Source organism: Capsicum annuum, chromosome 4, assembly GCF_002878395.1.
Source record: "Capsicum annuum cultivar UCD-10X-F1 chromosome 4, UCD10Xv1.1, whole genome shotgun sequence".
In the NCBI taxonomy this organism is placed as follows: Eukaryota; Viridiplantae; Streptophyta; class Magnoliopsida; order Solanales; family Solanaceae; genus Capsicum; species Capsicum annuum.
In genome coordinates, this window is record NC_061114.1 from 61,179,185 (window position 1) to 61,251,273 (window position 72,089).

Genomic DNA, 72,089 nt, shown 5'->3' on the forward strand with positions numbered 1-72,089 from the left:
CTCTATAAGAATAAGGGTGACATCCAGAGTTGCAATAACTATAGGGGGATTAAGTTATTGAGTCACTCTATGAAGATCTGGGAGAGAGTGGTCGAGGTGAGGCTGAGACGAATAGTGTCTATTTCGGAAAACCAGTTTGGATTTATGCCTGGCCGCTCGACGACGGAGGCAATTCACCTGGTACGGAGGTTGGTGGAACAGTAGAGGGAAAGGAAGAAGGACCTGCACATGGTGTTTATCGACCTGGAGAAGGCTTACGACAAAGTCCCCAGGGAGGTACTTTGGAGATGCTTGGAGGTGAGTGGAGTACCGCTGGCATATATCAGAGCAATTAAGGATATGTATGATGGAGCGAAAACTCAGGTGAGGACGGCGGGAGGAGACTCAGAGCATTTCACTGTCTTGACAGGATTGCATCAGGGATCTACTCTTAGTCCCTTTTTGTTTGCGTTGGTGATGGATGTGTTGACGCGGCGTATTCAAGGGGAGGTACCGTGGTGTATGCTTTTTGCAGACGATGTAGTTCTGATAGATGAGACTCGAGGGGGTGTGAATGACAAATTAGAGGTGTGGAGGCAATCTCTTGAGTCTAAAGGGTTTAGGGTGAGCAGAAGCAAGACAGAGTATGTGGAATGCAAGTTTAATGACGTGAGGCGGGAGAATGAGGTAGTAGTAAAGCTGGAATCACAGGAGGTATGTAAGAGGGATAGTTTCAAGTATCTCGGGTCCGTGATCCAGAGTAACGGTGAGATTGACGAGGATGTCTCGCACCGTATTGGGGCGGGATGGATGAAGTGGAAGCTCGCGTCGGGGGTGCTGTGTGATAAGAAGGTGCCGCCCAAGCTTAAAGGCAAATTCTACAGGGTGGTAGTCCGTCCGACCATGCTGTATGGAGCGGAGTGTTGTCCAGTTAAGAACTCCCACATCCAAAAAATGAAGATGGCAGAAATGCGGATGTTGCGCTGGATGTGTGGGCTGACTAGAGGGGATAGAGTTCGGAATGAGACTATTCGGGAGAAGGTTGGTGTGACTCCAGTGGAGTGCAAGATGCGGGAAGCCCGACTGAGATGGTTCGGACACGTGAAGAGGAGAGGCATGGATGCCCCGGTCCGTAGGTGTGAGAGGCTAGCGTTGGATGGTTTTAGGCGAGGTAGGGGTAGGCCGAAGAAGTACTGGGGTGAGGTGATTAGGCGGGACATGGAGCAGTTACAGCTCACCGAGGACATGACCCTAGATAGGAAGGTCTGGAGGACGCGGATTAGGGCAGAGGACTAGGGCCAGTTTGGGTCGCTAGTGTAGGGAATTACTTGGTGGGGGTTTTATGCCTGTTATGATTCCGTGTTCCATGTTTTATTACGAATCTGTGTGCTTTTCTCTGTTTTATATTACTTATGGGTGCCGTATTTATGAGATGTAATCTTGTGCTGTGCTTTACTATGTGTTTGTGTGGTATCTCGTGCCTTGAGCCGGGGGTCTATCGGAAACAGCCTTTCTACTTCTTTAGAGGTAGAGGTATGGACTGCGTATATCTTACCCCCCCAGACCCCACTAGGTGGGAATACACTGGGTTTGTTGTTGTTGTTGTTGTTGCTATGTTTTTCTTTTTAAAACAACCCCATAAAACTCAATGGAGCAAAGGTCAACTCCAAAGTTGGAAAATTCTAGCTGAAATAAGATCTAGAGTGAAAAATATCTCCTGACACATAGGGAAAGGATACATTTTTTTTTGGCACGATAAATAAACTGGAATGAACAACGCGTATGGTGTTATTGATTCCACAACCCTCACCTGTATCAAGATTATGAAGTTTTCATTGAAGGACAATGGGTATGGATCAACATTAACAATCAACTCTCAAGAGAGACCAAATATTAGATCATTCAGAAGAACATTATCCTGGACCCCAACATAGATGATAAAGTCATTTGGAAACCTTTAAACTCTTGAAACTTTATTACCAACTCAGCATGGGATCAACTTAGACAAAGACAGAGCAATAGTTCTATGGGGAGTCGAGTTTTGCACAAGATATCCCTTTCAAAATATTTCCTTAGAGGGTTAGCCATAATAAATGATCTACCAACGAAAGGGTAGAAAAGTTTGGTATTATTCTTTATCATAAGTGTCATTATTGTTCTTATCAAAACTCAAACCTAGAGCTGGAAACTGATCTTTATTGCAAGTTTGAATTAGCTAGCAAGGTCTGACAACACTTTGCTGGTTCAATGGGGATTACTTATAGGAATATAAAACTCTGAATGATGTTGTACAATTGATGGAACCACAAGTCACACAATTCCATCACCAACTACATTACTAATATTCTTCCCCCAATTGTGTCGGAAATATGAAGGGCTAGATATAGCAATAAGTTTTAAGCTATTAAGATCTCTGTACAAAGAATAATCACTAACATCTTGTACACACTTTTGTAGGTAATAGGAAGAAAGTCTTGGTAAATAAAACATGTGACAAAATTGGAGAAGAATTTATTAAGTATGTGAAGCCACTCTACAATACAAAATATTTACTATAATTAAATGGATGAGACACCCCATTCATCGGTCAAGATGAATTGCGGCGGAAGTGTTCTTCAAGAAAGATGCGATAGAGGATGCATCATCAAAAACCATCAAGGGATCACTTTCCGTGACTACTCGACTTCTCTGGGTCAGTGCACAAACAACTATCCTGAGGCTGCAACTATGCTCTTTGGACTGAAATGGTGTGTGAACAAGAATCTAATGATGACTCAGGTTGAAACTGACTTACTCTTACTCACAAAATGTATCATAGGTGAATGAAAAATCCCATGGAATATCAACAGTTATATCAAAGAGACCCAGAGCCTAATTGAAGTCCATGGTTTCGCTATTAGTCATTGCTATAGGGAGACTAACAAGCTAGAAGATAAGTTAGCCTCCCTTAGTCATAGGTTTAATGGAAATCAAGTGTCCAACTATCGCTTTGAAATACTAGATCTTGTTAAAGGACTTATTAATATGGATAAATGGAACTATCCTTCCTTCATGAAAAAGAATACAAAACATTCCCTCATAGTCTATGAGCCTCCATAATTTGTTATATAGATCTTTTTTTATTATTAGGATTAGCTTGAGTTGACACTTTTACTGATCAAGTACAAAGTATGGTACACCAAGCTCAGATTTGAACTTTTTGCTCATCAATGGTCTATGAAGACAAGTTTTAAATTTTAAGAAAAAAACAAAACGTTGAATATATATTGCTCTTTTCTCTCTACAAAATAGTTTGCAAAGCTGGTTATACATTATATGATTTCTATAATAATTAAAGAAGAAAGAATTACAAGAAAGAATCTCGACGGTACGAAATCATGTAATCCAAGATTATTAGGAAGATATTCCATAATTATGCTGAAGCTACTTTCTGTTGGCTTGCCATGTACGTCAGGTAGATATTCCACACGTAAGAAAATGTGTTTACCACAAGTGGCTGTCAATAAAAATAACAACATCTATTTAGTTATCTTCTCTAGAAGACATATCATATGTACACATTATTTATGAAACTGCACACTAATAACAATATGTATTGGTTTTTATGTCATTATGTAAAGTTTTTGCACAATAATATTAATCTTATACTTTAACCTAAGAAACAGTGAGAAACTGTTATGATTAGTTAAATTATGCTGATGACATAATTTGTACTCTCGTCAAGCACATTACTTAAGTCCTCTGAAAATTCTACGTATAGGCGTGAAGAGACCTTTAGCATACCTGTAAATGAACCAAAACATATTTGAATATGATGAAATCACATATGGGCCAGTACATAAGACCATTAGTAGCAGTAAGAACCAAGTCACGCTTCAGTCTTGCCATAATTTCTGAACTACTTTCACCTAGTGTAGCAACCGTGAGAAATATTAGAGATAAGAAAGATGTCAAAGCTCAAAAAATAGTTAAAAATATGACTTAGAGATAACACTAGAACGGTTAAAAGATTAAGAACATACTACTTATTAACATTTTTAGTTCAAGTTCAACATTAATTTAATCCAATTAATTAATTAAGTAACCACACTTCAATGTCAAATTGGACATTGTCAGTTACATCTTGTTGCATTCTCTATGTTCATCATCATAGTTATTCGAGCATAAAACTGGTTATGTGAAGCTCACATGGAATTAAAAGTATTTAATGATTTTTTTGAAACATTGGGAATGCATCATACCCAATCAACAAGAATGGTAGTCATTAGAAGGTTAAATCTTACCTTTCTAATGACATTATTAAAACTAGAAAGAAGGAGTTGTGGCACCTCATAGAAACATTTCTTTTTTATGCAACAGTTTCATGGAATATTGCCAATATACCGAAGGGTATCTTATGTTGTTCTTTTATTAATCTGTCTAATCTATTAGCCTTGGATAGAAGTTTCTTTCTTTACAATCAATCCAGGCCAATAGCTGCTCTTGGCTTTCAGACAGCTATAGCACCGAGAGATAGAGCGAAGAGTCCATAAGGAGCTTCCAGCTCTAAGCAGGCATCAACCTCCATATATGGTCTTACGATTTTGTGGAGATTTGTGTTTTTGGTAAAACAGTTGCCCTGCCTGGTGGGCTGTTTGCCCATTAAAGCGGTATGTGAGCTGGATTTAAAATATCATGAGATAGTTCGGTCCATATCCAGTGTGGGCCTTAGAGAATTGAGTGGACCTTTTCCTAGTATGAGAGGACCGCAAAGGATGCACCTTTGGTGTTTTTTTATTTTTTTCTTGATTTCTATAGTAGTTCTGTCCTGAAGTTCAACATGGATGACAATGCCAAATGGTACTTAGTAAACAGTAGGTTATTCTAAAAGACAAGGATTTCAAATTTCTTTCTACCTTTCTCTGACCCAAACATTTTCACTCAAAACAAACAAATATTCGACTATTAACTATTATTGAAAAAACCTAGAGGAGAATAACGGTGAATATAGAACTGCATTTACTGAATGAAATAGTAAAATATACCTTACTTGAACTCAAAGAATATAATGTTTGTTCTCGGGGTGGATCGACACCACAAGTTACTGTTGGGAATAAACCCCATCATAGAAATTTTATTGCGATAAAGAAATAAATATGAAACACAATAATAATATAATTAATCAGCAAGAATAAAAAGAAAAGAGCGATAATGACACCAAGATATTTACATGTAAACTCTTCTAAATAAGGGTAAAGGTCGTAGACTGAGAGAAGCAACTAATATCACTATAACAAGTAATTTTACACTTGTAGGTTTGAGTAAAATATTCCAAAGATCACTACACACTTAAAAGAAATATCTCTTTTTTAATTTTTTTCACCACACTACATTATCACACTCTTTATTTTTCCCCCATAGACTTTATTAAACCCTTTATGATCCCTCACTCTTTTTCTCTATTTTGTTTGGAGTGTTTTAGATATTTGGGCTCCATTTTAAAAAATTAGAAACTAAAAAAAATGAATTATTTGTCATTCACAAGAAATAACTTGCTCACCAATTTATATTTTCAATCAAGTAAATTGGCACATGTTAATTAATTTAATATCACATTGCATGGATCTAATAAATTTCGTTCTCCAGTCTCATTCACCTGAAGAAGGTAGAACTAGTCTTCAAGTTTATGTGCATGCCCATAAGTTCCTTGCATAGCTCAAACTTGTCTCTTAATATAACCTCGGTCAACATATCGAAAGGATTCTCACTCATATGGATCTTCTTGACCTACAAAGATCCGTCTTCTATCTTTCTTTTAAATTCATTGATATCCCATATTGATATACTTCATCCTTGCATAGTACATGGTGCTTTTTAACAAGTGTATTGCACTTTGATTATCGCAATAGATAGTATGTTTCTTCTAATGTAATTCATGTTCTTGAAGAAATAACTTTAGCCATACCATCTCCTTGCCAGTTTCAGCAACTGTAATGTACATCGCTTCAATTATAACTTTAGCCATACCATGTTCCTTCTAATGTAATCCATGTTCTTGAAGAAATAACTTTAGCCATACCATCTCCTTGCCAGTTTCAGCAACTAAAATGTACATCGCTTCAATTATAGAGAGTGCAACCCACTTTTGCAGCTTCGAATACCATGATATAGCTTTTTCTAAAGATATAAGAAAATATCTAGTAGTGAATTTTCTATTATCAAGGTCACCCACCATATCAACATTTGTATGACCCTTCAAGATTAGATCAAATCCCCCAAAACACAAGCAGTGTCTTGTGGTACTTCTCAAGTAACTGTGTATCTACTTGACTACTTCCCAATATTTTTTTCACGATTTTCAAGGGACATGATAACAAAAATAATTGTATGAGCAATGTCAGGTATGGTACATACCATTAAATACATCAAACTCCCAACTGCTAAAGAGTAAGGAACTTTGACCACATTCACTTTCTCCTCTTTTGTTGTAGGATATATCTTCTTTCTCAACTTCAAGTGACTAGCAAGAGGTATGGTAACAACTTTAGTACACTTCATGTTGAAGCATTTAAGTACATGTTCAATGTACTTCGTCTGAGATAACCACAACATTTTTCTTATTTGTTCTCAAATAATATTCATCCCTAGAATTTATTGTGCTGGACCCAAGTCCTTTATGCTAAATGTCATTGACAAATCTCCCCTCCTCTTAGAAATCATCTCCCTATCTTTTACTATAATTAATATTTCATTCACATACAACAACAAATTAATAAAGCTGTTGTCAAAAAATCTTTTAAAGTATACACACGAATCAAAAATAAATCTTTGAGTAAGTTTGACTTTGCATGAATGAGTAAAGCTTCTTGTGCCATAGACTTGGGGCCTATTTCAACCCATAAAGACTCTTATTAGTTTAAAAATTACGCATTTCTTTTAGTCTACATCAAATCTTTATGGTTGATCCTTATGGATCTCCACTTCCAAATCTCTATAACAAAATACAGTTTTCACGTCCAACTTTTTCACTTTAAGATTTAGACTAGCTGCTAAGCTTAAAATGGTTTGAATAGAAATTATTTTGACAAAAGGTGAGAAAATTTTATCAAAATCAATACCCTTTTCTTGTTTGAATCCTTTTACCACCAATCTAACTTTTATATCTGACCAACTTGTCTTTTCTATCTCTCTTGAGTTTAAAAACTCACTTTCATTTTAGTGTCTTTTACCTTTTGAAATTTTAACCAGCTTGTACCTGACATTTTTGTATATATTCCATCTCTTTTTTCATGGCATTCATCCACTAGATCTTTTTTGGATGAGACAACACTTCCTTAAGAATTTTTAGCTCACCATTATCATTTATGAGGACATACTCTAATGAAGGATACTTGAATGACTCTGCTCTTTTTGCCTTTTTGATCTCCTCAAATATTGAGATTATTTTTACTCCTGAGTAGGCTACTCCATTTTCTTGGTAAGATCTCCAAGTTACTCCCCCTACTCGACAATATCATCAAGTTTCTCCCCATGCTTGGTAACCTCATTAACTGAACTTTCTACATATCTAGAATAGTTAGAAGTAGAAGGAATGACAATAAGGTTAGGGTTTATACCATCAATTTATTGTCCTTTTTTGATAAATCATCAGCAGTTTTGACTTCACTTATAAGATTACATCTCTAATTCTAATGACCTTCTATACAAGATCCCATAGTCTATATTCAAATTCCTTATCTTCATATCTAACGAATAAGCAGGAACTGATTTATCATCCAAATTTGTCCTTCACTCTTTCAGTATATATGCAAAAGCTTTATAGTCGAACACCTTTATATTTGAGTAGGACATCACTTTATTGGTTCAAACTCCCCCTGCAATGTCAAACTCCAATAGAACTGATAGATTATGATTGATAAGGTAATAGGTCATTTGAACCGCTTCATCTTAAAATGACGGGCAGTTAACCCATTCTGAGAATACTTATCACCTTCTCAATAATATTGCAATTCATCCTCTCAGCTATACTATTATGTTATGGGGTTTCAGGAACTATCTTCTTATGTATGATCCCATGACATAAACATATTCTTCAAATTCTCTTGAAGTGTACACACCTCTATTATTAGTAAGGAGATGCTTTAACGTTCAACCTATCTCCCTTTCCACCAGAGCATGAAACTTGTAAAATACTTGAAATATCAGAGCCTTAACTTTCAAGATATAAATACACAATTTTTATGAAACATCATCAATAAAAGTAACAATGTTATCACCCATTGATTCTACCTCTATCCACAAACATACAATATATCAAATCAAGTATACTCAACTTTCTTTTGGATGATGTCTAAAATAAAACTCTATGTTGCTTACCAAAGACGCAGTAGTCACAAGATTTTTCCTTCGTACCCTTAGCAAAAGAGATGATTGACTTTTTGTCGAGAATCTATAATTCTTTCTCGATTATATGACCCATTTTTCTATACCACACAAAATTTCTTCTTGAATTACGTCCAATTGACCTCAGCAAATTTTTACGTTTTTCTTATATAATGTACCTTGATCAACTCTTTATGCAATCTCTCCAATGCTCCCTTGGCGAGTCTTTATTTTTGATTTACAAAGTTGTTCTCATATACATCTCGATCCAAAATAATTCTTGAGATAAAATTTAACTGCAAGTCAAGAACATAACACAGGTATTTTTGAGCCAATATGCATTCGACATTTGTCTTGATACAAATTTCTTTGATTTCCATAATCTTTGAGTAACTTGTGTTACCGATTTTCACAGTACTAAAATCACTTGTTACATATCTTCAGAAAAGACCCTATATCAGTGTAGTATAGTATGATATTGTTGTATCAATCACCCATTTCGACTCTGCTCCTACCAATTGCATGAACTTAATTTCTCATTTATGAAAAGATCAACATTATCATTGTTTTACACCGTGGCCACTATATTGTCGTTATTTTTCTAGCCACTGCTTTCGTCTTTTCTCCTTTTTACAATCTCTTTTAAAGTAGCCTAGTTGATCACAATTATAGGATGTTCTAGACCTTGATTTAGATCAAACCTTTGACTTTTCACGACCTTCATATCTACCATGTTGAATTGAACTCCATTGGTGAATCCTGTCTCTATTTTCTATGATGAGCGACTGGCCATGATTTTTAGGCTTATTTCTCTTCTTTTTATTATTAGAAAAACTGATGTGACATTCTTCAAATCAATGGAGTCCTTACCATGCAAGATGGTTTTTGTCAAAGTACCGTAAGAAAATGACAATGAGTGCAAGAGCATGATGACTTTACCTTTCTCCTTGATCTTTACTTGGAGGTTAGCTAGCTATGTGATTAGTCTGTTAAACTCATTTAAATATGACAAAAAAATTATACCTTTACCCATAAATAGGGCATAAAACTATTTCCTTTGGTATAATTTATTTGTCTATGTTTCGAACATATATAAATTATCTAACTTTATCCAAATATCACATGCACTATCTTCATTGATGATGTTATTGATTACATCATCTCTTAAGTGTAACCTGATTGCACTAACAATCTTTTCATCTATTTCTTTCCAATCCTCTAGTTTCATAAATTCAAGCTTATTGGATTTGTTGCTAAATGCTTTATATAATCATTGTTGGATGAGCAGATCCTTTATCGTTTTTTTTCATATTGAGAAACCGCTATCACTAATAATGAATTTTGCTACCTCGTACTTTACTCCAAATATTTTTTTCACCGAGTATAGTATGACGAACCGCAAAAAAATATTTTTGTAAATGAGCAAAACCTATGCTCTAATACTAGCCGTAGGGGTTAAACTCCACCTCAAAATTAATATTTACGGTTATAAAAGTAATAAATGTGGAACACAACGATAATACAATTAATCAACAAGAATAACAAGAAAAGAGCAATAATGACAACAAAATTTTTGGGTGAAAATTCTTTTAAATGAGGCTAAAAACCACGGGCTGTGAGGAGCAACTGACATCAATATAGCAAAGAATTTTACACTTGTATGTCTGAGTAAAATACTTCAATGACCATTACACACTCAAAAGAAATATCTATCTTTTGATTTTCCCACCTCATTACAATATCGCTCACACTCGATTTTTCCTCACAGATTTTCTTAAACCCTATGTGATCCTCTTTTATAGGGAAAAGTTCTTGGGCTTCAAGTTGAAAAATGAAAAGAAAAAGAAATTAATTATTTGTCATCCACAAATAATTACTTGCTCACCAAGTTCTATTTTCAATCAAATATATTGACACATGCCATTACTATCAAATTGGATGGATCCAATAGTTACAAGTAGAACCCAATAACATAGGTCCAAACTTTATATGTATTGAAAAATTCACTTAATATATATGTATAAATTATCTGTCTCAGACCTAATAGTTGTTCTGTCCTATAAATTAAGAACTCAAAAATTTAAAATTCTTAATGCGCCATTGTTTGTGTTCGGACTAATTTGGATCTTTGAGTGACTTGTCATATATTATCTTATCTTTAAAATAAACAAACTAGAATGAAAAAGTTACTGTAAAAGCAGGAGAAATGGCTCTACCTTGTGCTACAGCATTCATAGAGAAGAAGATAGCAGTCATAGTAGGTCCATATAGGATTTGTCCTAAAGCTATCTTTTTCACTGTTGAAATTGTTATTTTTCTTCTATGGGTACTAGAATCTGTATTAATACAACAACAACTTCATAACAAGTTCATGTATGAACAAGAAAAATTTTGAAATTCTTTAACACCTTCAACACAAGATTATTACTAATATATCAAAGAAGTATATTAGATATCAGAAAATAGATGAAACAGAAATTTTAGACCAAGTCCCCCGAGTTCACGAAGTGTCCTTAAGGAATAATTTCTCTCACTGTACCCGAGGTTATGAAATTTTTCTCCCAGGATAAAATGGCCTTCAATCCAATTATAGCAGTACCTCAAATAATTGAATTCCACGAACTCACTTAACAGTTTGAATGATCACACAGAATATTTTTAAGAGAAGAAGAGTTTTATATTCTGAAAATTTCATATATCAAACCTGTGGATCAAAGCAGGTTTATATAGCCTATCATATGCCTCTTTAAAAAGGTGGCAGTGGTTCACTTAAATGGTGTGTATTTTCTGAAAATTTATGTCCGTTCATCCAAAGACCATGTCCTTTTTCGAATAGGTATACCAGTTCACAAAATAGTGCATCAGTTCACCCCATTTCAAAATCTACATATATGTATAAATGGAGGATTACTGTTGTCAAATAAATTTTTTTCAAAAAGATAGATCTCATCTATCGATCATTTTCCAAATCCAAAACCTAAGCCGAGTGAGCGACGACGATGGCGTGAGGCATCTCTTATTTTTTCCCTTACTTAGCATGTGGAAATGTGTTTCACAATATAAACACTTTAAAGCTTCTTTCTCCCACCAATGTGGGAGAATTTTAGTAAGCTTTCGTATTTTAAGCGCACTTTTCATTTTGGTGTAAACTCAATTTTCTCTTCCACTTAATTCCCTCCATTTTTCATTCAAACACACATAAAATCCAACAGAAAACACATCACGTTTTGGAAAGAATGCTGAGAGTGAGTTGTACCAGACATGAAGTGAAGGCCCTACAATTAGCACGGCAAAGCCAGCTGACCGCAATGTTCTTATTAAATTACACTACCATGAGCCAGAGAATAACCCTGCAATTGTCTGCGGAGGCAGAAAAAAATATGAATTTGTATATGATAGATATTAATCCCATAGTTGCACATAAAGAAACTAAAGTTATTTAAGAATTCAATTTGTCATTTAAATAAATATTTTTTCTTGCTGTATGTGTTGGGTTTTATTAGGTGCGAATGAGAAATAGAAAAGGAATGTCGTTCTTAATTAATTGGATAATGGGAGAAATTTTTGCACTTATATCAAAAGGTATTTCTATTGGTAACTCTCAAAGATTTGGGAAAAGGGTAGTGCCGTCGGTTTGTTATTTCCACAATATATTCGGGTATGCAGAATCTATATAGCAGAACAACAACTTCATCCAGTTCAAGTTTATAAACAAGAACACAATGAAGTATATCAATACCCTCAACACAAGAACAAAATGATGTTTCTAAGAGGTGTATTTATTTTTCCAGAAATAATAGATAAAGTAGAAATGAATAAGGTCAAGTCATCCAAATTCATGGAGTTTCCTTAAGGAAATAATTTCCCTCACTGTACTCGAGGTTGTGGAATTTTTCCTCCTAGGATAAAATGGCCTTCAATCCGACTATAAAGGTACCTCAAATAGGCGGATTCTACGAACGCATTGAACGATTTAATGATCACACAAAATAGTTTTTTCGACGGAAGAAGAAGAGTTTATAATCTAAAATTTTTGTAATTTTTATATCAAACCTGTGGATGAAAACCATCTTATTTATAGCCACAAGATGCCTTTTTAGAAAGAAGCCAATGGTTCACTCCAAAGGTTGCACCTTTGCTGTAAGTTCATGTCTGTTCATCAAAGATTGCATCCTTTCCTGAACAGTCATATCTTTCCATGAATCAGTGTGTCTTTTGATGAATTGTTGCATCTGTTTGTTCAACTAGTGCATCAGTTCAGTTAAAAAGCAGAAAACAGTGCATCAGTTCTGAAGCAATGCAACATTTCTGAAGTAGTGCAACTGTTCTGCATCACTATTCACGTAAAATAGTAGTGTCATTTCCTGCATCACTATTACTAAATACATATATACATACCTAAATGGAGGATTAAACACAAAAAATATTTACTGTATTTTTTCTTGGCATTGTTCGGAATTCAAATAAAGTTTGTCCAAAAAGATAGATCTCATCGATCGATCATTTGACAAATCTAAATTCAAATCCAAATCCAAAGTTGAAGCCAAATCCAAGGCCGAGCCGAGCGAGCGACGACGACGGCGCGAGGCATCTTTATTTTCTTGCCTTAATTATCCATGTGGAAGTGTGTTTCACAATATAAATACTTTAAAGTTCTCTTCTTCCACCAATGTGGGAGAAAGAGTAAATTTTCTAATTTTGAGTACACTTTCCATTCTGGTGTAAACTTAATTTTTCTCTTCCACTTGAATTCTCCATTTTCCATTCAACACACATATAGAACCCAACAATCCCCCACATGAATGAAAATGGCTATTTTTTATAAAACTTTTACGGACAAGTATGTGATCATCAAGCAAAGACTGATTGCATCTGAATAAGTGGGTTTTTCTTTAAACTTTTCGTAGTGAACATGCATCGGATGTACTTGGTCAATCGGTAGATTTGATATCTTTGAACCGTCGAGCTTTAATGTACACCTAGACAACACATGTCACACAACCAACCTTTTACCGTTTATGGTTCTTTTGGTTTTGTTCTTTTCAGCTGAGAATACGTCCCGGTTTCATGAGAGCTTAGAGAATAGGCCTTTACTAACATTCTCTTTGAAGCGACTTCCACTTCACCCTTGCATAGGTCATTTCTAAATATCCAATCCTATAAATTAAACTATTTGGTCAAATCTGCCATTTAGATAATCATTAAACGACTTTTCACCTTAAGTCTTATAATAGATTACTATACATTGTCTACATTATGAGAATGGGTTGGGTAATTGACAATGTTGAACCTGTCAGACACAACTTTGTTTGATCTCCTTGAACCTAGCTCTTGGGATCTCCAGTCTACTAGGTAGAGTTACCGCCATGCTGATTTATCCTAGGCCTTAAACCCATTCCCTTGGATGCCCTTTCTACTCCTTCCCTAGATAGGCCTTTTGTAAGTAGATTCGACATATTATCCTTTGACTTTACATAGTATATAGTGATAATTCCACCAGAGAGAAGTTCTCTAATGGTATTATGTCTTCGTCTTATATGACGGGATTTATCGTTGTACATCATGCTCCCTGCCCTACCTATTGCCCCTTGGCAATCATAGTGTATACATACTGGTGCCACTGGCTTGGGCCAATACGAAAAATCTTCCAAGAAATTCCAGAGCCATTCTGCTTCTTTACCGGCTTTATCTAATGCGATAAATTCAGATTTCATTGTAGAGGGAGCAATACACATTTGTTTGGATGATTTCCAAGAGACTGCTCCTTCACCGATAGTAAATACATATCCACTTGTGGATTTTAATTCGTTTGATCTGGTGATCTAATTTGCATCACTATATCCTTCAAGTACTGTAGGATATTTATTATACTGCAAAGCATAATTTTGAGTGTATTTAAGATACCACAAAACTCTTTTCATTGCCATCCAATGAGTTTTGTTGGGATTACTCGTGTACCGACTCAATTTACTGATAGCGCATGCTATGTATGGTCGTGTACAGTTCATTATATACATTAAATATCCCAATACTCTTGCGTACTCCAATTGTGAGTCACTTTCACCTTCATTCTTTCGAAGTGCAAAGCTCGCATCCAATAGAGTCTTGGCAATACCGAATTCCATATACTTGAACTTGTTAAGTACCTTTTCGATATAATGAGACTGTGACAATGACAACCTTTGTGGAGTTTGATAGATTCTTATACCTAATATCACATCTGCAATTCTAAGGTCCTTCATATCAAACTTGCTCTCGAGCATTTATTTTGTTGCATTTATGTCGGAAATGTCTCTACTGATGATCAATATATCATCCACATATAAATATACAAGGACTTGGTTATTTGGAGTGTCTTTAATATAAACACATTTATCATATTCATTTATTTTAAATTAGTTTGCCAATATGGTTTGGTCAAACTTTGCATGCCATTGTTTTGGTGCTTGCTTTAGTCCATATAACGACTTGATAAGTTTACACACCTTGTTTTTCTTTCCTGGAACCACGAAACCTCAGGTTGTTCCATGTATATTTCTTCCTCGAAATCTCCATTTAGGAATGTGGTTTTCACATCCATTTGATGGATTTGAAGATCATATACCGCCACCAAGGAAATTAACATTCGAATCGAGGTTATCCTTGTTACTGGAGAGTATGTATCAAAGTAATCAAGGCCTTCTTTCTGTTTGAAGCCTTTTACTACAAGTCTTGCCTTGTATTTGTCAATAGTACCATCTGCTTTCATTTTCTTTTTAAAGATCCATTTAGAACCTAAAGGTTTATTTCAGGGAGGAAGGTTAACTAATTCCCATGTATGGTTGCTTAAGATTGAATCTATCTCACTATTGACTGCCTCTTTCCAAAAGGATGAGTCTGACGACAACATTGCTTCTTTAAACATTTGAGGCTCATTTTCTAAGAGAAATGTTACAAAATCCGATCCAAATGAAGTTGAAGTTCTTTGACGTGTACTACATCATGGATTTTCTACATTATGTATATTCTCATTTGGTTCATCTCGAGGTCGTTTAGATCCTCCACTAGACTATTCATGTCTAAGTTTATACGGGTAAATGTTTCCAAAGAATTCATCATTGTCTGATTCAACTACCGTATTTTCACTAATATCTGGATGTTTAGATTTATGAACCAAAAATTGACACGCTTTACTACTTTTAGCATATCCTATGAACATTCAATCCACCGTTTTAGGTTCTATCTTAACCCTTTTAGGTATAGGAACTTGAAATTTTGCTAGACACCCCCACACTTTTAAATATTTCAACTTAGGTTTCCTTCCTTTCTATTTTTCATAAGGAATTGATTGTGTCTTACTATGGGGAACTCTGTTGAGTATACGATTGACCGTAAGGAAAGACTCCCCCCAAAAGTTTTGCGGTAAACTAGAACTTATAAGTAAGGCATTCATCATTTCCTTCGAAGTTTGGTTTTTCCTTTCTGCAATTCCATTAGATTGAGGTGAATATGGGGCTGCAATTTGATGGATTATTCCATTCTCTACACATATTTGCGCAAAGGAAGATTTATATTCTCCACCCCTATCACTTCTTATAATTTTGATCCTTTTGTTTAACTGATTTTCAACTTCAGTTTTATATTGCCTAAACACATCTATTGCTTCATCCTTACTGCTTAGCAAGTAGACATAACAATATCTGGTACAGTCATCAATAAAAGTTATGAAATACTTTTTCCCACAACGTGACAGTGTTGACTTTATATCACAAATTTCACTGTGTATTAAGTCTAAGGGATTGGAATTCCTTTCAATGGACTTATAAGGATGGTTTGCATACTTTGATTCCACACACGTTTGACACTTAGATTTATTGCACTCAAAGTATGACACTTCTATGTTAAAATAACATTCGTTGAATGAAAATAAAGAGATATTTTGTTGGTTCAAAAAATTATCAATCAAGCAGACCATTTGACCAAACCCGTGTTATTTCCACAATATATTCGGGTATGCAGAATCTGTATAGCAGAAAAACAACTTTATCTAGTTCAAGTTTATAAACAAGAACACAATGAGGTATATCAATACCCTTAAGACAAGATCAAAATGATCTTTCCAAGAAGTGTATTTATTTTTCTAGAAATAATAGATGAAGTAGAAATGAATAAGGCTAAGTCGTCCGAATTCATGGAGTTTCCTTAAGGAAATAATTCCCCTCACTGTACCCGAGGTTGTGGAATTTTTCATCCTAGGATAAAATGGCCTTCAATCTGACTATAGCGGTACCTCAAATAGGCGGATTCTACGAACGCACTGAATGATTTAATGATCACACAGAATAGTTTTTTCAAGAGAGGAAGAAGAATTTATTATCTGAAATTTTTGTAATTTCTATATCAAAACTGTGGATGAAAACCAGGTTATTTATAGCCACAAGATGCCTTTTTAGAAGGGAGGCAATGGTTCACTCCAAAGATTGCACCTTTGCTGTAAGTTCATGTCTATTCATCAAAGATTGCATCCTTTCCTGAACAGTCATATCTTTCCATGAATCAGTGTGTCTTTTGCTGAAAAGTTGCATCTGTTTGTTCAATCAGTACATCAGTTCAGTTAAAAAGCAGAAAATAGTGCATCAGTTCTGAAGCAATGCAATATTTCCAAAGCAGTACAACTGTTCTGCATCACTGTTCATGTAAAATAGTAGCATCAGTTCCTGCATCACTATTACTGCATGCATATATATATACATACATAAATGGAGGATTAAACACAAAAAATATTTACTGCGTTTTCTCTTGGCATTGTTCAGAAATCAAATAAAGTTTGTCTAAAAAGATAGATCTCATCGATCGATCATTTGACAAATCCAAATCCAAATCTGAAGCCGAAGCTGAAGCCGAGGCCGAGCCGAGCGAGCGACAACGACGGAGTGAGGCATCCCTATTTTCTTGCCTCACTTATCCATTTGGAAGTGTATTTCACAATATAAACACTTTAAAGTTCTCTTCTTCCACCAATGTGGGAGACAGAGTAAACTTTTTAATTTTAAGTACACTTTCCATTTTGGTGTAAACTCAATTTTTCTCTTCTACTTAATTTCTCCATTTTCCATTCAACACACATATATAACCCAACAATCCTCCACATGAATGGGAATGACTATTTTTCATAAAACTTTTACGGACAAGTATGTGATCATCAAGCAAAGACTGATTGCATCTGGATAAGTGAGTTTCCCTTTGAACTTTCCGTAGTGAACATGCATCGGATGCACTTGGTCAATCGGTAGATTTGATATATTTAAACCGTTTAATGTACACCTAGACAACATATGTCACACAACCAACCTTTTACCGTTTATGGTTCTTATGGTTTTATTCTTTTCAGCCATGAACACGTCCCGATTTCATGAGAGCTTAGAGAATAGGCCTTTACTAATATTCTCTTTGAAATGGCTTCCACTTCGCCCTCGCATAGGTGATTTCTAAATTTTCAATCCTATAGATTAAACTTCTTGGTCAAATCTGCCAAATTTAGATAATCATTAAAAGACTTTTCACCTTAAGTCTTATCCTAGTTTACTATACATTGTCTATATTATGAGAATGGGTTGGGTAATTGATAATGTTGTACCTGTCAGACACAACTTTGTTTGATCTCCTTGAACCTAGCTCTTGGGATCTACAGTCTGCTAGGTAGAGTTACTGCCATGCTGACTTTTCCTAGGCCTTAAACCCATTCTCTTGGATGTCCTTTCTACTCCTTCTCTAGATAGGCATTTTGTAAGTGGATCCGACACATTATCCTTTGACTTTACATAGTCTACAGTGACAATTCCACCAGAGAGAAGTTCTCTAATGGTATTATGTCTTCGTCTTATATGACGGGATTTATCGTTGTACATCATGCTCCCTGCCCTACCTATTACCGCTTGGCAATCATAGCGTAGACATACTGGTGCCACTGGCTTAGGCCAATATGGAATTTCTTCCAAGAAATTTCAGAGCCATTCTACTTCTTCACCGGCTTTATCTAATGTAATAAATTCAGATTCCATTGTAGAGGGAGCAATACACGTCTATTTGGATGATTTCCAAGAGACTGCACCTCCACCGATAGTAAATACATATTCACTTATGGATTTTACTTTGTTTGATCCGGTGATTCAATTTGCATCACTATATCCTTCAAGTACCGCAGGATATTTTTATAATGCAAAGCATAATTTTGAGTGTATTTAAGATACCCCAAAACTCTTTTCATTACCATCCAATGAGTTTTGCTGGGATTACTCGTGTACCGACTCAATTTACTGATAGCGCATACTATGTATGGTCGTGTACAGTTCATTATATATATTAAACATCCCAATACTCTTGCATACTCCAATTGCGAGTCTCTTTCACCTTCATTCTTTTGAAGTGCAAAGCTCGCATCCAATGGAGTCTTGGCAATACTGAATTCCATATACTTGAACTTGTCAAGTACCTTTTCGATATAATAAAACTGTGACAATGCCAACCCTTGTGGAGTTAGATGAATTCTTATACCTAAGATCACATCTGCAACTCCAAGGTCCTTCATATCAAACTTGCTCTCGAGCATTTATTTTGTTGCATTTATGTCAGAAATGTCTCTACTGATGATCAACATATCATCCACATATAAACATACAATGACTTGGTGATTTGGAGTGTCTTTAATATAAACACATTTATCACATTCATTTATTTTGAATTTGTTTGCAAACATGGTTTGGTCAAACATCGCATGCCATTGTTTTGGTGCTTTCTTTAGTCCATATAACGACTTGATAAGTTTACACATCTTGTTTTCCATTCCTAGAACCACAAAACCCTTAGGTTGTTCTATGAATATTTCTTCCTCTAAATCTCGATTTAGGAATGCGGTTTTCACATCCATTTAATGGATTTGAAGATCATATACCGCCGCCAAGGAAATTAATATTCAAATCGAGGTTATCCTTGTTACTGGCGAGTATATATCAAAGTAATCAAGACCTTCTTTCTATTTAAAGCCTTTTGCTACAAGTCTTGCCTTGTATTTGTCAATAGTACCATCCGCCTTCATTTTCCTTTTAAAGATCCATTTAGAACCTAAAGGTTTATTTCTGGGACGAAGGTCAACCAATTCCCATGTATGGTTGCTTAAGATTGAATCTATCTCACTATTGACTGCCTCTTTCCAAAAGGATGAGTCTGACGATGACATTGCTTCTTTAAACATTTGAGGCTCATTATTTAAGAGAAATGTTACATAATCTGATCCAAGCGAAGTTGACGTTCTTTAACGTGTACTACGTCTTGGATTTTCTTCATTATGTACATTATCATTTGGTTTATCCCGAGGTCGTTTAGATCCTCCACTAGACTGTTCATGTCTAAGTTTATATGGGTAAATATTTTCAAAGAATTCAGCATTATCTGATTCAATTACCGTATTTTCACTAATATCTTGATGTTAGGATTTATGAACCAAAAATCGATATGCTTTACTACTTTTAGCATATCCTATAAACATGTAGTGCACCATTTTAGGTCCTATGTTAATCCTTTTATGTATAGGAACTTGAACCTTCGCTAGACACCCCTACACTTTAAAATATTTCAAGTTAGGTTTCCTTTCTTTCCATTTTTCATAAGGAATTGATTGTGTCTTACTATGGGGGACTCTATTGAGTATACGATTGGCCGTAAGAATAGCCTCCCCCCATAAGTTTTGTGGTAAACCAGAACTTATAAGTAAGGCGTTCATCATTTTCTTCAAAGTTTGGTTTTTTCTTTCCGCAATTCCATTAGATTGAGGTGAATATGGGGCCATATTTTGATGGATTATTTCATTCTCTACACATATTTATGCAAAGGGAGATTTATATTCTCTGCCCCTATCACTTCTTATCATTTTGATCTTTTTGTCTATCTGATTTTTAACTTTAATTTTATATTGCCTAAACGCATCTATTGCTTCATCCTTACTACTTAGCAAGTAGACATAACAATATCTAGTGCAATCATCAATAAGAGTTGTGAAATACTTTTTCCCACCACGTGATGGTGTTGACTTTATATCATAAATGTCAGTGTGTATTAAGTCTAAGGGATTGGAATTCCTTTCAACGGACTTATAAGGATGCTTCGCATACTTCGATTCCACACTCGTTTGACACTTAGATTTATTGCACTCAAAGTGTGGAAAAACTTCTAAGTTAATCAGTTTTTGTAACATTTTGTAATTAACATAGCCTAAACGTTCATTCCATAAATCATAAGACTCAAGAAAATAAGATGAATTCGAACTTTTATTTATTTCAACAATCATTACATTCATCTTATAAAGGCCTTTGGTCAGATAGCCTTTTCCTACATACATTTCTCCTTTGCTAATTACAATTTTCCCAGAAACGGTTACACATTTGAATCCGTTGTTATCTAGGAGTGAAACAAAAATTAAATTCCTACATAACTCCGAAACATATAACACATTGTTCAGTGTCAAGACCTTGATGGAAGTCATCTTTAAGTAAATTTTTCCTGTTTCCTCCACCTTAGCAGTAGTGGAGTTGGTCATGTAGAGCATTTCTTCTACTTGAGCCAGAGAAAATGACGAGAACAACTCTTTGTTTGTGCAAACATGGTGTGTGGCACCCGAATCCATCCACCATTCGCGTGGATTCCCTACTAAGTTGCATTCTGTGAACATAACACACAGATCAACATATTCTTTGTTGGACTCAATCATATTTACTTAGTCCTTTTTCTTGCCTTTCTTTGAGGCTCGACAATTCGTGGACTTGTGGCCAATCTTGCCACAGTTGAAGCATTTTCCCTTGAATTTTTTCTTGGGTTGATTGCTTTCTTGTTCAGCTTTCTTTCTCTTCTTAGAATTGTTTTGATCATCTTCTACAATATGTGCTCCATTAATTGTAGAATTTCTATTTGACCTTCTTTTGGAAGCTTTATTATCCTCTTCAATACGGAGTTAGACGATAAGATCTTCAACGATCATCTCCTTACGTTTATGTTTTAAGAGTTTTTGAAGTCTTTCCACAATGGTGGTAGCTTCTCAACTATCGCTGCTACTTAGAAAGCATCATTCATAATTAAACCTTCTGCTAGGAGATCATGTATGATGACATGCAACTCCTGTACTTGAGAGAAACAGATTTGCTATCTATTATTTTGAAATTCAGGAACCGTACAACAAGGAATTTCTTAATTTCTGCATCCTCCATTTTATATTTCCATTCAAATGCCTACCACAGTTCCTTTGATGTCTTGGTTCCACTATAGACATTGTAGAGGTCGTCTTGGAGACCACGCAGAATATAGTTCCTGCAAAAGAAGTCCAAATGTTTCCAAGCTTCTACAATAACGAACCGGTCTTTGTCCGAGGTTTCCTCGGACACCTCAGGAGCATCTTTGCTCATGAACCGTTGTAGACATAAAGTGGTGAGGTAAAAGAACATCTTTTGCTGCCACCGCTTGAAGTCAATGCCCGAAAATTTTTCGCGCTTCTCTGCCGGTGCCATTGTTGGCGGAGCATTTGTGTGGCTTGATGAAACAATATTTTTTCCCCCCACAGTCGTAGCCATGTCATGTATTTGACTTTCAGTTTTCATTTTTCCTGTTCCCACGAGACAGAAAAATTTAGTATTTTTCAGAATACTATTTATAAAGTTAAATCACTTGAAACTCTTTTCTTGTTTCTAGTTAGCGATAAAGTTTTTATTACTTCGAATCGTCAACTGAGTGAACCTTAACTTGTGATGAAGATTTTATGTCTCCTAATCACTAGTTAAATTCTAGCGGAGTAGAAAGCTTAAGCTTTAATCTCCAAAAACAAGTAATACAAATTCTGTAAACTTTATTTCCTTAAGATTGTTATTTCCACAATATATTCGGGTATGCAAAAACTGTATAGCAGAATAACAACTTCATCTAGTTCAAGTTTATAAACAAGAACACAATGAACTATGTCAATACCCTTAACACAAGATCAAAATGATCTTTCCAAGAGGTGTATTTATTTTTCCAGAAATAATAGATAAAGTAGAAATGAATAAGGCCAAGTTGTCCAAATTCACGGAGTTTTCTTAAGGAAATAATTCCCCTCACTGTACCCGATGTTGTGAAATTTTTCCTCCTAGGATAAAATGACCTTCAATCCGACTATAGCGGTACCTCAAATAGGCGGAGTCTACGAACGCACTGACCGATTTAATGACCAATACTGTGTGATCATTAAATCGTTCAGTGCGTTCGTAGAATCCGCCTATTTGAGGTACCGCTGTAGTCGGATTGAAGACCATTTTATCCTGGGAGAAAAAATTCCACAACCTCGGGTACAGTGAGGGGAATTATTTTCTTAAGGAAACTCCGTGAATTCGGACGACTTGGCCTTATTCATTTCTACTTCATCTATTATTTCTGGAAAAAAAATACACCTCTTGAAAAGATCATTTTGATTTTGTGTTGAGGGTATTGATATACTTCATTGTGTTCTTGTTTATAAACTTGAACTAGATGAAGTTGTTGTTCTACTATACAGATTCTGCATACCCGAATATATTGTGGAAATAACACAGTTTTGGTCAAATGGTCTGCTTGATTGATAATTTTTTGAACCAACAAAATATCTCTTTATTTTCATCCTGCGAATGTTATTTTAACATAGAATATGTATTCGCATCTGAGGATTATATTTAATTCGCGATACACAATAAATTTTGTATACTCAGAAAGTTTAAGTAACGTTTCTGTTCTTCTGGTTTGTTTATTTTTTAGTTTATTTAGTATAATCTTGTATACTGTTTCGAACACTGGCTACCAACAACGGGTAGAGTGGTCGGTACCTGAGAAGACAAATCAGCAGCAGTCAGAATAAAAGTGCAGGTGATGGTCTTGGTGAGAATAGGGCGAGTGTCGATTATTTGTAGACACCGCCCAATGAACCCAACTTTGCTAGAAGCAGCTCCAGCAGATGATGAGAAATACCTACTGCATGGAGTACCGTAATTTTTTGGACTTACTAATTCTGTTTAAAAGCTTGAGAATAGATCATTTTGGAATGTAGAAATTGGTGACATGATGATAGAGATATTGGTGGGACTGCTTGAAGCTATTTTTGAGGAAAGATACAAACCTCTCTGTTTTTCCCAAAATGGAAAATGTCTTCCTTGTTTTTTTTTTTTTTTTTTTTTTTTGTTTTTTCGGAGAGAGATCTTCAAACAAGTTCTTATGTTTGCTTTATTATATATCAGGGAGGAAAAATTAGTAGGGAATAGAAATTTATGTGATGACTAGTCCAAAGTGAAGAAGGGTGTGCTATAGGATGGCGCATGCTTAATTTCTGGTGGGAAGTTTGGCAACTTATAAAAGATACTTACTAGTTGATTCAATATATCTAAGGAACGTTTTCGACTTGATATATATTGACATTAATTACATCTCCAATAGTTCTTTTTAATATTTTAGAACTAAATATTTTATCATGCCCTGATTGGTTTCAAAGTACGTTCATACTTCAACTTTATCTCTATTTTGTAAAAACCAAAAGAAAAGTAATATAAGGGTCGGGGAAACTAAGGTTCGGTTTGGAAAGCCACCTCATATTTAGAGTTGGTGTAATTATTAGGATAGTAAATATACAACTTAGTAATTTAAGCAGCATAGTAATTGCAATGACATGCTTGTTTAGCATAACGTAATTCTATTGTAATTACATAGTATGTTAGGTTTCACAAGTGCTATTATACAGTTAGGTCAAATTTTAAAATAAAATTAATAATCAAAAATTTAAAATTAATATTTGACAAGTGATGTGTTTTTTCTTAATGATATTAAATTGGTTACTTAAAATACAGATTGTCACTTAAAAATATATTTATTAATATATATATATATATATATATATATATATATAATATTTTAATTTATTCAGTTATAAAAATTAAAATTACAATCTTTTAAAGAACATTTTCAGTTATAAAAACTAAAAGAATAACTTTTTAAGGACATCATCTTATGCATGTTTGACGAAAGATTAATCTTATAAATATAATAACATAAAATTATTCAAGATTTGACAAAAAAAAACTACCAATGAGTAAAATGCAATGTGAAATAACAAATCAATATTGGTAAAGCAAATAAATTGAAATAAAAATAAACATAAATTCAAAGTTCAAAAAGAAATTAATATAATATTCTTATGTCAAATTCCAACATAACATAAAGGCCAAATCCATCGATAAACATCTCAACTTGGCACGATATTTTTCTTAGACACCTAAAATGGACGATGTTCATTTTAAACACCTAAACCATCTATTAACTGTGTCATTTTGACACTATTTTTATAATCAACTGATATTATAAGGTGTGTGTAATACACACATTGTTGACATAACATACGACCAATTAAAAAGAGACATGAGTCACTTTTGTGTTAAATAATAGTTTTAAATAAATTATAATTAACAAATTTAATTTTTAAATAATTAATTCGAATTAAAAATATTTAATAAATAAATGACTCCCCCTCCCCACCCCCAACATTTCTTCTCCAAGTACCCCCACTCCAATTGGCTGCAATTGCTCCCCCACCTCCACCCCTTCAAACTCCTCACTCCAAGATTATCTTCTTCAAGTACCCCCACCTCCAAAATATTATTGCAGCAATGCCCCCCCTAAAAAAATTAATTATTTTCTCTAATATTCCACCCCAAAATTATTGTCGTTGCAACACTCTTCTCTCCTTCCCTCCCCGATTTTTTTCTTTTCCTCTTGTTTTGATTAATTTAATTGAAGAAAAAAATATTAGAACTGCTCTAAACTCCAGCGAAACAGTGTTGGTCGGAGTTTATGAAACTCATCTAAGTTGAAATTTTTTCCTCAACCAAATTTGCCACTTTCTCAATGTCTTTCAAATTTTGAGTCAATGTTATATTTCATGTCAAATAAATTCTAAAATTGAGTAAATGACCTTGTGGACATGTTAGTTGAAGTCTCAACATACGTGCAAAGCTGTGGAATTATTTGTGTTATCTGATGGTGGAATTTAAAGCATTCTTTGATAGTTACTCTTGCAAACCTAAATTTGTTTAGTTATCTGGAAATGAGATTAAACAATTATACAATCATTGGCGATAGTGTTGATGATTCCGACGGGTTTATAGTGTGGGGAGACCCAAAAATAGTGATAAAGAAGAAGGGCTAAAAAAAAAAAAGAAGAAGCATATTTTTAAAATTATTTTCGAATAAATAAGAAGCTTTACTTGCTCATGGCGAGTTTGTGACACTCACCATGCCATGCCATCTAAAAGTATCAAAATGACATAGTTGGTGGCTAGTTTAGGTATCTAAAATGAACACAGTCAACTTAAGGTGCCAAAGTGAAAGATCGTGCCAAGTTGAGGTGCCTGTCGATGGATTTGGCCTAACAGAAAATAAGTTTCTACATAACATAAATAATATAATTCAATAGAAAAAGAAAAAATAAATCTATAACCTCACTCAACATTGAAATTCTACTTTAGTCTAAAGTTAGAACAATAATGTGACAATCTAAATGAAGAAAAAATAAAATTAAAAAAAGAAATGAAAATACACACGATTACATGAAATCAAAGGAAGTAAAGATTGAGAAATGAGTAGAAGGAAAATGAAAGATAAATAATGTAAAATAAAAAATTAAATTTAAAAGAAAAGATTAAATAAAATAATAAAAAAAGAAATAAAAAGTAACCTTATAATTACACCATGTATTAACCAACAATTTTCACCTTCTCTGAAAATTGCAGAGTGCAATTTTTTTAATTAAAGGTCAAAAAGCTAGATTTTATTCAATAAAAAAGAATAATTGTATATGAAAGATCAGGCCCAAGTCATAGTGACCTAGCCTAATGACACGACCCGCCCTGGGGCCTTGTCGTAATGAGCGTTTCAAGTTCGACCAGGATCGGAGACCACCTCCGTTACCCAACCCAACCTCTCGCCACCTGTCCTAAGTTGGCTTAATTCCGAGCATGTAATAAAATAGTGTAACCACTCACATAAAGACTCTGGAAATAGATCACAACTGTGACTTGTACGAATCGAACCATGAGGACTTAAATCAAAGACACAAAAAGTAAAGAAGATAGATAGGAAAACAAGGATAGAAAGATAGACACAAAATTGATACCAAAAGGGCATTCGAAGGTTGTATCAAATCCTAAAACCTTCTTTAATAACTATCAATAGGAACCTAACTCTTATGTGACCGCAAAGGGATTAGATCCTCCTTTAAACCATTGTTTCTAATCAAAGTTCAACACATGCTTTTTCAAGCACTCAAACACTCCCATGGAGTCTCATGAATACATCATGTAAAAATATCATCCCAAAACTAAGAAAATAATCCTAGCTACCAAGTGTTTATAGTTTGGCTACATATTACATAATTAGGGCCCAAAAGTGACCCAAATGTAAGAAAAGACCTACCATGGTCTGTTTTAATCTGCTCTTGAAATGCTAGAGCAGATCAAAAATGGATCTAAAGTGACTTGAGCGCATGACCTTTCCAAGGGAATTTCGAGCCCTGTTTTGCACTCCTTCGACCTCACCAAAGTCCTTTGGCCCTCGTTAATGGTAATCATCCTCCATGTGGAATCTTTTAAAAGAACTAAGGAGTCATCAAGCACCTCGAGCATCATACGTATCTTATCCAAAGGTCCGGATAAAATTTAGCTTGTATCATCCCCCCCTTCTTAAAAAGAATTCAACCTCAAATTCAAACCTTGCAAACTTAAGGAAGGATAAACAAATACAATATCCTCATGACATGAGGGTTAGGGTTAGCACAAATAATTATAGCATCATGCCTAGGTTGTACACACTTAAGATATAACCAAGTATCCTTTGTTTTGAACATTAAAAACTTATCGAAGAATGCACAAAAGGGGTGGCTATGGATTTCATCAAGAGATAAGGAAATCACAAAGGTTATAATGGCATCAAATAGTTCAAAGGGTAAACTACCTTCACCTTAAGAGCCATAAGACACAATTATTTTTTTACCTCTTTAAGAGACCATATCAAGAGTGGTGCCTCAATTGGTTTTAAAGTCCACAAAACCCATATAGCATTGTCATTCAAGAAAGTAGACCAACCAATACGTTTCCTACCTTAGCATAAAACAAATAAAAAATAGCATAGATATCATCATAAGCAAAGAGGTAGTATAAGAAGCAATCAATTGTATAAGCATCATCCTAGGTGATAGTATCTATAAGAAGGCTATTTAGCTCAAATAACATAGCACATAATGCACACAAGGATAAAATCAAGGCATTTAAGCACGTATGACTCTTTCCTTTCAAACAACTTCCCAAAGAAAAGAAATTCATTAATGGGGTCATGTCCTTAGTAGTTTATTTATATTTATTAACAAAGGTAAGCATGCTGCCAAGAGCCCCACAAGATACTTCAAATTGTCCAACCCTATGAAGGTGACAAGAAGTCCTAAGCATCCATGGGCTCTTCAATAAAAAAAATAATCAACTTGGCATCCACAAGTTGGAATTCACACAATTTAAGCATAAGTGTGTCAAGCAAGGATGCAAGTTTATAAGCAACACCCAAAGAAGACAATGACATATTTGCCCTCGGGTTCTCAAGAATGATACCACCTTGGAGAAGGAGGTCATCAATTTCACTCAAGTATTAAAGAAGGAAATCACATAAATGTAATTCCTCCAAAGTAGTTTCAAGAGAAGACTTTCTTATTGACCTACAAGTAGTGGAACCTTGGTCAAGAATGGAAACACATAATGGTGAACTCTCTTGGAGCTTTTCACTACTCCCCTTCTTAAAAAACCCTTCATCTTGGCTGGAGTTCTTTCCTTTACACAATGTTGGTCCCTCAAGTGGATTATGAATCCCCAAGAAAGACTTTTAATCATACGGAAAAATACCAACAACTTCATTCAAACTTTGCTTGTCATGTGGACCAAGCAATAAGTTGGGTATGCCATAATCACCATATCCAAAGTTGGCACTGAGGTAAAATGGAAAGAGTGGCCATAGACATGGGTCTAGACAACACTCTTTTTCACCACTAGCTTCACCCAAACTAAAAGATATACTCTACTTATAAGCATAAACATCATCAAAAGCAAAGGTAGAGTAGAGAAATGTATCACTCAAGTCAGCTTCAACTAAGATGCCCTCATGCACGTACTCACTATTAGATTCAAAATCATCACCATGAGTGTTCTTAACAATAAGGTCACACAAATTAGACGAGGAAAAAATTTCCAAACTATTGATACTTTCTCTTTCAATAAAGGGATCCTCAAGTGGACACATACCACCACCAATATCAAAGGAATTATTACTTAGTCCTTCACAAGGAGTAAGCAATTTACCTTGTAAATATCAAACAAGGGTGGGGTGTCATATAAAGAATCGTATCCATAATAATTTTCTAAGGAACAGTCACTTATTGGGTTTCTTAAAGATTTATCATCACCCAATTGATTATTCCTCTCCAAGACTTCACGTTTCTTTCCATTAAAAGTACTCTCATATTCCAATAAGAGATTTCTATATTTAGGAGGAATGTTGTCACACCATATGGGTTGTCATATGGAATATAGCCCTCAAGATGAGCTATATCAATAATGCTATAAAAACCACTAGGTAATTCACTAAGAGTGAGCCATCATCTTTAAACAAGATATTATTCTTAAAGAGAGAAGGATGTATTCATAGAGAGGATGTAGAACATGCAAGTCCATTTCGTAAAAGACCATTATCAAGTGTCAAAGATGTTTCAAGCACATGATCATCCCTATGAGCCAAGAAAGCATTAGGATTTTTACTAAAAGATAAGCTCAAAGGGTCACTCCCATTTTGTTGACCAACATTCTCAATTTCATCACTCACTTAAGGTTCTCTAATCACATTACACACATCCTCAAGTGATGGACTAGTTTTGCACATAAGTTGATCAACATAATTTCCATAAGATGATGTAGTAACATCCAACACAATGGCTTCAAACCTTGGTGGACATAAATTGATCTTACAAGAAGAGTCAATTCGGTCATCCATAGGATCAACTAGTGTATCCACACTCATAATATGTACATCATCATTAAGAGGCAAAGAATCATTAGACTCACTTAATTAGAATCACATATAGGTAAGTTACTTATCACACTCAATGGACTACTAGCCACACAATCATCATTTTCATGCACAAGAGTGTAAGAGTTAGCTATTTTACCTTATATTTCTTGAGTACATTATTTTTTATCTTGGTGTGAAGGTCCTCCACAAGCTTTGGATTTAATTAAGATTTCCCTCATCAAGTCTTCAAAGGGAATCTTCTCTTTTAGCACTTTTTCTCTTCCACTTGCCATGTTACTACCTACACACATGTCCTTATTAAAAGGACAAATAATGTTAGCTCTGGTTGGTGGCAACCCCCTCACTTCACTCCTAACAACCGATACTTTTCTCTCTCTTAGGTTGCCACCTTACACTCCCTTACTCCTCTCAATCTTTTGTCTTTCAATTTCTTTTTTCTTGGAGTATGTGACCACATTACCTTCAGATTTGGGAAGGGTAGGTGGAAAGAGATAGTTTTCCCATTGGTTTAATAAAATTTGAGGCCAATTTTGCACATTTGGAATCTTATGTTGTGCAAACTAATCAGCACCTAAGCATAAGTGTCCATGTTCCAAGGGGATTATGTCACACCACACCTCCTCAAAGTACTCACCTCGAGTTAAGGAAACCTTTACGGTCTCGAAGACTCTATAGCCTTCCAAGACGTAAAAAAAATGCTTGGACACTCAAGGCATACCTAGATAATCAACCATAAGAGGAGTTATGTAGTTTGTTTGAGACCAATCATCAAGTTTAAGAACACATCTCAGAACTCCACAAATCTCTATCCATCTTGAACAAGGTTGTCTTCTTGGATCACTATTATAAATCTTCGTGTAACCCTTTGGGATATAGATTGGCCTCAAAAACTCTTTCAAGGCACCCCAAGTTTGAGTAGGATTACTTGAAAGTTTACTCCATTCTAAGGTCGGACCTGGAATGTACTTAAGGGCATATGTAGCTTGTTTGGTTTAGCTCATAGCATAATACTCGAAGATCCTTTCGCATTGCCATTCCCAATCAAGGTAAACTTTGGGATCTTGTTCTCCTTTGAAGATAGATAGAGTAGGAAGAAATTGACTCCTACTATATCCTCCATTCATACCTTGGTTCACACTTCCACACTTTTGATCATGGCTATATTCATAGCCCTCTTAATCCCTATCTTCTTCATAGCCATAACATTCTTCACCACAATCATAGTTTCCTATGTCGTAGTCAAAATCATACGAGGCTATCAAAGACATGTTCCCCTTATATATCCTTGAACCTACAAATTGAAAAAACAAGATTAGTAGTAAAGATCCTCACCAACACTCGTATGAACTCACCTTTGTGATCCTCACAATTAGAGCGGCGAATATTAACAGTTGCTTATACTCTGATGGACAATAAGGTGTCAATCTCTACTTTGCGGTAGGAGTGGATTCTTATTTGATTGAATAAAAGAAATAAAAACTATTTAAGGACTTGAATCAAGAAATCACAAAGAATTGAAAAAGAGAAAATCTTGAAAGAAATCAGAAGATGAAAGAAATAGAACTCAAGAACTAATCAATCAACTTAGTAGCTGAATTACTATTTGATGAGTAGTTTAGGAATCAAAAGAAGAGTTTAGGAACCAAGAATATGAAATTTAGGAATCAAACCTTGAGCAAAATGGAATCGTAAAGCTTGAGATGTGTTTGGAGGCTTGATTTGTGTTAGAAGGGGTTAATCTACGTCTGGGGACCTGCTCTCGCAGGTTGGGCGTATCTCCAACGTACCTTGGACGCAGATGGATGTACCCATACTGATTTGACATGTGTTTGGGCTGCTGCAGTAGTTCCAACGCAGGTCAAGGGCAGATGGGGCGCAGATGAGCCCCCAGCCATCTTGGAATGGCATTTTTGCCCCTCTTTTGGTCCCCCTTTGTCCTTTCTTTTGGAATATACTTGGAATCCTTTGGAAATGATTTAGTACAAAAAAATTTACAAACCTTTTCTTTATTTTTAATGGATCAAACAACAAATGTTAGCTGAAAATTCTTCTTGAAGACAACAATTTCTTCAAGAACGCCAAGAACACAAACTTTTTCAACTTTTTCTCCTTCTCTAGGACTGAGTTAAAATTTTGAACCTAAGCACTTTCCAACATTCTAAACTCATTCCTAACATTATTATGCTCAAATTAGTCACCCAACACTTCAAATCTAGCAACACACCTTAAACTTCTTCTTTTCAAATTCAAGCTCCCAATGAGTGTATAAGGCTCAATTTTACTCCGCTTTAGCTCGAATTTGATGTATGGACTCTAATAGTGTCCGGGAATGAAAATCTAACACACAAAACACAAGGAAAAAATAAAATCTAAGACTCAAATTTTGACTTAGGACCAAAATGTGAATAGTGACTTTTTCTGGGATTTTTGATTTTCAACACTTCTTTTTTGTTGATTTTCAAGATAACAAACCCAAGACTAGAATCATGGGAACGATAATAAGCTCAGCTCTGATACCAAATGATACTAATCGACCCACGAGGACTCGAATAAAAGATGCAAAAAGTAAAGATAGATAGATAGGAAAATATGGATAGAAAGATAGACATGAAATTGATACCAAAAGGGAAATCGAAGGATGTATCAAATCCTAAAACCTCCCTTAATGACTATCAATAGGAACCTAAATATTACATGACTGCAAAGGGGATTACATCCTCCTTACAACCATCATTTATAAGCAAAGTTCAATGCATGCTTTTCCAAGAACTCAAACACTCCCATGGAGTCTTATGAATACATCATGTAAAAATATCACCCAAAAACTAAGGAAGTAATTCTCGCTACCAAGCATTTATAGTTTGGCTACATATTACATAATTAGGGCTCAAAAGTGACCCAAATATAATAAAAGACAAACTAGGCAATTTTTTAACCTGCTCTTGAAATGCTAGAGCAGATCAAAAGTGGATCTAAAGCGCCTTGGGCGCATGACCCTTCCAAGGGGCTTTCGAGATCCGTTTTACACTCCTTCGACCTCGCCAATGTCCTTTGACCCTCTTTAATGTTAACAATCCTTCATGTGGAATCTTTTAAAAGCACTAAGGAGTCATCAAGAATCTCGAGCATCATACGTATCTTATCCAAAGGCCCAAAGGCAATTTGGCTTGTATCAGTAACCAACCAAATCAAGTCCAACCATCCCATACCAATAATCCAACCATACTAAACCATACCAAACAATAGCCATAAACCAGGCCATAACCATGGACATTACAAAACATAATCTAATTAATCCCAAAATGAAATATGATGGAACAGTGAGAAATTATGTCCGATGATGCCAGCCTCCCAGCTTATTCCAATTCCAAGGCTGACACCTATATCGATCCTGCCCATTCAAACCCATAGAAGTATCATAAATCCTCTAACCAAAAGAGTAATAAAATCCAGTTGGCATAAGCCCCCAACCATAACCTAAACCAAAGTCCAAAATAAAGTCAAAATGTCTAAAAATATCCATAACATGAAAGTATGCATTTTGAAAGGATGGAAACTTACCACTTCAGTTGAAATGCTAATATCAAGTCAATCTCTATGTGGGATGAGTAGAACGGACGATTCCTACATATTGTGGATATACAACTGCCAGTAGATGGGGTTAACGAGTGACCGCTAGCTTGATCTCAGGGCAAGGATAAAATAATGCCATTTATGAAACCAAGTAAAACCATCCATATTCCATTTATGGCTTAGCTACACCATCTACCATTATTGACCAATTAAAACCAATTTTCAAATAACCAAAACATTATCCATTTATTAACCAAGGCCATTGATATTGGTATCGTCATACCAACCCTTATTTGTAAGCATCATCCATAGCCAATCGTGTATAGGTTTAAGGGAACTTTCAAGTGCCCTTCCATTTACCATATTAAACTACTTTGGAGGCTTTAGTGTCCCCCTAAGCGTAACTAATTATCCATTTTTCATTCCAAATGATTTAAACCATGCATAATTTCTTTACCAAGTTTTAAAACATGCAAGAGTTCCATTAAAAGTAGTCAATGCAATGAACATGTCTTTATAAGCATTTTATCAAACACATTGGGGGTATAATATGACCAAAACCAATTCTAATTACCAATAAACCATTCCCATGTAATTCAATTACCCAGTACACCATTAATGCATATAAAAGGATAATTATAACTATGGGAAACCATAACCAACCATTTAACATAAAAACTCTCAAATCATATTTTAAAACCAAAATTATATAATCAATGAAATCATGAAAACATTTATAAAAACCATGCCTTTAGTTAGAATTAACAATGAGGAAAGTGATCATGCCTTAAATCAAGATGATGATAGAAAGAAATCACCATGACAAGCCCTAATTGATCCTTTAGTTAAAACCCTAGCTTCCTTTGCCCAAAAGCTTTTAAGAGAATTATAGAGTATTTGGGAAGAGTTTCTAAGTGTTAATGAATAGAATAATAGTATAAATAACCTCCCAAGTAGGTTAGAAGTCATGGGACCCTATTAGAATTAGTGGGAAAATGTCCAGAATACCCTCACTTAAGTTGCACCAAAATTCCATCATAGGAATACAACTGACACACACGAGTCGTACCCTCTAATACAATCAATATCCACCACTCGTATCCTGAACCTCCACTCTTGGACCAAATGCTATCCAGTATATGACTCATCCAACCATTCCATAACTACATCATACGATCTGTACCTTTTATTCGTACTCCTGACATATTTATACCCAAGGAATATTTAGACACTATCCACCAAATTAGTCTTGGGTAAGACTTGTACCCACCCTTGCTTAAGGCTCATGGTGAGCAACTCGTACTCTGATCCAACCTAAGTAACCAAGTCTAAGATTAAGTAACAAAAATCCATCCCACCAACCAACATTATTTAGTATACAGCTAGACCATGCCATCTTTACCCCAACATATGGCTCATACCCCTGAGTCGTATTGGGTTCAGAGATTAAAATTCCAGGAAATTTTCTAAGGTCCAAAAACTAGGGTGTTTCACCTACTAAAAAAAAGGGTAAAAATCTTACAAAAACAAAGTCAAAGGAAAAATAAAAAGACAAAAGAGAAAGAAAAATCTAGAAACTACAATTTGGAAAGTGGAAAGAGTACAGCTCTAGAGCTTTCACCAACTTCCTTCATCACCTATTTATCTCTTTTTTTTCCTAGGGATGCTTGTCACTCGTCATATCATTCTTTTCTTTTCCCTTTTCCTTACCTGTTGGGGCTTGGGTGTAGAAATTAAGCACACCAATATCAACACCATCTTTGGAACAGGCATAGGAGGAGGTTGCACAACCTGGAACTATCCCGATGTGAGATCCCATAAAGGTGACAGGAGTAAGAAAAGCTCAATTGTGTCCTTACTCAAATACAAAGACTGAAAGCCCTCTTGTTTGGTAGTCATCTGCCTCTCAAATCCATTAAATTGTACATTCCTTGCATAGCATCACTGATTATATCCTTCACCCATGACTTGACCCGTGTTTGTAATTTTTTTTTCTTCTATGATGGCTAACCATTTGAAAAACTTTTGTAAAAATTCCTTGGGTATTAAAACATATCCTGAAGGCATAGGCTAGAGTGTACCAAAAGGTACAATGGATGATTACTGCAATGAGCCATTTCTCAGGTCATAATGGCTTTTACTATAACCCGCTATTAGGCAAGCGAAATTCATAGTTTGAATGGATAGTAACTGACTACCTAGATAAATAAAGGGAAGAATACAAAATAGATAAAGTAAAATATCAGTACATAATATAATCCCAAAACCTGGTGGTTTTAGTACAAGAGCTTCTAACATAAGAAGAATACAATAAGGCATATAAATGAATATACAGATACAACCATCTTTGAATACAACATAGAGACAATCCTAGTACATAAGATGGAGAAAAGTAGTATTGCGAATATCAGGAGTTCACTCTATGTATATGATACATGGATGCTCCTTATGACGCATACAACACCGATGATAACTCGTGCTATGATCTAAAGGCTGTAGAAGTGTAGTATGAATCACTCACCAATCGTCTATCTTCACTCCATGATTCCCAAAATTCCATCACACTATTAAATCATAATCTACTCATCAATATGAGAATAATGATACCCATACTGCACCATTATGCTTTGAATTCAAAAATGACACCAAGGGATACTACTTATAGAAATAACATTTTTGAGGTCAACCCAACATTCATACATCATCAAGGAAATCATAACCCTCAAGAATCGGTGAAAACCAAGCTTATTTGGGGCTAAAATCAACTTCTTAAGCTGTTTGACGTTTTGGGTCAAGAACCAAGAAATTCATTAAGAAAGAGATTAAATCTTGCCTTAAATCCAAAGATATTCATGATAATAAACATTAATCAAGCTTTCAATTACCCCAAGACTCAATTTTGAGTGATCATACTCATTAGGACTTTTTCTCTTAATAGAATAGGTGAAAATGGGCAATTTAGTGACCTAGGGTTCCTATTTATAGCCCCTTTAGGTATCCAGGTATTGCAATTGCATATCTAGGTGTTGCAACTGCACTATATGACCTCAGGAGAAGATACTAAAATCAAAATCATCCCATGTTCAATTTGAATATCCACTACAACATGAGATATCAACTGAAACTTGGACAGGTTTCTAAGTTTCCACTAAGGCCTTAGGATTTATTCGAACTCTGATTTTTAATTTTTCAACATTCCAACTAATAGGTCAAAATGATTTTGGGTGTATGGGACCCAAACAAAAGTTCTACCCAACCTAAAATCAATATTCCAAAGCTACTGGCATATTTAAAATTTGCATCTAAGCTTGTTTCACTGAAGTTTTTGCTCGGTGGTCATTTGGAACTATCAAAGACTTCAAAATAGGGAATTTTCTCTAAAAACCAAGAAAACTGCCCGATAACCAAACTGTTGGTTCCAATAAGTAATAAATGACTTGGGAAACTATGGATAAGCTCAAACAATGAAAATGAGGTAAATTATGAAAAATGACTTAGAGGGTCATTACATCTATGTAGAAAAGGTTGTGGTGGCACTTTGAGTGACTGATGAATTATCAACTTTATTAGCCTAAATCTTAGTGCTATGATCAGTATAAGAAGCTCCCTCAGCTGTTCGTAGAGATAAACATCAACCTCTATATCGAGCAGCTAAATTCATGTAATATTTAATTAAATAAATATTGTCCATCTTAGTTAGCTTAATCATTGATTCTATATCCGATAGAATACACACATGAGAGTTCCAACACAGTTGATGGACAAGAATAGGGAATGAGAGGATAGTTCTATCTAAGAGTACTTGCTCCCTAATCTTATCAGTGATAATTTGTGGAATGTTCAAACCAAACCCATAATAGAGGCCATAATCTTTACTCGATATGCACTTAAAACATTATCATTATTTAGTGGTGCTTAGTTATGTCTGTGCTAAGTGATGTCTGACTATGGACCACCAAGATTTGGTGGGGAAATTCATTGAATTCTTGAAAATTGGTTTACCACTATCCACCTATTCATCTTCCTCTTTTGACTTTTCTATATTGTTTGCCTTTTATTTAAAATATATCCGTTTATCCTCTACATTTAATTGCTTCTCCTATTTTCAAATCTTCCACCCTTTTTTAAATAAATTTTGAACTTCTTTTACTCATTCACAATTAGAGAGTACAAAAAACATTGGCCAAACAACCTAAAATAAAATAATCCAAACTAATCCACCCAAGAAATTAGATGTGACCCAAACTATAACAGCCCAAACTACCCCCTGGACATCACACGGTGCTTAAAACCATAAGTGATCCTAAGCTAACCCATGATACTGGCATTATTCGCAATCAACTAAATAAATACATAAAATTGGAAGCAATAAGTGAAAGAGATGTCATTAGCATAACTTGTTCAATGCAAACCTATTAAAAAACCTACGACATTGGTTATACAAAGGAAATTAAAACTAAATACATCAACTTTGACCAGCTGTCTATGAAGCCATTACTAATACTAACTATAGGTAGCTGGGAAATGACCCTTAACCATCCTAATAAATACGATTGAATAAAAATATAATACTTAAACTAGAGTTGACTCGAGTCCTCAAATCAAGAGAACTCATCACCTGCTACTGAAGCTATGTGCTATTTGATCATGGGGTTGTGGGATACAACTAGTACCTACATTATGAAATGATGTAGCCACAAAGACATATATATGGTCAGTACTTATGGAATATAATGAGTATGTGGGGGTGTATGAAATAGGTAAACTTAAAACTGAACATACTTTCAAATCATGCATGCTAAGTGTAAAAGGACTCACCTTGCTTATGACTAAACTAGAAGTTGAAATATCATAAAACATGAATAGTAAAGTACAATCTGATAAGCTTAGTGAGTCATTACACTTAGTTTTAAAAATATTTACTTTTATGGGAAATTCTTATAATCTATATAAACCATGTAAAATATCATGGAGTCCAACATCTTATCCACATTGATGAGAGCTGTTCTACATTCGCAATCATAATAGAACCTTACTTCAACTGATCACTATACTTAGTCCATATTGGGTAGAGGAGGGGACACTCTCTGGTGAGGCCCCTAAATATAAACCTACGGTGGCATGTAGTTTCTGGAGAATAGGATGTGTTGAACCCACATTATACAATTGGTGATAAATACTACTCCCAAAACACACACACACACACACATATATATTCTTATACTTTTTGAAATCCACCTTAAAATAGCATATGAGTTTATAAACTGAAAACCAACTATACTTCTCTTAATTAATTCATATTCATAAGAAAACTTGTGGATTTCATGTCTTATCTTAGATCATAAGATCAAGCTGAACTTTAGTCCTACTATAATACTTGTAAATTGAGATTAAAAGCTTGAACTTCTTGTAAACTCAGCAACTTATTCTTGAACTTGAAATCATTCTTTATCTCAAAGAAACTTTATGTCAAAATATCAAACTCAATGCTTAAATTGAAATATTTTGTCAATTCATCAAACTTCATGTCAAAATAATAAAACTCATCTCATAATAGCAATTATGTAAGTAATAACATGAGTAAAGGAAAATTCTTGGGCAAACTAAACTTTAAATCATTTGATAAAGTTATAATATCAAAACATGGAAATTTGGGTATGAACCCTAATTGAAATCACCTAAATTCAACTTTAAAATTAAAGCTTTTGGGTACAAGGATAAAAGGTTATCCTTTCTCAAACCCCATATACCTAATTACTTTTTATTCTTGAATTGAAGTTTTGAAAATTTGGACTTGAAGATGAAAATCTTCAATTTGTTTCTTCGGAGAAGAGAAAATCACATGTTTATTTGAGTAACTTGTGTGTTGTGTTGAGAATGAGGGTTTTTAGTTGTTTTGGCTTTTAATTTAGCCTTAAAATATTTTAAATGACATAGTTTTAGGGTTAAAAATTTGTGAAAAAATCAAAAAATCCCTTAGCAATTGTTTGGAAGTTGCCTGGAAGCAGTCTCATTGACTTAGGTCATGACTCATAGGGTCTGACCATGAGACGTGGTCAAAAGTTCAATTTCAGCCTCTACTTCCTAGATTATGACTCCCTCCAAACAACCCATAATAAGACATTATGAGTCATCTTCTAGGCAGCTTTGATAGTGCTTTAGTATTTTTGACATAACTTTTCACCCCAATATCGGATTAATGCAAAATTGGTATTATTGGGAAGACAATTAATTTATCTATCTGTTGGTGGTTTTGTATCTAAAAAGTTCTTATTATACCAAAACTAATTCTCATTTAAAGGTGACTATAGTTATATTCTTCACAAGAATTTAATCACTGAGGGATGATGGGACTTATCTATAAGCTATGAGCTATTTGGGGTATTAATATATGTCTACATCACTAATAAAACTAGAAAATCATGAGGTTTGATATTGCATGAACATAAAGCATGGTTTTAACATTGGTTTGGATTTTTGGGGTGTCACATTATCTCCCCCTTGGGATCATCATCCTCGAATAAAGACTGACTTGGTTGAAAGAATAGAAAAAGAGATATAATCCTGATGAGTGGTGAATTTACCACTCATTCGCACTCATTATTCCTGTATATTACCATGTTTTGAATGAATAAGTGAGATATATTTGTGATTAAATGCACTAATATCCATATTTTGTAGGCACATATGTAATGTGATAAAAGTATGTGGATGTGAGCTAAAAAGATCAAAAGAAGGAAAGAAGTGCGGCTTAAAGACTTAGAGAAAAACATAGCCTTAGTTACCACGATTGCAGTCAGAGGACCGTGATCGCGGTCAGTAAGGTAGGTTAACATACTTCAATCGCGTGGTTCTGAGTGCAATCACGGTGGCTGCAAACCTAGACAAGCTCCCACGATCGTAGCTTAGCAAAAAATAAAGCAAAGGGTAATGATGTAAATGTACACAGCTGTATCCAAATTTCTTCTTAAGAGACTCAAACCCTATCTCTTTTGGGAGGATTGAATCCATTCCCAATTATTGGAACTTTGTTAACTCCTTAGTTTCCATTTTTGGAGGACATTTATTGTATTAGTTTTGGGTGAATAATACATTGGAGTAGCTTCCAAGTGAAGGATTAGTTAACTCCCATTGATGATTTGTTGAAGTTGAAAGTTTAAAGTAGGATTCACTTAGTCTTTCAGAAATCTAATCAATGGAGATTTATGGGTATATCTTACTTATTACTCTTATGCGTAGCTAGTTCTTTCTCTTGAGATTATGCTAGTATAGGGTGCATTTATATTTGGGTTGTGATTTACTTGTGTATATTCTAATGTGTTGGTGTTGGGTTATACTATTGCTTGAGTAAATTGATTGAGATTTATCGGTTAGATCCCTTAATACCCAAAATAGGTTTGTAGGTGAAATCCTCAAGATCATGAAATCCCAAACCAACCTTGAAATAGGGGTTTGGGTGAACTTTAGGAACCCTTATCATCCTTGAAAGAGGGATGTGGGAACTATGCAATAGTATACATGCTAATTTTAACTATCTTTGACATAAGGGTGAATATAAGGTTGACAATCTCTTGAGTACCATCCTAGAAATAGGGGTACCTATTTGAGGTATTGGGTGGTTTTAATTGACACACTCGTTAGGTACTCAAAAGAGTCAGTGTGTGGCATCTTTGTGTTTTTGGTGAAGAAATAGCCTCAAAGGACTTTAAACCTAACCTACCACACCATCAATGATTAGAATTCACACCGAATCATCATGTTCCCATGCATAACTTGCCCCTAAGAAAGCATAGTCTCAAGATCAATTTTAATTGATTATACTCTAATTATTCGTTGCCCCAAATTTGTCCTTTAAAATTCCATCTATACATAATAGTTTTGACACTCTCTCAAGCCCCCAATTTTTACATATTGGTATCTTAGGTTTGAATTTAGTAAGTACTCACATTTCAAACTTACCCATTCGCCACTCATATTATTTCTTGTTGATTCAATCCCAACTCTTGTTGGGTTATTATATTTACAACGACTGCCTTGCACTTTATTTTGACGTGTAAGTTGACTATTATCAAAATTTGCACCGTTGCTGGGGAACAATTTGACGTATTGAGTTAGTTTGAAATTCTAGCTTGCTTGAATTCAAACTTGTAAATATTCATTTGTGATTTTCTTTTGTTTCTTGTATTAAGTATATTTTTATTTTTGTTTACTTTTCTCTATGGAATCCTTTGGCAAATATGATTTTGGTAGTTGGAAATCCTATCTTAATGATCCATTTTCATATTATGACGGAACCCACTTTCAGAGAGATTATAGATATGCTCTCTGGATAGAGATGAAAGCACCATCTCGATCCTATTGGGAGTATAATTGTTCTTTGTGTGGTGGTCGATATGGATATTGGAGTGATTGTCCGAATGCTATCTCCCCTAATTACGCTAACCGAATTACTAGTTCTTCTTATGAGTTTGATAGGATAATGATGTGATAAGGGAAGAACAACATGCTAGATCTAGTAGTTTTAAAGAAAGACTTCAAACGCTTTTGGCCCGGGTAACAACAATAGGGGAGAAAGTGCACAAATACATCAATCCAATGAGGCATTTGGAAGGAAAAACTCCAAGATAGAGGAAATGGGTAAGAAAACAAATCTTATAAATACTATCACCTTGACCACTTCCTAAAAGAAGGTTAATGAAGAAGAGAAACCAAGCTATGTGATCAATGATGAGCTTGGTAGTGAAAAGTCATGGGTGATTTCCCAGTCAACCAAACCAAATGTTGTTGAAGATGCCGAAGTCAAACAAATGGTACTAGAGTAAAAAAAAAGCCAGACCAATATCTTATTATGACCTTAGTCCTTTTCGTGGCGAAGATGCTAATGAGGATACAACTCCAGAATTAAGGGATAAACCTCATTGAAACCATTTTTCAACATTGTGCTTAGAGGATGTGATGAAAGTCCTTTTACCTAAGCAAATAAAGGATTATGGGGAAAAGGAGCAACACCCCTACATTTTGGAGTTCTTTATTCCAAAGGAGCACATGGGATCCCCACACATCAAGTCCAAAGATCTTAAGATTCAATTTACAACTAGTGGCCTCTTAATGTTCCCACCATTACCCAAGGAGCTAAATCAAAAATTTGATGTGATGTTGGGCAAAAGATTCAAGTCTTCAAAGTGGAGAGATAGAAGCTTTATCATCATGTCCTCGTTTCTATCATGTTTCATTTTGGAAGATTTGAATCTTCTATCCCTATGACACTCAACCCATAGTGAGCGACAGTTAGGATAGAGATTCAATTTTTTTAAGTAGAAGAACAAGTGATAGTTTGGAAGGTGTCTAACCACCAAAGATGGGAAGAAACCCATTATGCCACGAAACTGGAATGTATCCTTTTATTTGTGCATGATATAGTATATTTTATTTTTGTTTTAGTTCATGCATAATCCATGAAATTATGGTATGATGAGGAGTATTGACTGAAATTAAAAAAGAGAAGGTGTGATTTTTGTGTATTACAGAGAGCATGGGAGTGCAGAGGACCTAAAAAGGGCCTAAGTTACCATGATCACAGCCAGTGTCTCCACAATTATGGTACCCGAGGGTCTGTAATTGCGACCATCTGATCGCAACTGCAGTCAATACATTTTAAAAAGACCATTTGAATGCCATTCCTCCCTCACACCTCTTTTCAGATTCTCTCAATATTTCACTTCAATTTGACCGTGTGTAAGCATCCAAGTGCGTATTTAAACTCATTGTTATCCCCTAAATTGGTATGTGGTCTCCACTCTCTCAAATTTATGTTTATTTTCGGCTTGAAACTTGTTTGTAGGAGTAGGCCTAAAATAGTATTATAATACTAAATCCATGTTTGTTTGTGCTTAATTTTGGTGGTTAAATATTGTAGTAGGTTTACACATCAACAGGGAGGTCTTGAGTACACAGATTTAGGCCTAAAAATGATAGAATTAATGTGTACACCATGTGTTGACTTAATGCCCCAATGGATTTCATGTTGCTTTCCTTATGTTTTAAGGGTATAATATAGCATTTAGGGCTTAAGTTTCATGAGCGTAATGATTTATTAGTAAACTGGAACTCATTTTTGGGTAAAAATTTGGTGTTTTGGTAAGTTGCCAAAATTGTTGAAATTAGTCTCAGTTACGTGATTGCGGTCAACGAAACTGTGATCGCAGAACTGTAATTGTGTTCAATAGTCTACAATTGTGGAACCACAATCGCGGAACCTCAATCGCGGGGAATGGTCTGCATTGCTATAACTCAAACCAGTTTTTATCTGAGACTAAAGAAATTCTTCATGCCCATTTCTCACCCAAAACCCTCTATAACATTGTCATATGAGTTTATATGATTAATCTAGCATGGTTTTGGTGTAAAATTGTTAATGATGGTCTGGATGATGTTGCTTACTGGTACTCATCCACAAGATAAGGAGACTACGACCAGATCTACTTCATGGCTTCAAAGTGTCACAGCCTTTACTACTCTGACCTCCAAAGGACCAAAATGCTCCTAGAAAGAGGCATCTACATGGATAAGGTGCCAAAAAAAACTTCTAGAATTTTTTAACAGGCTTGCTGCTACCGGGTGGATATGTTTTGCCCCGAACCCTTATCTTGATAATAAGCACTGGGCAAGAGAGTTCTATGTGAATCTGAGCACAGTCTCCCTTTCAAACCTTGTGATGAAGATTCAGGGAAAGGAGGTAGATTTTGGGGCAGAGCAGATGAACGATGTATATGTGCTTCCGAATGTGAAAATGATTGACTTCCAGAAAAAGGTCTATGATCCAAGGATATGGATGGATAGTATAAAGTTCCCTCATAGAGAGGTCTCTTGGGCTTCCACAAAAATAGGAATACCCATGAACGACTACACAACAGAGGCCAGAATCTGGTTGAACATCATTTGCAACAGAGTTTCACCTTGCACATTATGACTTCTGTCACTAATTTGCGAGCTCGCATGGTGGCCTATCTTTTGTCTAGTATTAATATGAACGTGGTCTAGATTGTGTTTGAAGAATGGAGGCATTTCAAGATTCAGTGTAACGCCCCGATTCCTGAGAACTGAAATGCCACACAGTGCTTATGATCCTGAAGGACCACAAGCTAACCCTTTTTCTGATATCTGTACCTGTTCACTACATAATATAATAAAATACATGAAAAACTGGCTAACACTTGCCATATGGTTCAAACATATAGAAATATATAATAGCTTAAGCCACACACTAATACATCTTTCTGAAAAACCTCTACACTGCCTGAACTGTGGAGTTGAAGGGATAATTCCCCCAACTAATTCCGTCTACAAAAATCCAATACTGTAATAACAACATCCTCGGATGATGAGGACTCACTGCTGCACCCACTGTTGCTATATAAGTGACTTCTAAGATGCTCCAAGTTTCACTCCTCTGAAACTATGGTGCCCCAAAATAAAAGAACACCATAGCGCGAGTGCGTCAGTACTAAGATGTACTGAGTGTGCATGCAAGGAAGGCTAAATGCAAGGGCTTATGCATGAACATTTAATCAACAGAATAATCCTGAGAATAACGAACGAGTGTACATATATGAATGCACAGTTCACAACCACTATAACAATTATAACGACTCCAGATACCATAGCTTGGATACCACTTTACTGTCCTCGGAACTCATTACTGTACTGGGGTACTGCATTACTAAATCAAAAGATACCAACACTGATCAATCGAATACACTCACACCCCTGACTCCTGAAGATTTATACTGACATAGAAATCGTGGGAAGTAGTTACATAACTCACCATGACTCCTCATAAGCAACTGAATATGTGGGGGTGCACGCAATAATTTGAATAATATCTTTGATTTCGTAAAACATGCGTATGAAAAATGAAGACTCACATGGCTTGAATTTCATTATCCATACTTCTCATAATATTATAGAGAGGAAAACATAAGTAAAATCCCATAGATCATCATAAAAACATCAATATTCATCATAAATTCTCATGACTCATCATAGACAACCAAACTCATCAACTCAAGACTCGGAGCGACTCGATAGTTCAAGAAATATACTCTTATGGACAGGGGAGTTTCCTATAACTGACAACCCCACGTAAGCCGCGTGAAATACCAATGTTTTCCCTTCTAGGGAGAGCACTCCCATTGGCGGGAGTGTTGTACTCTTTCCAGGGAGTACAACCTTAAAGCTTTCATAATCACCATTCAGCTCTCTGGCCAACAATATCATCATCAACAACCCTACGGTGGCACATAGGTTTGGAGAAATACCAAATTTCTCTCTCGGTGCTAAGTAATACTCCCCGACTAGCTCAGAACGCGTTAGGAAATCCACCATAATATCACAAGGGTCTATTATAAAGACTAAGTCAAATCTCTTTCTCATTTATCAAATCATATCAATTTGTGGATTCCTAACTCAACACATTTTAGCTCAAAACATTTTAATTTTCCTCAACATCAACATGGTATCAATAACACAATATTTTGTCTCTGCGAGCTTAAAATCAATATAAATAATCTCGACTCTACGGATGCAAATCAATATTCTCAAATGATCATTCTTTCATTATAATATTCAAATCATGACAATAGCTTTTGAAAAGCATTTAAGATCTTCAAATCATAGTAAGATTTTGTATGTTTTAATGTAACTCAAATCATGGCTCTTATATCAAGAATCCTCAAAAAAATAATTTCACAGTAGTGGTATGCAATTTATGGCATAAAATCTCAATTCAAAAAAATAAGATAATAAAGTTATTATGTATACCAATATTGGACGATTCAAAGTTCCATAAATCATATCTTGAAAATGCTTGAAATATCAACTCATGGTAGAAATATGAAATTCATCATATCAAATCATAACTTGGGAAAAATAAAGTAATCATGTACATCAAAGCTTAAACAATTTATATTTTTCATAACCTCATAATTCGTCATTAACACATCTTGGGTATTTACCCACTTTACAAAATCATGAAATTCCAATGATAAAATCAATTCTTTGGGCACAAGAATGAAAAGATATTCTTGTTCAAAACCCCAGATACTAAGTTCTCATGGAATTTATGTTAAGTTCTCAAATCATCAAAAATTCATCAATCGTAGCACGACTAAGATTATCGCGGAACTGACTCAGATCTAGACCAGCAGATTATTTCAGGTATACGTACCCCCAACAATCAATAACATAAGTAATGTGTAGTATACAACAATGCATACTCACATGCCCACAGGCCATCATGCACCATGCATTCATTAATACCTCACACCAATCATTTGAAAATCATATTCATATACAAGTATTGGGATCTTATGCCATTACATCGTAGATCATTCAACAAGGATGCATATGGTTAAGGAAGAATACAACATAACATAGTTCATCCAATCGGGATACACACAAATAACATACATTCAACACATCATGGTTCACTTCCCAAGGTTCTTTCCTTTAAGATCTTGATATATCCAATTCGACCAATAATTAGATATTTCACACTTAGCGTGGCCTAATGACCTTACCATTTCCCTCAAGCATCATAGTAAACACGTAGCATGAAAGTATGGTATGAACTCATCACTTCGATCACAAGGGGTCATACGATCCATTCTTTTTCAACTAGGCATTTCTACAATTACCTTGCATGCACCATTTAGGCATAGGTCAGTATGAACAATTACATGTGCTACAACACCATCATTCATCTTAATTCCACCAACTAAATCCCTCGTCCGCACTTACAACCATATCATAAGCCTTCCACACAACATCCCTAATTTTAGACAATAACATGGAGTTCATGTTGAACATACACATAGAAAGTAGTCTAGTCATTTAGAACTTATTATATTCTAAGAACATAAATTTATAGCCTCTTAGACAATTCCACAAACACCTTAAATGCACTTTTAGATATTGGTGAATTTGTCAAATTCTCATGTTTTCTGCCACCCCTTGTATCTCATCCAACACACATAATCATCACATGCATGTATCAACCAACATACACCATCACTACACATATATATATATCGACCAACATGCATAATCATCATATATATATATATATCATGTAACATACATAATCCTCATATATATCTCAAACATCAAATATCAATCAACATATATATATATATATATATATATATATATATATATATATATATATACACACATCATCATCATCATCAAAGTCTAGAAAAAATATATATATATACATACATATACATAACTTAAACTTTCAAAAAAGGATTCGTGGACTCTATGGACGAAAGGAGTCCATAGATAAACACTTGCATACCTTAGATTTTGTGGCTGGAAGAGATTGATGGAAGGAATTCTTGAATCAAAGCCTCCTATTAATTTACCCCAATTCAAAACCCTAAACCTAACTTGATATATATATATATACACACACACATATAAGAGAAATGAGAGGAAAATAATACAAGTTCTCAGCTGAATGGGGTATTTATAGAGGTTTAAAAGAGTGGTGAAAGACCAAAATGCCCCTAAGAAACAAATAAAAACCGAATCTGTCCTTCAGTGATCTATCCGATAGGCTGAAGTAAATTGGCCATAACTTTTTATTCTAATGTACAAATTGGATGAAACCAATTTTATTGGAAAGAAGACTCTCCGGGCTTTCCATTGATATATATCAGCTCACATAGTTCATTGTGTACAAGGATTTATGATCATTTGAATTTGACCAAAAAAATTAGCCTGGCTGCAGTATTTTTTTTCTGCACATTTTACTGTTCACAGTTCGATCGGAATGGTCATAGTTTGATCAGAATGGTCGTAAATCATCGCTCGAGTGTCCATTTTGGGTGATCCACATATCTTTGGAAAGCTTATTCGATGCTCTACGAAATGGTGGGTTGAAATCCAAGAAATGACATACAAAAAAATTATAAATCATTCTCAAAGATAGGATCCAATATGTTTATGCACAGAATTTTGACGAAATATTTTCTGGGGTATTACATTTAGGGTGGTACACTTCTTTTCTTTCCTTCTCCTATAAATAAATTATGCTAAAGGACTGAGGTAGATAATTATCCCATAGATACCTGGGTTAAACCAAACCCCCATATCTCTCTACTCAAAATTAGGAGTTAGGGTAGACCTGTTCAAAGAAAAAAGAGAAAGGTTGACTCAGGTAAGTCGACAGTTGTGGGGTTCGAATCTTGTAGACCATCCACCATAAGGCTGCTGGAGGACATTAGTGTTGACAATAGGGTAATCAGGGAGCTGGTGTAAAGATTGACTCAAGGCCAGGAAGAGCCCTCTACCAGGTGTCACTCGTATGTTTCTCGAGCAGATTATGCTAAGTATAGGGAGGAGCAAGAGAAGTAGGAAGCCATAATTTATAGACTTGAGAGGGCATACTCAGCATTGGTAAAGTCTCATAGGGATCTTCTGTGCTCCAATATTAAGAGAAGGAAAAAATAGAAGAAGAGGGATAAGATCTTAAGCAAAATATGGAAGGGGGTGAAGGGCTTGTGGAAGGTTCTGAAGCCCCATGATATATTGCCTTATTCTAAGGTCGAGAGTGATGAAGAGGCCCTTAATAATTTCTTAGATACTGATGCTAGAGGAGATGATACAGAGTCTACAGGAAAGAGCAGCTCTTGATGCCAATTCAGGGAGCACCCTTTTTGTCTTGCTTTATTGCTTATGCAGTGTGGACATTGCTAATTTTTTAGTTGGGGTGCCTATCCCTGGATTTATCTTGTTTTGATAGATTTATGGATGTTTTTGATACTATTTTGATGACATTGTTGATGATTTTTATTTTATTTTTGGATTGCTACATTTGGGCACTCTGATGGTGCCCACATTTCATGGATTAGTCATTTTGTTTTTGATTTTAGATTTTCTATTTTACTTCAGTTTTATTTTGATTATGGTGATGTCCAACGAGCTCCCCCCTATGATATATTGATTGAAAATATTCTTAAGGGAAAAGTATCGTGATTGGGTTTTGCGCCATAGATGCAAGGAAAGTATGAGTACTTGTGGCATTGTGGATTTGGGATTGCACACATTCCATTGGCAAAGTTTGAGTAGCCATATGGTTAGTTTTCCTATATTAAGCTAAAATATGAGACAAAGGCTTGGGTTTTTGCCATGGTTAGCAAATTTTGCATGGTGCAAATTCAAAACAAACACCCTCTCGGTCCAAAATTTTTCAAAAATCAAGGGCATGGACGTGAGCAACCTTGTAACAAAGCTTTTCTCTTTTTTTTAGGACTCTAAAATTTTTGGCTTGTAAATATTGATAGATACTTTATTTTTGTCTCTAATTTGAGGAAAAATCGATCCTCCTTGGCTTGTCTACATGCCATGTGTGGTGAGTTTATTAATCTAAATCTCATGCATACTTTGTGTCATCTAGAACTTGACCCATTAGTCTCTTAAGGATAAATTTTGATTGTATTTGATTGGTGAGATTATCTTAGGCCATCTTGGTGACATTGGAAGCTCGCTTAGCCTAAAAAGCCCACTCATGCATAGATGTTATCTCTGGTCACCCACTTTGGACCTTTCTTTGGCAAACACATTACAAGCCATGAGCCTTTCAACTGTTATCCCTCTTTTGAACCATACCCTCCTTGAACTTAAAAATGCAACGTGAGGCTAAGAGCCTCAATTGGGGCTGGTGAAGATTGAAGAAAGTAACTTTGGGGCACGAAGTTGTTAATGAGTGCCTACGTTCTTAAGAATTAAAACAACTGACTAAAAAAATAAGAAAGGACCCAGCAAAGGAAAGAATTGCATGAAATTTGCAAGAAAAAAATTGGAAGAAATGAGAAAATAAAAGTAGGCATATCTATAAAATAAAAGAACTGGCCTATAGTGAAAGGTGGATTAAATAAGTGTGATGTGGATATTCAAGAATGGTATAATCCATGATTTTTCCTAAATGATATCCTACCCTACCCCAAAACTATGTTATAAGCTCAAAAAGTCCTTTGAGATCTCCAACCATTTACATTCAGTGTAGTGGCGATTGAAAATAGGGGCAAGCCTATGGTATAACACTTATTAGGATAGAAAGTTATTGCGAGGGAGAGTTTTTCACTTATATTCCTTGTTGCATATTTGGTAGCTTGGTGTGTGGAATTTTCCTACTTGTAAGGAGGCATGTGAACAAGTTAAGGTGGACGATTTTGTCATCTTCCGAGAAAAGAGACAAAAAGAGTATAGTATGGTTGAGGTAAAAAAGTGAGTCACTCCTAGAGTATCGGTGATTATTACATTATTTCTCTTTGAAGTCTTTTGCGTCCTTGATTATTGAGTTTTATGTTGAGGGGTGTCGAAATAATAGCTTTGCCCATGTTTGAAGAGCTACTTGAGTTCGTGGCCTATCTTGATGTCATTGTGATCACTGGGTCATGTTATGTGGTCATAAATATGAATTGTCTCATGGTGTGAGGTAGTGTTGCTTGAGCATAAGCAAAGCTGTAAGTTGGGGGTGTTGATGAGTGGTTAATTTACCTCTCATTCACACTCATAATTCGTGCACATTACCATATTTTGAATGAATAAGTGACACATATTTGTGATTAAATGCACTAATATCCATATTTTGGCAGGCACATAGGTAATGAGATTAAAATATGTGGATATGAGCTAAAAAATATCAAAAGAAGTAAAGAAGTGCAACTTGAAGATCTGGAGCAAAACGTAGCCTCAGTTACCGCAATCATAGTATGAGGACTGCTATCATGGTCAGTTAAGCAGTTCAACATACCACAATCATGAACAAGCTCTCGTGATTGTGGCTTAGTGATAAAAATTAGCAAAAGCTAAAGATGTAAATGTACACAGTTGTTCCAAAATTTCCACTTAAGAGACTCAAACCCTATCTCTTTGGGAAGGATTAAATATATTCCAATTATTAGAACTTTGTCTACTCATTAGTTTCCATTTTTGGTGGACATTTGTTGTATTAATTTTGGCTTAAGAATACATTCGAGTAGCTTTCAAGTGAAGGATAAGTTAACTCCCATTGAAGATTTATTGAAGTTCAAAGTTTGAAGTAGCATTTACTTAGTCTTTCACAAATCTAATCAATGGAGACTTTTGGGTATATGTTGCTTATTACTCTTATGGGTAGCTAGTTTTTCCTCTTGGTATTAGGTTATAATAGGGTATATTTATGTGTAGGTTGTGATTCATTCATGTATATGCTAATGTGTTGGTGTTGGGTTATACTATTACTTGGGTAAATTGATTGGGATTTTGGGTAAAAGTCCTAAATACCCAAAATGGGGTTGTAGGTGAAAACCCCAAGGTCTTGAAAGCCCAAACCGTCCTTGAAAGAAGGATTTAGGTATACTTTATGAACCTTCATCATTATTTAAAGAGGGATGTGGGAACCAAGGCAATAGTAGATAATTATTGGGTTTAGTTTGCTAATTTTCACTATATTAGACATAAGGTAAATATGAGGTTGACTATCCCTTGGGTACCACCCTAGAAATAGGGGTGCCTAATTGAGGTATTGGGTGGCTTTAATTTACACACTCTATAGGTACTCGAAAGAGTCAATGAATGACATCTTTGAGGTTTTGTTGAAGAACTAGCCTTAAGGACTTTAAGCCTAGCCTACCACATCATGAATGGTTGGAAATTGCACCTAATCATCACGTTTCCATGCATAACTTGCCCCTAGTAAAGCATAGTCCCAGGATCTATTTTAATTGATTATACTTTAATTATTTGTAGCCCTAAATTAGTCCTATAAAATTCTATCTATACATACTAGTTTTGACACTCGCTCAAACCCCCCATTTCTACATATTTGTATCCTAGGTTTGAATTTAGTAAGTACTTACATTTCGAACTTACCGATTCGCCACTCATATTATTCCTCATGGATTCGACCCCGACTCTTATTGGGTTATTATATTGAAAATGACCACCTTGCACTTAATTTGACGTGTAAGTTTGAGCGTTATCAAATCCCTAGCATAGAATTTTGAGAGCTGAATATGGATATGATGATTAAATTTCCAATTAACTTTAACTAGCTTGAAAATTTTAGAACTTACTAGTACTGTCTGGCTGAATTTGAAGTTGGATAACTAACATGATATTGATTTTTGAATCTAGATACCCTTTTTGGTTGACACTGATTCAGACTAGGAGTAAGGATTCAACTGAATTCACAATTTGATTGAATTTGAATAATTTACCTTATGGAATAGGTATATTTATGAAAATTCAGATAGTAAGACTAGATGAAAAGATGGAAAACTATTGGAGCTTATATGTATGATTACTAGAATAAATTGCTGGCCATACGGACTGACTCAGACTAAATTCTTATAAATCAACTGAAATATTTCTTCATCACTCTTTGTAAGAATTCCTAATAACATCAGGGAGTAAAGAATTTTGGGCATGATCTGAGTGAGATATCTGAATATGGAATCGCAACATGGATATAACTCTATAACATAGAATATAGGCATATAAAACACAAGCTAGGATAGAATTTACTATGCCTTAGGCAATGTAACTCCCACTTTCAAGCTTAGCCACACATCTCAAATACTTTCTCAACTATACTTTTACTCTTAAATAATAACCTTCCTTTGATGCTACTCCTAATCTTTATATGGGTATTGATAACTCTATCTACTAAAGTCTGAGTTAAACTAAATTCTCTCACCATGTTCAAGCCTAACTTACAGTCACAAGGTACTACACATAACACCATAATACTAGTATAAACCAGAGATTTAATATCCTATGGGTTTTAAGATCTCTCATCTCAATAATAACAATACACCTTACCACTTCAACAACCTGCTTCAACCCCTTACTAGGAATTCACTAGCACACAATGAATTTATCCACTTATATACCAACATGACATTCAAGCCTATCATTATAACCACATATAAACTTCTAGGTAACCATCCCACCTAAGAATTTTCCCTATATTCTCTAATACCTCTATCAATAAAAATTTCTTGCACTATTACCAAGAAGAAACCCTTATAATTTTTAACTAACTATGATATATACCAAAGCTTTTCCTTATCCTCCGTCATACTTATAGCCTTATATAAAACAAGAATACAATAATCTTTCCCTAATAAGGAACATTTACTTTCTCCCATCTAAACCACTGTTCATCCATTTCCATCACCACTATCTTTCATAAGGAGAGGTCACTGAAAGGCTAGAACATAAGGACCTGAAGCATGAAAGAATACTATACATAACTTTGACACTTAACTGAGGCCTAAGGAATAGAGTATCAAAGACATAGATTCATTAAAGATATCTAAACTAGGGACATACATGCCATGATGTAAATTTCACTAGTCATTAAGGGGGTACCATGAGTTTTGGGTACTGATCATACTCTAAAACATGGGTTCATACTTATCAGAAGATACTTAACATTAGATTGGAAATCATTGACTCATAGGGGATGACTTGGGTCATAGAGTGAAACTATTTCTTCTTGTACTAGGTGCTGGGCATGAATATGCATAAAGTGTATAAGCATTGGCCAAAAGTATAGATCCATCATACAAGACATAGATAAAAGGTCATAGTAACTAAAATCCAGCAAAAGAAATATGTTGGAGTAAGAATGGATCACTATCTCATATTAACTCTTATTGACATGCATCACAATCTAATTCATAAAACTTGATTTAGTTCATCAACCTAACATCTCCCCTTAGATTAAAGCCAACCTTCTAAGCTTATGGGACTATTCTATATTCTTAAGATTGAGCCATAATTGTTTCATTCTAATAATCTACACATAAATGCTCAACTCACATGAATAAACTATGTTTCAAACATACTAACTTCATTCTTGGTCAATAGTTTCATATATACCATTCCTAACTTTCTCTATCTTCAATAATCATTATGATAGACGTTCACTGTCCTCCGCAAACATACCTTCTTAAATAAATACATAATATACCTTTTTTTCCTCATAGCCTACTAATATCACATTTCTAAACCTTTTTTTCTAAATCATGAGAATCAAAATCATACCAAAAGACTCAACATATCTATCCATAATTCCTTAACTTAGCTATTAAGAATATAATATACTATATAACTAGCCCTCTTACCACTTAGCAACTCAAGGGTACTACTAACCATACACAACACTTAATAATCTTAGGAAATAATTCAATCCCATATCATCTTGGGTACACCTCTACATCATACCTATATCATCACACTTAATTGCGAATAAATGTACATAAGCTCTTGCATACGTTATTCAAGCCTACTAGATCACTTCCATATAAAAAGCATCACTAATCAAGCCATCATTATTTCCACCATGATGACCATCCACTATTCAAATATAGTGCCCAGTGCTAGATATGTATAATACCCCCCAAAAAAGTTTTAGCTTAATTCAGTCCTTTAAGCTTGTTAAGGGGTCCCAGACTTAGAAAATTCTAGCTAAGTATTCAGACTTAGTATTATTTTAGCCTTTGAAAGTTGGGAATCTTATTTCGCAACCTTTACATCCATTAAATGTTGATATTTAAGTTAATTCTTGATCAATAATGTCAATAGGTGTTTTGGGACAAGTTTTATATTTTTTAGACCTTGTTTAGATCATGTTTGAATGACTAAATTAATGAGTCGATGCGATCGTCATGTGTCGCGTCGTCCATTGCGTCGATAAATTATTTTTTCCCCAGCTTCGTGCAATTTATAGTGAATCAATACAGACTCAATGCGGTGCATTGGCTATCACATTGATGCCAATGATGCGGCATGTCGGCCTACGCATCGATGATACAATTTACAGTCATTAAAAAAGATGCATCCTCAGGGTTAATTAAGTCTTTTTCCCATGCCCTTCAGTCCCCATAACACGAAATTTATTCCACTCTTACCAAAATATTATTATTCTTTCACAAATTTCTCAAGAAAAAATCCCTAGGTGAATTAAATTCAAATTTAAGGCTTAAGGTTCCACCGTTAATTTTCTATAATTCACCAACTAAGGTATGAGAAGTGTTCATCCAAGGGTTCCTTCCACCCTTGTAGTCTAAGAAACTCTTTTAAGTCTCATGTAGAGTGATTTCATGATTTCCATGATTTGAATTAAAGTGTATTCATGATTATTACTTAATTGGGTTTCTATTTCATGATTTACTACAAGATTGATGTAGAGTTAACTGATATGTATTCTTTATCATGTGAATTCATATTGAAACTCTTGGAATTATGTAATTGGAATTGAATCACGATGCCTATATGTTGTTTTAGTATTATGTGCATATATTATGCCCCACAAGTGTTTGAATAATTGTCCATGTGAGTGGAATAGTGAAATTATATCATGTTAGCATGTATGCAAGTTCATGTCATGCAAGTGTTTGCTTGAATCCCCAAATGAATGAATGATAACTGAGTAGTTAATTACCATGTCTCAAGATTATACCATGTCTTTTAAGATTATGCTATCGAGTCCTAGGGTATTTAATACCCAACAATTTAGCTGCTTGTCTAGATCCATGGTCAGTCACAGAGTAGTATTAGTCATGTCACGATTAGTAGAATTTAGTCAGTTAAACAATTTAGGAAAACTCAGTGAACTCAGAATCAGTCTAGTTCAGTTCAATAAAATCAGTTTAGTTCAGTTATATAGTACTATTAGTAGCAGTTCAGTCCAGCGTAGTACAGATTAGAATTTAGTCTAGTGTATATTTAGTTGGGAGTAGAATTCAGCACCGAGTGAACCCAAGGATGGGGACTCACCTGTCAGTAGAGGGTAAAATCCTTAGAAACAATCCTTGCATTCCAGAACTTCATAGCTACCATAGGTTGAGACATCAACCTACCAGTTGAGGTTTGATGAGGTGATCTACCTGGAAATTAAGGGTACCACTATTCTCGTTCAGAGCACCTACCAGATAAGGGTAACTCAGCACTTGTCCTTACCTATGGCACGATATTACACCCTTCTAACTGGGGGGCATGTCGGTTAGATAATTACTTTCAACAGTCTCAGTTTTAGATTCATTCTTAGTATGGAACTCAGTTCAGTTCCATAGATTTAGGATTGTTAGAAACAGTCACTCATCTCAGTACGAGACTCAGTATAGTTCTATAGAATCATGATTGTCAGATAAAGTCATTTAGTTATCAGTAATTCATCAATATTCAGTGTTATTACGATCTTAGTACAATTTACATATTCATACATGTACTCTCATTCAGTCATACTCATGATATTCAGTTAGTATTGTTCATGCATATGAACCCATGCATTTCATCCTACCTCACTGAGCATACCGGTATATTCAAATTACTGATACATGCTTTTCTTTGCGCTATGATATCTTATATCATAGGTTTAGACGGTCGAGCTCCTGTGCACCCTTAGCAGTTCAGATTCTTAGTATAGAGAGTTACGTCCTCATAGTTTGAGGACATGATTATTTATTTTAGTATTTTAGTTTATTTTAGTGGTCGAAGTTAGTTGGGGACTTGTCCCATCAACTCCTCAGTTCAGACAGTTTAGAGGCTTTTCAAACTAGCGAATTTCATATAGTTGTTTAGTTTTTAGTATTGATGTTCAGTTTGGTATTGTGATACCATATTCAGTATTATTTATAGTATTGAACCTTATGGCCAGTTTTTTACCTATTTTCCATATAGTACCGTATTATTGTTTAGTTATTATAGTAGGTACCAGTCATGGGTTAGCTTGTGGTCCTTCAGGATTATGAGCATCATGTAGCATCCGGGGTACATACTCGAGGCATTAAAAACTTTGTATCAGAGCCTAAGATTCAACAGAGTCCTAGAAAGTTTAGAAAGCCATATCTAGTAGAGACTTATGCATGGGTGTGTATTATTCATTTCGTACGAGTGAGCATGAGATCTAGTTAAACTCTCAATCTAATCCTTTCTCTTTCATTTACAGAAATATTCTTCCAAAGATGACTAAGGAAAGAGGAACAGGAGACCATCTAGAACCCCAGCCCGTCTAGCCAGATCCACCGGACGAACACATCTCCAATGCTGAGTTTAGAGTAGCCTTTACCACTCTAGCTTATTTTGTGGCAGCCTAGAATTAATTCCCAGCTACCGTTCCAGCCAACCAAGTGGCTAGTACTGCTGATACTAGGATTCGGGACTTCAGCTGAATGAACCTTCTATTATTTACTGGGTCTAAGTCAGATGAGGACCCTTAGGAATTTCTTGATTAGGTGCAAAAGGTTACTGATATTATGGGGGTGACCACTATCCAGAGTGTGGATTTATCTGCATATCAATTACAGGATATGGCTCACTCATGGTTTAAATAGTGGAAAGTAGAAAATACTGTAGATGAAAAGCCCATAGAGTGAGAAGTTTGCCACTGCTTTTCTGGATAGGTTCTTCCCACTAGAGCTGAGGAAAGTGAAGGTTTGGAATTTATCAATCTGAAAAAAGGCAATATGATAGTGAAATATTATTCTCTCAAGTTTACTCAGTTAGCTAGATATGATCCTCATGTGGTGGCATAGCAAATCCCAAATGAGTAAGTTGGTGTCAGGTGTGTCTAGCAACATGGTCAAAGAGTGTAGGACCGTAATGCTTACTAAAAAGATGGACATATATAGAATCATGGTACATGCTCAGTAGATAGAGGAGGTTAAGAATAAAGAGAAGGAGAGAGAGAAAAAAAAGTGAGAACAACTAGTTTCAAATTCACTCAGCCTAAGTCAGAGGGTGGAAATCATTCTCAGTTCCGCCTATAATCTTCAGTCCCAGCTCTGTCCTCAGCCTGTACTCCTATACCGATATTTAGAGATGATGGTAGGGTTAGGGAACCAAGCCCTAAAACCCAAGGCAGTGTTAGCAGTGCCCGACCTAATCCCCTTTGTCAGAAGTATGGCAAAAACCACCAGGGTATCTGTAGAGGGGGTAGTGATGTGTGTTTCAGGTATGGTAAGCCAGGCCATAGAGCTATAGATTTCCCCCAATCAGTTTCTTAGGGTTATAATAACCGTACCTTAGCTCAGTTTAGTTTCTAAATCAGTAGGGTGCTGCTTTCAGTGCCACCAGTAGGCAACGCCTAAATAGACTCTTTGCTCTTTAGTCCTGACAGGATCAAGAGAGTTCTCCTGATGTGGTCACTGGTACATTATAAGTTTTCCATTGGCATCTTTATACATTGCTATATCTAGGAGCTTTTTTATCCTTTGTTACTCCATATATAGCTGTTGATTTCAAATCAGTCTCAAAATTCTAGCAGAGCCTTTCTCAGTCTCAACCCTAATAGGTAAATCCATCATGGCTAGGTGAGTATACAAGAACTATTCAGTTATGATATCACAGAAAATAACTTTAGTAGATTTAGTCGAATTAGTGATGACTGAATTAGATGTCATTCTTGGCATAGATTGGCTTCATTCCTGCTATACCTCAGTCAGCTGCAGAAATAGAATTGTCCAGTTTCAATTTCCGAATGAACCCATCCTAGAGTGGAGAGGTAGCACTTCAACACTAAGGGGTCAGGTTGTTTCTTACCTTCGGGCTCGAAAAATAATATCTAAGGGATGTCTCTACCATCTCGTTCAAGTTCAGGACTCTAGTTCAGAAACCCTTACTCTTGAGTTAGTGTCAGTAGCATGTGAATTCCCAAATAAGTTTCCTGAAGATCTTCTTAGAGTTTATCCTAAAAGGGAAATTGATTTTGGAATCGATCTTCTTCAAGATACTCATCCCATATCTATTCCACTATACAGGATGGCTCCAACAAAAATCAGAGAATTTAAAGAGAAGTTAAAAAATCTCCTAGATAAGGGATTCATCAGACCTAGTGTGTCCTTGTGGGGCGCACAAGTTTTATTCATGTGTAAGAAAGACGATTCCCTTAGAATGTGTATTGACTATCATCAATTAAATAAAGTCATGGTCAAGGACAAGTATCCACTTCCCAGAATTGATGACTTGTTTGATCAACTTCAGGGTGCCAGTTACTTCTCTAAGATAGACCTCAGATCAGGCTATCATCAACTCAGAGTCAGGGAGTGTGATATTCCAAAAACAACTTTTAGAACTTGGTATGGTCACTTCAAATTCTTAGTCATGTCCTTTTGGTCTTACCAGTGCTCCAGCTGCCTTTATGGACTTGATAAACCATGTGTTCAAGCAGTACTGGACATGTTTGTTATAGTCTTTATAGATGACATTCTCATCTACTCCCGCAGCGAACATAATCATGTAGACCATCTAAAAATAGTAATATAGACTCTCAAAAATCATTAGTTATTTGCCAAATTTATTAAGTACGAATTTTGGCTAAGGTCAGTAGCTTTCCTCGACTATATATTTTTTGGTGATGGTATTAGAGTTGATCCCCAAAAGACCAAAGCACTGAGAAACTAGCCCCAAGCCTATCTCTCCACCAGATATCAGGAGTTTCTTAGGTTTCTCCAGCTATTACCGATGGTTTGTTAAGGTATTTTCATTTATTGCCATCCCCTATGTCCAGATTGGCTCAAAAGAAAGTCAAGTACCAGCGGTCAGATTCTTCTAAGAAGAGTTTTCAGGAGTTGAAGACTTGATTCACTATAGCTCCAGCGTTAAACTTACCAGATATTTTAGATGACTTTGTGGTGTATTGTGATGCCTCCAGAGTTGGCTTGGGATGTTTTTTGATATAGAGAGGTAAGGTCATAGCCTATGCCTCTAGGAAGCTTAAACCCCATGTGAAGAATTACCCTACTCATGATCTTGAGCTAGCAGCAGTAGTGTTTGCCTTAAAGATTTGGAGGCACTATTTGTATGGAGTTCATGTGGATGTGTTTACAGACCACAAGATCCTGCTGTATGTATTCTCTCAAAAAGACCTAAACCTTCATCAGAGAAGGTGGTTGGAGTTGTTGAAAGACTATGACATGAGTGTTATATATCATTCAGGCAAGACAATATAGTGGTCGACGCTCTCAGTAGAATGTCTATGGGTAGTATTTCTCATATCGAGGAAAACAAGAAGAAGTTAGCTCAGGAAGTTCATCAGCTAGACCGACTAGGTGTCTACTTAGTTGATTTAGCAAAAGGTAGTGTATGGGTTCAGAGTAGTTTAGAATAATCCCTAGTTTACAAAGTGAAGGAAAAGCAGGATAGGGATCCTAGTCTAGTCAAGTTGAAAGAATCAGTTAGAGATCAGAAGGTAGAGATGGGAGATAGTGTTTGCCTTGTCAGGGTCGACTATGTGTGCTAGGCATAGATAACTTAAGGCATAGAATTCTTGCAAAAATACATGGTGCGCGCTACTCTATTTATCCAGGGGCTACTAAGATGTACCGTGATTTATGGGAGATATATTAGTAGAGTAGGATGAAGAGGGATATTGTAAAGTTTGTGGTTAAGTACTCAACATGTCAGCAGGTTATGATTGAGCATCAGAAGCCTAGTGGGTCCATGTAGGAGTTCATCATTCCTACCTAGAAATGGGAAAAAGTGAACATGAATTTTGTGATGAGTTTTCCTCGTACTCGTCGTCCACATGATTCAATTTAAGTTATTGTAGACAGGATGACCAAATTAGCTCATTTTCTACCAGTCCATACTTCTTACTCAGTTGAGGATTATGCTAAACTTTATATTAGGGAGTTGGTTATATTGCACGGTGTTTCAGTGTCCATCATCTGTGATAGAGGTACCTGGTTAACCTCTTATTTTTGGAAAGTATTTCAAAATGTTTTTGGTAACCGAGTTCACCTCAGTACAACTTTTCATCCTCAAACAGATGGTCAAGAAAAAAGGACCATTCATACTTTAGAGGATATGTTGCGACCATGTGTGATAGATGTTTAAGGTAGTTTGGATGACCACTTACCTTTGATTGAGTTTGCATACAATAATAACTATCATTCCAGTATTCAGATGGCTCCGTTTGAGGTAGTTTATTGGAGGAGGTATAGATCTCCCATTGGTTGGTTTGAAGTGGGTGAGGCTGTAGTAGTAGGGCCTGACTTGGTATTTGATACATTAGAGAAAGTTCAATTGATCAGGGAAAGGCTTAAGAAAGCTTATAGATGATAGAAATCTTATACATATGTGCACAGAAAGGATCTCAAGTTTGAGATTGGTGACTATATGGACTTAAAAATCTCTCCTATAAATGGAGTGAAACATTTTGGAAAGAAGGGAAAGCTTAGTCCCTGATATGTCGATTCTTATTGAATTCTCAGCCATTTCAAAAAGGTATCTTATGAGCTTGAGTTTCCTCCATATCTATCTTCAATTCATTCATTGTTTCATATCTCCTTGCTAAGGAAATACATAGGTGACCCATCAGCCGTAGTCCTCATAGAGGGCATAGATGTTAAGAAAAGCCTCTCTTATGAAGAGATTCCAGTCAAAATCCTTGACTATCAGATTTATAGACTGAGGAACAAAGAAGTCCCTCTAGTCAAAGTTCTTCGGTGGAATCAGTCCGTTGAGGGAGCTATTTGGGAAGTAGAAGCAGATATGCGGACCAAGTATCCTCACCTCTTCTCTACAAACTCAGATTCAGCTCAAGGTAATAGTTTTCCTTAAGATTATTTAGTTTCATGCTTAGATTTTCCATTACAAACTTGGTATCAGTGACCACTGTATATTCAGTCATATGTTTAGGAGTCAATTCAGTCATGTACTCATGCATCAGATATGCATGTTCAGTATGAAATTCAGTGTCAGTCGTGACAATTAGATAATCATGTTTCATATGTTCATGTTCAGTAAGTAAGTTCAGTCTACTAGTATTCTCAGCTTAGTCAGTCTCATTCGAGGATGAATGTTTACAAGGGGGGAGATAATATAAGACCCCACAAATTCTTAGCTTAATTTAGTCCTTTAAGTTTGTTAAGGGGTCCCAAACTTAGAAAATTATAGCTAAGTATTCAAAATTTGTGTTATTTTAACCTTCAAAGTTGGCAATCTTATTTTGCAACCTTTACATCCATTAAATGTTGATATTTGAGTTAATTCTTGATCAGGAAAGTAAATAGGTTTTTCCGGACAAGTTTTGGATTTTTTGGACCTTGTTTAGATCATGTTTGAATGACCAAAATAGTGATTTGATGCGATCTTGACGCATCACGTTGATAGATAATTTTTCCCTCAGCTTAGTAAAATTTCTAGTGAATTGATGAGGACTCTACATGGCGCGTTGGCTATCGCATCGATACCAACGATGCGATACGTAGGCCTGCACATCGATGATTCAGTTTGCATTCATTAAAAAGGCCGCATCCTCAAGGCTAATTAATTCTTTTTCCCACGCCCTTCAATTTCCATAACACAAAATTTAGCCCTCTTTTACCAAAATATAATTATTCTTTCACAAATTTCTCAAGAACAAAATCCCTAGGTGAATTAAATTCTAATTCAAGGCTCAAGATTCCACCATAATTTTTCAGAATTTACCAACTAAGGTATGTGAAGTGTTCATCCGAGGGTTCCTTCCACCCTTGGAGTCCAAGAAGATCTTTTAAAGCTCATGTAGAGTGATTTCATGATTTCCATGATTTGAATTAAAGTGTATTCATGATTATTACTTGATTGTGTTTCTATTTCTTGTTATAGGTTGGACCACAAATTAGTTGGAGATGGGGCATGTCGGTTAGATAATTACTTCCCACAGTCTCAGTTTCAGATTCGTTCTCAGTATGGAACTCAGTTCAATTTCACAGATTTAGGATTTCAGACACAATTACTCAGCTCAGTACGGGACTTAGTATAGTTCCACATAATCAAGATTGTCAGATACAGTCATTTAGTTATTAGTGTTATTATGATCTCAGTACAATTTACATATTCATACATGTACTCTCATTTAGTCATAATCATGATATTCCATTAGTATTTTTCATGCATAAAAATTCATGCATTTTAGACTACCTCACTGAGCATACCAGTACATTCAAAGTACAGACGCATGCTTTTCTTTGCACTATGATGTCTTATATCATAGGTTCAGATGCACGGGCTCCCAAGCACCCTTAGCAGTTCAGATTCTCAGCATACAGAGTTAGTGGTAAGTCCTCATAGTTCAAGGATGTGATTATTTATTTCAACATGTCAGTTCATTTTTAGTAGTCGGAGTTAGTTGGGGACTTATCCCATCAACTCCACAGTTCAAATAATTTAGAGACTTTCCAGACTAGAGTATTTCAGACAGTTGTTCAGTTTTTGGTATTTATGTTCAGTTTTGATATTGTAATTCCATATTCAGTATTATTTACAGTATTGAATCTTATGGCTAGTTTTCTGCCTGTTATCGTATTATTATTCAATTATTACAACAGGTACTAGTCATGGGTTGGCTTGTGGTTCTTCAGGATTATAAGCACTATGTAGCGTCCGGGGTATAGACTCAAGGCGTTACAATATGATTAACAACACAACCTCACATACTAGTCTCGCTTGGAAGTTATAAATAAAACATCAAGAAACACTAGTCCACTAGGACCTCATAATAACAATAATTGATCATAATCTTATGGTCTATCTTATTATAATCCATTAGCACATCCTCCTTCTACACATTACTACTATTTAAGCATTCGTACGCCTAAATTACATTCATAGCTCTCTATATGTTTCAACTAAACTCTTTTTTTTTTCACAACCATAAGGGAAGCCTAAATTAGCAATATTCAACTACCAAATACTTTTATTAATAACCTATACTTTTCTAACACAATGTAATACCATCAAGAACTCATTTCCTACTTCAAGCATACTCTAAGACACCTTAACAAATAACTCCTTCTCCACCTTCTTCCATGAATCTACTCCACCTTCACTACCTCCTTTGTTAACACCCAAAGACATATCACCTCAATCCTTACTTCATAGCATGAGTACATCCCTTAATATACTATTAACTAGTCGCTATCTCTAACTTTCTTATAACTACACTTCTAAATCCATACTTCCAACTCTAAGGATGTTTTACTACTTATGAATCATAACACTCAAAGTTACATATCCCTTAAATAAAAACTCTATTTAACAATTTAGGTACATACTCTCTCCTTTCATGAGCGCAATTTGTATTGAAAGGTTAATAAGGAATTTGACTATGTATCATATTTTATATTAGCTGCACAACTCATATAGAAAAAGACATAAGATTTAGAATTAAAGGTCTTTAAACATACTAGTGGACTCCTCTCAAGCCCTTTGTGCTATTTCTAATGTTATTGATAGTAAATCTGAGAGCATCATGTTGGAAGGCATAGGGATTTACTAATAATGTTGTCTCATGAATAAGAAATAAATGGAAAATTATGAAGTAACACACGAATCCACAAAAATTTTTGAGAGAAAAACTTTATAGCACAATCTAGATCATGAAAAAGGGAAATATTTCTCAAATGCCCAATAGCCTCCCAAAGAAAAGTACAGACGTCTCTGTACCATTCCACAAGACTCTACTAGACATGGATTCATAGACCCCCTAGGACACTTGAAATCTGTGCTCTGATACAAAGTTTTTAACACCCTGGACAATCCTTGGACACCACACGATGCTTAGAACCACAAGTAATTCTAAGCTAACCTATGATACTAGCATTATTTGTGAGCAACTAAATAAATACATAAAATTAAAAGCAAGGAATGGAAGAGGTTTCATTAGTTAAACCTGTTTAATACAAAACTATTCAAAAACCTACAACATTGGTTATACAAAGGAAACTGAAACTAAATACATCAACTTTGATTGGCTGTTTATGAAGCCTCTACTAATACTTACTATAGGTAGCTGGGACATGACCCCCAGCCATGCCTAATTAATACAACTGAATAAAAATATAATACTGGAACTAAAGTTGACTTGAGTCCTCAAATAAAGAGAACTCATCACCTGCTGGCTAAAGCTGTATGCTATTTGATCATGGTGTTATGAGCTAAAACTGGTACCTATATTATAAAAAAATTTAGCCACACAATCATGTATATGGTTAGTACTTATAGAATGTACTGAGTATGTGGGGGTGAATGCAACAAGTAAAAATGAAACTAAACATACTTTCAAATCATGCATTTTAAAAGAACTCACCTTGGTCATGATGAACTGAAAGCTAAAAAATCATAAAATATGAATAATAAATCATAATTTGATAAGCTTAGTAAGTCATTACACCTAGTTTCTAAAATCTTTACTTTTGTGGGAGATTCTTATAACCTATATAAACCATGTAAACTATCATAGTGTCCAATATCTACCCATGTTGAGGAAAGCTGTTTTACCTTTGCCATCAAAATAGAACCTTAATTTGAAGTGATCACTATACTTAACCTATATTGGGTAGAGGAGGGGACACTATCTGGCAAGGCCGCTAAATATAAACCTATGATGGGCTGTAGTTTTTGGAGAATAAGATGTACTGAACCTACATTCCCCTCTCGATGCTAAATACTACTCCCAAAGCATATACTTATATGCTCATACTTTTGAAATCCACCTTAAAATAGCATATAGGTTTATAAACTGAAAATCAACTATGCTTTTCTTACTTAAATCATATTCATGAGGAAACTTATGGATTTCATATCTTATCTTAGATAATAAGATCAAGCTGAACTTTAGTCATACTATAATACTTGTAAATTAAGCTTAAAATCTTAAAATTCTTATAAACTCAGTAACTTATGCTTGAACTTGAAATCATTCTTTATCTCATAGAAACTTTATATGAAAATATCAAACTCAATGCTCAAATTGAGATCTTTTGTCAATTCATTAAAATTCATGTAAAAATATAAAATTCATGTCATAATAGCAATTATGTAAGTAATAACATGAGTAAACGTAAATTCATGCGCAAAGTGAACTTTAAATCCTATGATAAAGCCATAATCTCAAAACATAGAAATTTAGGTATGAACCCTAATTGATATCATATAAATTCATCTTTAAAATACAAGCTTTTAGACACAAGGATGGAAGTTTATTATAGTTCAAACCCCACATACCTGATTACTTTTGATCCTAGAATTAAAGTTTTGGGGATTTGGAGTTGAAGATGAAAACCCCTAATTTGTAGCTTTGGAGAAGAGAAATCGCATGTTTATTTGAGTAACTAGTGTGTTATGTTGGTAATGAGGGTTTTCGGTTGTTTTGGCTTTTTATTTAGCCTTAAAATAGTTTAAACGATGTATTTTTGGGGGTTAAAAGAGTGGAAAAGACCAAAAGACCCCTTGGAAATGTCTGGAAGTCGCCTGGATGCAGTCCCGACAACTTAAGTTACGACCGTAGGGTTTGGCCACGAGTAGTGACTTGAGTCATGTACTGAAGTCCATATTCAGTCTCTACTATCCAGATTGTGGCTCTCTCCAAACGATCTGTAATGAGACATTATGAGTCGTAGTCTGAGCAGCTATGACAGTGCTTCAGTATTTTGGCTATAACATTTCACCCCAATATCAGAATAAGACAAAATTGGTATCACTACGAAGATAATTAAATTATCTATCTGTTGGTGGGTCTTTAACTCAAAAATTCTTAATATACCAAAAGTTATTCTTGTTTAAAGGTGACTATATTTATATTCTTCACAAGAATTTAATCGCTAAGAGATTTTTTGAATTGTCTATACGTTCGGAGCTATTCGGGGTCTTGTAGAACCCTTAGGTGTTGCAGCACACAGTAAGGGACTAGGTCCTTAAAAGTCAATCACAGGAAAAATAATGTAAAGTAACTAGAAATTAAAAGATAGTGCAGGAAGAGTAAAAACATAAGATTTTAACGTTGAAACCCCTTTGCTCAGGGAAGGAAAAACCACGGCTTTTCCTCATAAGCACCTAAAAATCCACTATAAACAAACTCTTGATTACAGTCTTTAATAAACCCAACTCATGGTTTATTTTGCTTGTAATAAATCTACTACAAGCTTATCTTGGCAACTCAGCCAATGAATCTTTTCACTAATAACTCTAATCAGTAAAAAACTTAGATAACTCTACCTAAGTACTCTCCACACAAACTGAAACACTACTCTTATAGAATGAGTAGTTCAGTTTAAATTAGTACTCACTTAAGAACAATTTCTATTTAAGCACACATAATCAGCTAAAAAAATGAGTAGTGTTAAAATAGGGTTTTTGTTACCTCTCTTCACTCTTAGTAATTTGTAAAAAACCATTTGATGAAGAAACATATTTTCCCTTTTATAGATGAGTGATAATTAGGGATGAAATATCATTGGAACATATGTCCTAATCAGTACAAGTAGCACCTACCTGTTCCCTTGTAGTTATCTGCTCATCATTAAAACTACATATAGTAATATTCCTCCTTTTTGATGATAAAAAACCAACCATACATATTTGAACATCAATACACATCCATCATATTTAATCAGTGTGCTCACCACTTTGAAGATAAATGTTCCGCTATCATCATGCCTCCTCCATCATCATGCAACATAAGGACCTGGTCCCTTATTATTATTTGCAGCAAACTCTGAGCATATATTTGCTTCCCCCAGTCTGTTTGCTTTCCCCTATCAAATGTTTACATACTTCCCCCTATCAGCATCACACGCACACACTTGGTCCTTACATATAAAGTTAGTATTACCCCTTTTGGCATCATTGAAAAGTATTAATAGTAAATCATAAGTAAAGAAAAATGCAGGCTAATTAACACATAGCCACTGAGGCAACACTAATATGAAGAATATCTTTTTAAAAAATAGATGAGGCCCACAAACAGAAATTCATTCATGAGTAATTAGGATAAGTACCATAATAATATATAAAAAAATTTAAAAAACTACTATTTCCAAAGGCCACACAAGAATCATAAACTTAAAATTTATACAGAATTGAACAAGGAGGATAGGAATCAGGTAGAGGGTGGATTTTGGGAGAGGGATTTTAGCAACATATCCATTCTAGAAGCCTCAACAACATGGGCATCCAATAAATGTTTGGCAAGGTTTTTTACGTCTACATTAAGGTTTTGAAACTTTATAGGAAGTTCTGCAACCTTAACCTTGTGCTTGGCATTTTTTGCTGCAAGTTCTTCAGAGGTAACTGGTCCCTCTGAGGACAACCTTTGATTTTCTTTCAGATGCACTATTTCTGTGTCTTATACTTCTAGCACAATCCTCCACTCCTCTATTTCTTTGGTTAAGCTTTCTTGAGCAACCGAGATTTTTGATACTTGGGATACATTTCCAGCTTTCCCTTCTATATATTCATTTTGTACCAATATTGTCAAAGTAAACCTTTGTTTGACAGTTCCCAGGGCCCCTTTAGTTCCAACTACTCCAAAATATTGAAATACTTCATTTAGGAAATATCCTTTGGTCATGCCATATTTTTTTTCCATCTCATAAGTAACCTTGTGCATATGCTCTCATTAGAGCAGGAAGGTTTATCAGCTCAAACTTACTCAAATATTCAATCAGAAATAGATCAATCGTAGAAGCTATAGTTCTTTTCTCTAAATTTAGAAATATGACCTTATTTATGAATGCAAACACCAACTGGAACTCTCTTGTGAGAAACTTCTTTCTCATCCTTTCTAGAGAAGTACCTCCAAGCTTGGAAGAATTACCCATGAATTTAATTGAGGGTTGTTGGCTCTTGATAGTTTTTACCTCAATACAAGGCACATCCAAAATCTTTCTTAGTATTTATTTATCCAGCTTAAGAACCTTTCCCTGTACCTGTGCAGCCAAACTCAAACCATCATTTGAGAATTCTATAGAGTAGTAGAATTCTCTCACTTCACCTTCAAATACAATGTGAGTTGGTTCTTCTAACAGATGCAACCATCCCTGATGCCTTACATATTCTACCAGTTCTACTATTTTGGCTTTTTATACATATTTGGATCAAAAACTCTTCCTAATAGTACCTTCTATGTTTTTAAATTCTTATTCCTTTACTCTATAGACACAACCTTTTTTTCTTCTTCTTTCTTTCTATTTTTTTATTATTGCTAAGTTTTTTTCAACAGTTTTTCTTTTCTTGGGAATAGGTCCCTTAGAAACCTTCTTTCTAATAATAACTATATGTTTTTTCCTGCTTACATCATAATTCCCAGACTTTGGATCAGAGGACTTGGTCCTTTCATTACCATGAACTTCTATTTTTTATCTTCTTAGATGCAATGACAATATCAGAATCATTTCTTTTATCTTCTCTCGCCTCCACAACTTCAAGATTTCCTCTTCCTATATAGTAGATTTCTTGAGTCTTCTTCTTTTAGTGGCAGAGGACTTGCTCTTCTTCAATGCATCTGCTAGCAATTTTATCTCAGACCCTCTAGTGGAGTAAGATCTTGTAATATATATCCCAGAGTTAGTCAATTTATTCTTTCCTTAATGTCCTTCAATTTTTTCATTTTTAAAACCATAGGTTATGAATCCTCATCCTCTCCATCTTTCTTATTTGGAGGAAGTATGAATTCCTCATCCTTTTTTAAGTTATAATCTTCCTTTGTTATTTACTCCTCTATATAAGCTGAACTTTCCATGGGATCATGAGTAAGTAAGAGTAAATTATCATCTACCCAATTTATGTTGCTAAGAGAATCAGACTTCTTTATAGAAATCTCTTCATCAACCATACTCACAGATAAAAAGAGTTTGATCCAGAAAGGATAGGAGAACTAGGTTTTTGTAAATTATTTGAAATTTTAGTACCTTTCAATTTCATAGAGAGAACCTAAATTTGAGGGGTATTGCAGGACTCTGGTTTCTCTGAGGAAAGAGGTCCTTCAAATTGAAGAATATCTTGTTCAATTAGAGAGACAAAACCTTTGTTTAGGTCATCTACTAGGATTGAACATTTACTGAGGCTTAGGGTTTCAACTGGAATAGCTTCACTTATGGTCTTAGGAATTTTATGGGAAGGAATGATGATTAACACACTTTGACGCGTATGATGACAATGGGTGTGACTCTTCACATTTGAACTAAGTTGATAACTTTTGTTGGTATAGGATTGGACATGTGGCCCTTTTAAATAGAAATTTAATAACAATTTAAGGCATACTATTTTGGTACTCACCTGATAGATGGGACCAGGTCTCTTTTTTTGAGTAAATTTTCAACTTATTTTTTATTTAATTATTTCCTTCCAAAGTTTTCCCCTTGGGTTTATACCTACAAAGGTATGATACTAAGTTAGATTAACATGGACCTATTTTATCATGCATACCTTTCTCCTTAATATATCTAAATTTTAGAAGAGAGACCGATTCATATATTATTGATTCTACTGTTGAATATTCTTCTGAGATAAATTTCCTAAGGACCAAGTCCCTTGCAATCAACTGTTTTAAAGTATGACAGCTCTACCTTGAAATGTCCTTAAGAGATAGAGGGAATAACAACTAGATCTATTAAAATTAAGCACTGAACATCTATTTTTAATTATCATTCCTGACTGCAATCTCCTTTCACCAACCTGGAATCATGATCACTTGTTTGATTTGGGAAACCACTTGAGTTTGAGTTCCTAGTAAGAAGACAATGGTGTGATCAAGAAATTCTTTGCCCATATAGGTAGAGAATACTCCTTCATCTTATTCAACCACTTAAACCCGTTTGGCTGTGTACTCTCCTGCTGAATATACCTAAATTTGTTCATTCTAATTAACTGTGTATTCTTATGCTGAACATATCTAAATTTGATCATTCAAGCACTTATAAAGCTTTTAGAATTTCCCTTAGTATGCCCATATTTCTCACAATAATTGCAAATAAGTTTGGTAGCCTTATTTTTAGCATTATTGATAGTCTTTGCTTGCCACCTAGTAGGTTTGAATTCTCCTTGATATCCCAGTTCTTTGCCATTATTAACACCTTGATTGATAATATTAGAAAGAATATGTGAAGGAGCAGTCCATTTAAGATACTTAAATCCTTTTCTTAAGCGGACCAGATCCCTCTCTAACTCTTTATTTCTTTGAAGTCCAGACATAAGATGTTTTTGAGAATCCCCCAACCTTTCTTCAAGATCAATTTGAAGCCTTAAAGCTTTTGTATTCCATTTTTAATCCATCTCATTTACCTTATTTAGATTACTTATCAAACTCATATTTTCAGATTTTATTTTTGTGAACAACTCTTTAGTTTCAAAATTTTGTTAAGCTAAAGCAATCAACTCATGCTCTTGTTTCTCTAGTTTTTCTTCTAAGGAATTCTTCTTAATAGTTATTTCATATATAGAGTCTATCAAAACACTTACAAGTCTTTTTATCTTTCTAGTAGTGTAATATCTAGATTCTCCTTAATATCAGAAAAAGGTACCTTATTTTTCTTCATCTTCTGTGATTGCCATGAATGCAAATAATGAATCATAAATAACTGAACAGTTTTCCACTAATAGTAATGAAACATCTCCAGTCTTCTTATCTTTACCTAAATCACTAGAGGTGTCTCCCTATGCTGCCAGAGCTTGATTTACAACATACTTAGCTACAACCTTCTTTCTTAAATTTTTAGGCACCTGGTCCTCGTTCTTTTCTTTGTCACCCCTAGTCTTGAGATACCCCTGGTAATCCAATTTGTTACATGGACAATCGTTAATGAAATTCTTAGGACTTCTACATTTATGACATACTTCAACATTTTTTCCTCCCTTGCTAGTGCTTCCTTTTCCTTGGAATTGACTACCCTTTCTTATTGCCTTGACAATTTTCTTTCCCAAATAGGCAACATCAGTTTCTTCTTCTGTTGAATCAAGTTTGGAAGATTTTAATGCTAGGGACTTTTTCCTTTTTGCTTTATTCTTCTCCTTCTTTTGTTGTTTTTAAGGTCATGGGTTTTTAGATTTCCAATCAGTTCATCCATGGTGAGGGTGTTCAGATTCTTTGCTTTAGTTATGGTATCTACTTTTATTTCCCAGGACTTAAGAAGAACTCCAAAAATCTTCTTCATTTTTTTGTATACTGGAATTGCTTCTACCATGCAATGAATCTCATTAGTGATAGAAGTGAATCTTATATA

The 72,089-nt window shown here is 35.1% G+C and overlaps 1 pseudogene; it reads right to left on the reverse strand.

Annotated features, from left to right (window-relative positions):
• Window positions 1-3,391: 3,391 nt before the first annotated feature.
• On the reverse strand, window positions 3,392-31,373 carry LOC107869004 (annotated as a pseudogene).
• Between the last annotated feature and the right edge of the window lie 40,716 nt (window positions 31,374-72,089).